A 68,781-nucleotide genomic window follows, 5' to 3' on the forward strand; every position below is an offset into this window, starting at 1 on the left:
TATTGCAGCACAAAACAGCCAAGATGACACATAGACAAATGGGCATTGCGTGTTCGGACACAGCCTGATTTACAGAAACCCGTGGTGCGCAGGGTTTGGCCAGTATGCCAACCCCTGAAGCAGGACTCTGCAAGCGTGAGCCACTTTGGTTGGTTTGAGAAGGGCAAGTAAACCCTTAGGAGCAAATAAGCCAGTGTCTGCTGGAAAAATTCATCCAACGGCGTGGGGCGGGACGTGAGTGAGTCAGGAGTTGATGGGGCTCCTTCCAAGGCTTTGAGCCTGAAGCCCACACAGAGACAGGAAGGGTGAGCAATGTGGAGAATCCACGGGCATCCTCTTAACCCCCCTGGATTGCACCTCATCTACAGCAAGTCCCGCCTCAGTTATAGGAGCCAATCGATTCCGATTGTTAGTCAAGCCCATTTGAAGCAGGTTTTCTGATGCTTGCACTGATACAGGAGTATGAGAGAAGAGTGTCTGGGGCTGGCACTGTGGCGCAGTGGGTTAAAGCCCTGGCCTGAAGCACCGGCATCCCAGATGAGCACCGGTTCTAGTCCCTGCTGCTCCACTTCCAATCCAGCTCTCTGCTGTGGCCTGGGAAAGCAGTAGAAGATGGTCCCAAGTCCTTGGGCCCCTGCACCCACGTGGGTGACCTGGAAGAAGCTCCTGGCTCCTGGCTTCAGATCAGCATAGCTCCCACAGTTGTGGCCATTGGGGAGTGAAGATGATGGAAGACCTCTCTCTCTTTCTCTACCTCATTTGTCACCCTGTCTTTCAAATAAGTAAAATAAATCTTGAAAAAAAGGAAAGAAAAAAGAGTGTCTAATCTAGCCTGGGGCATTCAAAAAAGGTGCCATCTGAGCTAGGTCTTTTCACTTAGGCAGTGAAAGCTAAAGAGAGGGAAGGTACTCCAAGCAGTGGGTGTGGCATAAGAGGAAGCTCAACTGCCAAGAGCCCACTCCACCTGCCACAAGTCCCAAGGGGCAGAGCTGGGAGTGGCCAAAGATGGAATCAGAGGTTCAAGAAAGGACACCTTGGGGCCAGCGCTGGGGTGCAGTAGGTTAAACCCCTGCCTGCAGTGCCAGCTTCTCTTATGGGTTCCAGTTCGAGTCCCAGCTGCTCCTCTTCTGATCCAGCTCTCTGCTATGGCCTGGGGAAGCAGTGGAGGATGGCCCAAGTCCTTGGGCTCCTGTACCCGCATGGGAGACCCAGAAGAAGCTCCTGGCCCCTGGCTTTGGATTGGCCTAACTCTGGCCATTGTGGTCATCTGGGGAGTGAACCAGCAGAGGGAAGACCTTTCTCTCTGTCTCTCCCTTTCACTGTCTATATCTCTACCTCTCAAATAAATCTTAAAAAAAAAAAAAAGGACACTTTGTTCCTTGTGTCCAGGCCAAGATGCTCGAATTAGGAATGGTTCCTGAGCAGGGCATAATAAGTTCGGGTTGGTGCTTTAGACAGAACTCTTTGACCACTGTGGAAGGTGCACTGGAATGAGGCCAAGGAAGGGCATCAGGCTGAAGGTGCAGAGCCAGTTAGGAGTTGGAAGGTGATGAAGGTCCTAACACACGGCAGTGAGGCTGAAGGGGTGAGAGTGGTTCTGGGAAATGCTTTGGAAGCCACGTGACAGAACTCGGTGATGGGTTGGATATGAAGAGGAAGGAATAGGGAGAATTGGCCGGCGCCACGGCTCAATAGGCTAATCCTCTGCCTTGCGGCGCTGGCACACTGGGTTCTAGTCCCGGTCGGGGCACTGGATTCTGTCCTGGTTGCCCCTCTTCCAGTCCAGCTCTCTGCTGTAGCCCGGGAGTGCAGTGGAGGATGGCCCAAGTGCTTGGGCCCTGCACCCGCATGGGAGACCAGGAGAAGCACCTGGCTCCTGGCTTCGGATCAGTGCAGGGCGCTGGCTGCAGTGCACCAGCCGCAGCAGCCATTGGAGTGTGAACCAACAGCAAAGGAAGACCTTTCTCTCTGTCTCTCTCTCTCACACTGTCCACTCTGCCTATCAAAAAAAAAAAAAAATAGGGAGAATCAAGGGCAATTCCAGCTCCTAGGGTAGCCAAGGGCATCATGGTGCCACCAATAGGGAGAGATTCAGGCAGAGGGCAGCACGCATTGAATAAAGAGGATGACTTGGTTCCAGGATATGTTGCATGTACCATTGCTGGAGGCCCACAGAGGCGGGCACAGGTTCAAGTCCCAAACTTTGAACCAGGAGGGTAGACTGGGAGCCCCCAGCTCACAGGTGGTAGTCAAAGCAGATGGAGACTGGAGGAGGGCAGAGTGTGGCAGGCCCTGGCGCCCTGCCTGCAGCTCTCAACATTTGCCTCTCCACTAGAAAGCCGCTGGCTGCCAACACCTGCTCTTTGCCTGAGGCTTGTTTTCTGGCCTTGGAAACACCTTTGGCTCCAGCTCAGAACAAGCCGGGTGTACTGGAGAGCTCCTGAGCCTGGAAGCAGGTCTCAACCAGCAACAAGAGGGTGCTGGTAGGAGGTACTCCCTCCCTTGCTAGTGATATGCACAGCTTCACATAACTGCCAGAGTTCCCCACTGGGGTGGTGCTCCTCTTGCTCACATTTGTAAGGAAAAAAATTATGCATGAATTAGAAAACTTTTTGCACCAAAATAAACATGCCTTTTAATTCCATTTTTTCCATGAACTTTTTGCAGTAGCTTTATATTTCTCAGATCACCTCCCAGAGAAAGTATCTGTACTTGAACCCTTGCCTTGGGATCTGCTTCTGGGAGACCCTAAACTATACAAAGACGTGTTATGAAACCTGAGAAGTAGACCATGTCCTGATGCTCCCGGTGACTTTGGTCTTTGGCGGGTGGGGAGGGGGGAATCCAGCCATCCCTGCTGCCAGGTACCCACCTTCCTGTTCGAAAAAGAGGCAGGCCAACGGCTCCCCTGGTCCCACAGTTGTCAGCAGGAGACAGCCACATCCCTAAGCTGAGCTAACTTCACCATCAAGAAATCCTCGCCCGTCCCCTCTCCTCCTGCTGGTGTACAATGCAAAGCCTAGGACAGAGAGTCCTCAGCCCAGAGCCTGCCACCTCTGGCACTGCCCCTCAGCCTTCTCCAGCATTCACAGAGGCTTTCACTTCTTCCCATTCATCACATTTGCAGCCCAAAGGTGTCTGTTTGGCACGTCTCTGTGACTTAGGGACTGGCCCCAACTCTTGGCCTGTGGCCCAGGAGGAGGCAGGGAGGGCTGGGTGGCTTGGAAATCCTCTCCACTTCCAGCCAGGGCATTCTTGACCTGCCCTGGCCCTCACCTCCTACCTCTCAAGGCCGGAAACCCAGAGGGAATGACCTTGACCCAGACTTCTTAAAGGGGAAGGGAAGCCATATAGTAGCGCTCTGAAGCCATCTGGTGTGTAACAGGCCAGAATATGGACTCAGGCTCTCCGTTTGCCTAATTGGGGCACCAAGAATGAGGATCAGAGATATACGGGTCCTTCAAAATGTTGGTGAAAATGCAATTTAAAGGGAAGTTTATTTTGGTGCAAAAAGTTTTTGAAATTTTTGAAACTCATACATAAAAAGTTCAAGGAAGGGGCTGGTGTTATGGCCTCGCTGGTTAATCTATCACCTGTGATGAGGGCATCCCATACGAGTGCCAGTTTGAGACTGCTCCATTTCTAATCCAGCTCCCTGCTAATGTGCCTGGGAAAGCAGCTGAAGAAGGCACAAGGGCTTGGGCACCATCCACTCATGAGGGAGACCCAGATGGAGTTCCATGCTCCTGGCTTTGGCCTGGTCTAGCCCTGGCTGTGGCAGCCATCTGGGGAATGAACCAGCAGATGGAAAATCTTGCTGTCTCTCTCTCTCTAATTCATTCAAATAAATAAATAAATGATGCAAACTGTGACAAAACAAAACAGCAACAACAAAAACTGCGTGGATTTCAAAATGTGTTCGCACCAGAACAAACTTATCTTAATTCTGTTTCCACAAACTTTTTGAGCTCCTGGCATCCGTATAAAAAGTACCTGATGCACAACAGATGCTCAGCTGGTGGTGGCTATTCCCAGCATGCAGCTATACCTAGGCTCTGACTTTTGATTTTCCTCCTCTCACCACACCCGCCAGAGCCAGCAACTGAGATCCCATGCCCCAGGCCTCCCAGGTCCCACTGGGCAGGAAGGCTTCCTGGCTAAGCAGAGAGTTCTGAAAATACCTTGAGCAGACAAGCGCGAATTGGAGGTGGGAGCATAGCCCGCCTGGGAGGAAGAAATGGCTCCAAGAGAGTGGAGGTGCCACCTTGTGCCATTTCTACCCAAGCCCCCCTGCACCCCCTGCCTTGTCTTGGCCATTAATGCAGACACAGCTATTGCCTATGCTCAACACCCCCAGCTGATACCTGCAGGGCGCCACCTTGCCCTAAGGTGTCAGGCTCTTTTTATTCTTAAAGATTTATTTTATTTATTTGAAAGGCAGAGTGAGTTGGCGAGAGCAAGAGTGAGAAAGAGATCTTCCACCTGCTGGTTCATGCCTTAAACAGCTGCAACAGCTGGAGCTGGGCCATGCTGAAGCCAGGAGCCCGGGGCTCCATCCAGGTCTCCCATGTGGGTTGCAGAGACCCAAGTACTTGGACCATCTTCCCCTGCTTTCCAAGGCACAATCGCAGGGAGCTGGATTGGAAGCAGAGCATCTGGGACTTGAACCAGTGCTCCAGTATGGGATGCCGGCCTCGCATGCAGCAGCTTGACTTGCTGCTCCATCACGCCAATCCCTATCTTTGTTTTTTTAAACTTTGTTCTAGAGTATCAAATCAAATCAACATGCATTTACTGCTCACCTACTCTGCAAAAGACACCAAGCTGGCTGTAGTTTAGGGAAGTCCCAAAATGACTAAAATTGAGGGCCCTGGTCTCAAGAGTACTATCTAGTTGGAGAAATGAGACATAAATGGGTAAGAGTTGACAGGCAACACAATGTGTTAAAAGTTACTATGTGCTTAGGAAACTAAAGTTGGCCAAGAACACATTGTAACATCAACGACTCCTCCGCTAAAGAGGAGGGGCCTAAGGTGACCAAGAAGGCATACCAGGAGCCACACAGTTTCTCCAGTGCTTCCGTGGACAAGAATACCCTAGGAGCCATACTATTCCTCACCACCTCTCTCCCCATCCTGCAAGGGGGAAAACTGGGATTAAGCCCCTCGCTTTGGGGTTTCAGAGGCAGCAGCGACAGAATTGGATTTAAACCTGAATCCTCACAGAGGAGGTAGATGTGGGATGGTTGATGAAGGGTGAGAAGGAAAGAGCTTTTCTCCCTGCGCCTCTTTTTTTTTTTTTTTTTTTTTAAGATTTATTTATTTGAAAGACAGAGTTAGAGAGAGAGGTAGAGACAGAGAGAAAGGTCTTCCACCTGCTGGTTCACTCCCCAGATGACCGCAACGTGCGCCGATCAGGAGCTAGGAGCCAGGAGCTTCTGGGTCTCCCACATGAGTTCAGGGGCTCAAGGACTTGGCCATCTTCTACTGCTGTCCCAGGCCATAGCAGAGAGCTGGATTGGAAGAGGAGCAGCCGGGACTAGAACTGGTGCCCATATGGGATGCCGGTGCTTCAGGCCAGGGCGTTAACCTGCTGTGCCACAGTGCTGGCCCCATCTTCCCTCACTGTGCCTCTTGTTGGCCTCTGCTCGCCCCACCCCCCAAACACCCTGTGCCCACCCACCCATGCCATGGATGACCAGAGTGACACAAGGGCCCAGGGAGCTGCTGGGTCTGCTCTCGTCCTGCACAGAAACCCATAGAGGAATCTCACAGGATCCAAAGGTGCTGTGTTCTAACGCATGTTCTAACGCTTACTGCCGCCAAGTTATGGTTCATTTCCTGATCTTTAATGACTGATTTTAATCTGCCCCAAAGCCCACGCCCACCAGCCCTTGGCCAAGGCCTGAGTCTGACTGAATCCCCAGGGGTGACCACAGGGGGCAGGCGAGGGGCTTCAAACATCTCCCAGGGCCCAAGCACCTGGCCAGCCTGGCACCCAAAAGGGCAGCCCAGCCCTGTGCAGGCAGCCCCTGGGACAGCGCCCCACACTACCGTGGTCCTCTACTAGGGGCAATATGGTAAGCTGATACGCCTCCCCCAGGGGCAGGAGCCCCTCCTTAAAAAAGGCTGGGGGGCCTGAAGGGCGCCTGGAAGGTTCCTGCGCAGTTCATGAAGATATCAACCCCTAATGAAATATTTCTTTGTTTAAGTTGTCATTTATCTTGGGGAACAGGGGCCTTTGTGGAGAAGGAAAAGCGCGCCCCTCCTCCCTCCCTCTCCCATCTCCTGGCAGCCAGACAGTGGGTCTTTCTGGGTCAGATAGACTGGGAAGCTGGTAGGGAGACAGGGCTGGGGTGGAGAGAAGATGAGAGAGAGGGGTAGGGGAGAAGGGAGGGAAACTTGCCTGGGGGCAAAGGGGAGAGGGAGGGGGGAATTTGCCCGAGCAGGAGGTAAGCCCACTGCAGGGAAGCCACCAGGGCCAGACATCAGATGCCGCCTCCCTGTGTGGATCAAGGGAACAGAGCAGCCCAAACCTGGGGGGCTGAGCTCGCCAGGAGCTCTGAGATAAATGGCCCAGAGATACATGTACCAAACCTGTTGAGTAAAACCAACTGCCACCACCCTGGAGCACACGCCACCTTTCACTTCCCACGTTAACACAGGGCAGCCATGCTGAGTCTAGCTCTGGGACACCAGTCACGGCAGGCAGAGCTCGCATGTACAAAAGGCCCCACGTTTATCAGCAAAGAAATGTACATTTTTTTTCCTTTTAAGCAAAAAGGTGTACATAAAAAAGCATAAGTGTGCACACTGTTCAATTATCTTTCCCAGTGAACACGCCCATGTAACCACATCCCCAATTAAAAATGAAACATTGCCAAAGCCCCCCATCACTGTCCACCTACAGTAGTCACTCCCCCGGGTTCTAACACCATCAATTAATTTGACAGACTAAAATTTCAGGTCAGCAATATCATACTGTCTGCTTTTTTTTTTTTCTTTTATGTCTGGCCTTTTTGGCTAACAGTATGTTTGTGAGCTTCCTCCATGTTGTTACATGAGGCAATAGTTCCTTGATTCTCACTGCCAAGTACTGGCCCACGTTTGAGAATATGATTTGTTTACCTGTTCCTCTGTTGATAGCTGTTGTGAACAGTTGGCGTATGTGAGTAGACAGCAGACACAGCACTCGGGCGTACGCCTTTGGTGCACGTATAGGAGTTGGTGGAAAATGGAATTAAAAGGTGAGTTTATTTTGGTACAAAAAATGTGAAATCTATGCATATAAGATAGTATTCAAACAGTTCATAGAAAATGCACATTGTGGAAAAATTGTCTGGATTTCCAAATTTTTTGCACCAGAATAAACTCATCTTTCTTTGAAAAAAAAAAAAAAGACTTTATTTATTTATTTGAGAGGTAGAGTAACAGACAGTGAGAGGGAGAGACAGACAGAAAAGTCTTCCATTTGCTGGTTCACTCCCCAAATGGCTGCAACAGTTAGAGCTGGGCTAATTCGAAGCCAAGAGCTTCTTCTGGGTCTTCCACATGGGTGCAGGGGCCCAGGCACTTGGGACATCCTCTGCTGCTTTCCCAGGCTATAAACAGAGAGCTGGATTGGAAGAGGAGCAGCTGAGACACGAACTGGCACCCATATGGGATGCTGGCGCCATAGATAGAGGTTTTGCCTGCTATACCTCAGCACCAGCCCCCAACTTATCTTTGAAAAATTTTACTTTTCATTTTACTTGAAAGCAGGGAGAGCGATCTCCCATCCACTGGTTCACTCCCCCAAAATACCAAAATGGCTAGGGCTGGGCCAGGCAGAAGCCAGGGGCCCAAAATTCCATGCTACTGCCTCCCAGGGTGTGTATTAGTGCAAAGCTAGAATTGGAAGCAGAGTTGGGATTCTGAACACAGGCACTCAGTGATCCGAGCAGAGTCTTCATTGCTGTGCACCTAAACTTACTTTTGAATTCTATTTCTCACCAGTTTTTTGAAGCACCCTTTATTTAGGAAAACTGCAATATTATGCTGATGGAAGTTTTTTCCTGAATAAAAGTTTTTTGAGAAAAAAAGAGTAAGATTCAGAGCAGGCATTTGTTTAGTAGTTAAGATTCTGGCATCTCAGGGCCGCCACTGTGGCACAGTAGGTTAATCCTCCACCTGCGGTGCCAGCATCCTATATGGGTGCCGGTTCTAGTCCTGACTGTTCCACTTCCTATCCAGCTCTCTGCTATGGCCTGGGAAAGCAGTGGAAGATGGTCCAAGTCCTTGGGCCCCTGCACCCACGTGGGAGACCTGAAAGAAACTCCTGGCTCCTGACTTCGGATTGGCCCAGCTCCGGCTGTTGCAGCCATTTGGGGAGTGAACTAGTGGATGGAAGACCTTTCTCTTCCTCTCACTGTCTGTAACTCTACCTCTCAAATAGTTAATAAATGAAATCCTTTTTAAAAAAGATTCTGGCATCTCATATCAGAGTTCCTGCTTTTTGTTTTTTGATGAAGATTTCTTTATTTGAAAGGCAAACAAACAGAGATCTTTCACCCACTGCTTCACTCCTCATATGGCCATAAGGTCCAGGTGGTCAAATAGCCAAGGCCAAAGCCAGGAGGGAGCCTGGAACTCCATCCCGGGTTCCCACATGGCTGGCAGGGGTCCAAGCACTTAGGCCACCCTCTGATGCCTTCCCAGGCACATAGCAGGGAACTGGATTGGAAGCGGAACAGCTGGGACTTGAACTATTGGTTCTGACACCAGTCACTGGCAACTCAAGTGGCAACTTAACCCCCTGCACCTATAGAGTGCCTGGGATTGAGTTAAGAGCTCCAACCTTTTGCTAATGCGTACCCTGTTTCAGGCATTTGGGGAGTGAGCCAACAAATGGACACTCACTCTGTCTCTTCCCTCAAAAAAAAAAAAAAAAAGAGCAAGCGAGCTTCAAGCAGTTAAATGAATGGAAGCACGCAATATCTGAGCCTAGACGTCCTGGGACTGTGGGAATAAGGAGATTAATGTTCCTCTGTACATAGTCTCCCCACCCCCTGAGCATCAGGCCCTTGACCATTAGCCTCCTTCATCCCACAGCAGGAAGACCTGGGAGCCAGTTCTTGCTGTGCCACCTCCTAGCTACGTCCTTGACCTCTCTGAGCTGGCCTGTAAAATGGGGGAAGAGCCACCCTACTGCAGGCAGTGAGGCAGGCAGCTATGAAAGAGCATCTCAGGATTTGCAACTTTGCCTCATTTTTCTGGGGGAGGGAGGAACGGGGGCCCACAAAAGGGAACATGAGCATTTCTGGAGAGCACTTGAGCAGCACGTCGGCAGGCTAGGCATTCTGCCCATGCTCTCTCATGCGGTCCAGCAGACCACCTGTGGAGGCATGCTCCCACCACGTGAGGAACCTGCGGCTCAGACATCACGGAACTTGTCCCAGTTAGACACCGGCCAGTGCCAGTTGCCCGACTCTGGGACCTGTGCTCTGGAGCGTGGCCTTCCTATTAGGGCCAGGCCGTGGGCCTTGCTTCCTGACCACACCTGCCCAGAATCCCATGCTGGGACCCTCTGGCTGTTCCGGATCGCTCCTCTTTGGAAGCCAAGGGTGCTTCTTTCCAACCTTCTCAGAAAGAAGGGTTTTGGGCTGGTTTGTTGTTGTTGTTGTTGTTGTTGTTGTTGTTGTTTGTTTGTTTTAAATTTATTTGGGAGCATTTTTTCTGGATCTTTCCTTGGCCCCACTTTGTTTCCTCACTGAAGTGCTCTTGAGGTGAGGATTGGGCCTCTTTGGGTTCCTTTGGGCCCCTCACCATGACCCCCAGGGTGCTGGGAACGGAGACAGACTGGAGACCCACGTAAACTGAAATGGAAAGTGGCAGCATGTCTCAGGGAGTCCCCTGGAGCAGGTGAGCCCACCTGTGAGGTGTGGAGGGTGGCTGCAGGAAGGCAATGGGGCAGAGACACAGGCAGTAGGAAAATTCGCCTGCAAAGAGCTGGAGAGGGCCTGGTGTTATGGCACAGCAGGTTAAACCACAGCCTGCATGCCTGTGCAAGTCCCCACTGCTCCACTTCTGATCCAGCTCCCTGTGAATGCCCTGAGAGCAGCAGAGATGGTCTAAGTGCTGGCGCCCCTCACGCACCTGTGAGACCTGGATGGCACTCCAGACTCCTGGTTTCTGCAGCCATCTGGGGAGTGAACTAGCAGATGGAAGACCTCTCCCCCTCTGTCTCCAACTCTGCCTTTCAAATTAATAAATAAATCTTCTCCCACCTCCTCTGTGCAAAAATCCCCTTTTGTATCCCAAGTCCCTAATTCTTACCCCACCTTCAGCTTTCGCTGCAGGAAGGCTAGGAAGAGAGCAAAGATGTGTGGTCATCAGCTAACTGGCCTGACACAAGGAGAGCTGCCCCTCCAGTCTTGGTCCAGGGCTGTCCACACACCATGCCTTCCATCAAGCTCACTCTCCACAGACCATAAATCGGATTATTCCACCAAGGGCTTCCTTTCTCCCAAAACATCCTCCTCCTTCCCGTAACCTACAGCAGGCAGTGCTGTATCCAGGACCCCATGAGCTAGTTCCCTGTGCTCAACCCAGGTGGCTCTCGCTGTGTTGTTTGATCAGCTATGGACCCCTGGACAAGTAGCATGATCTTTTTGTGCCTCAGTTTCCTTCTCTGCAAAATGAAGATTGTAGAACGATCTACCTCATAGGGTTCCTGTGCCAATTAAATGAGCCAATCAATAGGCCTGGCATGTGGTGCCAGCTGCTCCTTTATTATTGCCACTGCTATTGCTATGCAGGAAAGGACACCACGATATTCAAATAAATGGCTTTTGGAGATGTCCCCCAACAATTTCACACCCAGAGATCCCAAAGGCTCCAGCTGGACCTGTCACACCTGCCCAACAGGGCAAATATGTAAGATCTGGACCTGGGCAGATGACACTAACATTACAACTACTTCTGGCTGTTGCACCTTCCGAAAAGGGAAAAAAAAAAAAAAAAGACAGTTCTCCCTCCACAGAAGCATTGCCTGCCTGCCCGCCCCTTGCCCACTTGCCTAGGGTAACTGGGGCCAGGAGAAGCTTCGGGAGCCACTGCCTGGGCTCTCACTCCCATGCCCAAGTGCCAGGGTTCAATCCTCATCTCCTGCTCTTGATTCTAGCTTTCTGTTAACTGGGGCCCTCAGAGCCAGCGGGAGGCAGGCAGCGGCGATGACTTCAGTAATTAGGTTCCTGCCACCACTTGGGAGACCTGGATTAAATTCCTGGCTCCTGCTTTGGCCCCCTGGCTATTGACGGAAGGGTGAACCCGAAGATGAGAGTTCTCTCTGCCTCCTAATAAATAAAAAAAAATTTTTTTTTTTCAAAAAGAGCCTTTGCGTTCCTGCCCTCACTGCACAGCGGGACCCTCCCTTGGTTACGGGGACCAGGCGTCTCTGGGCTGGGGAGCCCCCTTCACCTCGCCCGCCCAGCTCAGCTCTCACGGATGGACGGACAGTGTCTCGGGCGCGGAGGGCTGCGGGGAGGATCTATGCAGATTTCTACGGCCTCTGGGGCGTCTGCTACCAACAGAGCCCGCCCCTTTGGATCCCGGGCCTTTCCTCTCCCGGACTTCCCCCTCCCGACCCAAACACACCCCGCCGCCGCCGTCTTTCCAGTCCCGGCGCAGAAGCCGCATTCTGAGACTGGATTTTGTTTACTGGCCAATGTGTCCGGATAATCGCCTCAACTTCGCACTTCGCTGTGCCCTTGGTCCCCTCCTGCTCTGGTTCGCAGAGCGCTTTCCGGGAAATTCCCCCTCGGTGGAGGGCGGCTGCACGGGCTAGGGGGGGTTTACAAAAGCCCCCCGGGGCCTCCCCGCCCCCACCCAGGTTCAGAAAGCCCACCCACAGCCCCCGCGCAGTGGGGAGCAGCGGGGAGGCAGGGCAGGGCCTCCGCCCGACGCCAGCTCCGGGCTTGGGGCCCCCGGCCACTCCCCGCGCCGGGCGCAGCCCGCCGAGAACCAGTGAACCGTGTGCGAGCGGGACGTGGCCGTACCTCCAGACTCCGGCGAAAGGGCCGGGGTTTGCAAAGGGCCCCCGCGGCACTAGTCCCGGGCCAGGCTGAACCCCCGGGATCTCAACGCCTTGCCCCCTCTTTCCCACCCGCGGCCCCGCGTCGTCAGCCCACGTCCCCAGTTTTCCCTCCGCTCAAGTTTGGTCCACGTGGTCTTCGCTCGCGCGCGGCCGGCGGCCTCGCGGGGGGAAAGCGGCTGCACCTGCTTTAGGCGAATTATGGTAGCGCTAGAAGTTGGCCTCCCCTCCCCGCGCCGCTCGCCGCTCCCTCCTCCCTAGCTCTCGGCGCGCTCCCTCCTTCCCCTCCACCCTCCTCTCGCGTCCCCGCCCGCCCCGCCCGCGCGCCGCCCGCTCGCAGCCACTCGCAGCCCGGGCTCAGTCGCAGCCCCTCGGAGTCTGGAGCCGGCCACCCCTGCGGACCGGACGGTGCGGCCGGCGGCCGGGACGGAGCCCCCGGCCCGCGAGGAGGGCGCGACGCGGGCGGCGGCGGCGGCGCGGCGGGGAGGAGCCCGGGCCGGAACCAGGGCTGGGCCGGGGGCGGGGACGCCGGGGTCCCGGAGCTCGGGAGCCGGAGCGAGCGGACGAGCGTCGCGGGAGCACCGGGAAGGAGGAGCAGAGCCCGGGCGAGCCGAGCTGCCCACAGAGTGCGATGCCCCGGCGGGGTTGAGGCGCGCGGCGGCCAGCGCGGCGGCGGGGAGGACGCCCGAGAGCTGCGCGGCGCGGGCCGGCGCGGAGGGGCAGCCCCGGCGGGCGGCGGCGGGCCCGGCTGCGCCCCGAGCGAGCCCCATGCCCCGCGCGGGCTGACGGGCCGGAGCCCGCACGGAGCGGCCGGGCGGGACAGGTAGGTGGCGGGCCGGGCCGGCACCGGGTGGGGGCTGGGCCGGCGCCCAGACCAACTCCCTCGCTCGCGCACTCTCGCCTGCTCCTGGCTCACTTTGTGTTTGCAAACTGCCCGCCGGAGCCGCGCCGGGCGCCGGGACGAGCCGGGCCCCGGCCGGCGCACTTTGTTCCAGCCAGGGCCGGCCCCAGCGCACTGACCCCACGCAGCCGCGACACCCCGCCCCTGGCCGGGCCCCCGCGGGCCTGAGCTACGGAGGGAACAGGTGGGGGCCACGGCGCGGCGATGGGGGGGGGGGCGGCGGGCGGCCGGAGGCCGGCGGGGGTGGGGGTGTCTGGAGTGGCTACTGAGGCCCGCCCTTCCCCCAGAATCTGGGCTGCGCCCACGTCCCTCCCCCCGACCCGCCGGGCCGCTGGGAATGGGGTTTAGGGGGGCGCGACAGCCCCTTGCCCCGAGTCAGACAAAGACTCCTTCCCGGGCTGGACCAGCCGGGGCTGAGAAGGGAAGGAAAGTGGGCTCCCCCAACTGTAGTGTGTGCGGGACACCCCGAGAGGCGTCGCAGGCAGAGGGACCCGCGGTTCGCCTGGGTCCCGCCGAGGGCGCACCTCGGAAGTGCCGGGAGCAGTGGGCTGCGTTTCCCCATCCCTCACGCCGCTCTGAGATCGAGTGGAAAAGTTCTTGGGGACCTCGGAGCGTCTGGAGGTGCTCCCTGTGATTTGGAGCCCCGCAATCGGAGGGTGGGGGGCCGTTCCCCTACGCGCCGCATTTGGGGAGAGCTTCCGCCCCACCAAGGAGGGAGCGGCCGCGGGCCGGAGGCCAGCAGGGAAGAGTGTCCCGGCGAGGCCGAACAAGACCCCACCCCACGCCCAGGGGCTCTGGTGTCTCCCCGAGACAACTCCTCAAACGCTTCTCCGTGCCCGACGGCCACGCCGGCGGCGCTCCGCCTCGCGCTCCCCTTCAGCAGCGGACAAACTTCCCTGGCTTGTGCCGGAGGAGAGCCCGCGGCTCTGGAGTTCGGGAGTGCCCTGAACGACCTGGGGTCCCAGCCGCGCCGGGCAAGGGCCGTGTGATTGATTTGCTAAATTCGCGGGATGCGGATTTGGAGGCAGAAGCCCTGATGGTAGCGGATTCCCTATTCTCGCTCAATTGGGGCCACCTGTAAACCCACCCCGTCCCATCCCCGACCCCCTCAACTGTAGGAAAAGGGTAGGGAACTCAGAGACCTGCACCCAGGAGAGCGGCCCGTGCCTCCCCTGCCTGGCCGCTTCCTCACTCCCCCGGCACCCGGGGAGTCTAGGCATCCTGCGGTCACTCGCATGTCCAGCGCCCCAGGAACCGGTCTCATGACCAATGGCCCGGCACCCGGAGCCGGGGAGAGGGGTGGGGAGCCCCGAGGAGCAAACCCGGCTGCGGGGCGGCCACTACTGTGGTGCCCGAGGAAGCCCTGGAGCGTTTTGGCCAATGCGGGTTTTTACCTGAACTTGAGCATCTTCACCGCTGGTTTTAAGCGCCCGACGGAGCCCGTCCTGGCATGGACTGTGCTGGGTCTGGAATTACCGGTCGCCGTGGCGCAGCCTGAGGGCCACTTGCTGGGGTTCACCCAGGCGCCCCTTCTACCACGCAGAAACGAGAGCTGGGCAGTCAGTGCCGCCCGACGTTGAGGGAGGGTCAGATCCGTCCAGCCGCCAACCCTTAAGCTCGCTCTCGGCAGAGGCGCTACTAGCAATGCTCCCTGGCCGCCAGGCCATGCGGGCCGCGAGTACCCAGAGCCCACAACACTCCTGGTGGGCCGGCAGGTGGGCACAGGGACCAGAGGCCTGACTGCGACCAGGCTGCTCAGGGGGAGCTGTGCGCCTCAGACAACCTTTACCCGCCCCCGCGGAAAACCAAACTGGGGAAGTCGGCAGGCTTGCTTGCTTGCTTGCTTGCGTGTGTGCGTGTGTGTGTGTGTTTAACTTGGGAAAGTTTGTCTCGCTGAGGGTTCTGAGCTCTCGTGGCCTGTGGCAGGAGGGAGGGCACTACCAGGGCTGTGCTGGGGGCATCTGGGCAGCTTGCCTGCCTCCCTGCCTCCCGACGTCTGAGTATCTAGAGAGACTGCGCTGAGGGCTCCATGTCTGGTGCTGGTCCCACTCAGGGAGGCCAGGTGGTGTGGGAAGGAGGTGGGGCTGTGGGTGCCCCCTTGCCCTTTCACCCTAGCCCCCAGTGACCTCTGAAGCTCTCCCTCCTGGACCCTCATGCCCCTGCTTTATCCTGGTACTGGCCCTGGCACCAAGTTGGGGGATACCGTGGGAACTTTCTCTCCTGGCACTGAAGTTTGGGCCTCTGGGTGGGGTTTGTGTCTCCCAGCCATGGGTGGGTTCCCAGGAACTGTGGAGCTGGGGAACCCCTGAGCCCCGGGAGAGGAAAGGCCAGATCTCCAGGCTGGAGGATGGCCGGGCGGGGCAGGCTGGGCCTGCTTCTTTCTGTGTAGGTGCCCTCCACACACACACCCTGGCAAGACACCCCATCCCCCTTCCTCCGCCTTAGGCCAGAAACTTCCTTTCTGGCTTCAGGCAGGTAGGTCCCTTCTTGCCAGGAATGTGCATATCCTGCTGGGCCCCTACTCTAAACACACCTCTTCCTTGGGGGGAGGAAGGGGGAGACTGGGCCACTTTCTTTTGATCCAGTAATTCCTCGCACGTCGCACGTCTACTGAGCCCCCATTCTGTCTGGGCAGGTCCCAGGCTGGGTACTGGGGTGCCCACGAGGTGCGGGCTGGGGTCCGCTCCCTGGATCTCACTTTGTTGGGGTTGGAGAGAGAGAGGCTTCCACAGCAGGGAGGGGAGGGTGGGAGATGAGTGTCTGTTTCAGAAAAGAGGTGTGAGCTGGGAGGGGAGGGGAGAGGAAGGGCCCCTCCCCAGGAAGCTGGACGCCTACCCTGCTAGTCTTACCCCTCCTTCCCTCACCTTAGCCCTTTGCTGCCCCACTACCTCGAAGGTTTCCCGTCTTCCAGGCCCCTCCACTCCCATCCCAAGCAGGCACAAGGTCTGCTTCTGACAGCCCCCATCGTGTGAAGTAATGAGCCCGGCCATCCGAGGGCTCCTCAAGCGTCCTTTCTCTCAGTGGCACCACTGTCCCAGCCCTGCCAGGCCCAGGGAAGGCAAACATGCTAGCTTTGACCGGGACCTGAGGATCCATGGCTGGTGCAGCTTCCTGAGACTGGATTCCAGCACTCTGGAAGCCAGTGCAAGGGACTGGGGCCTTCCAGAGCACAGCACATGTCTGAGTGGAAAGGGCTTTGGAACTTGGCAGTGGAGTTGGGACTCTGGGGAGCTTAATTAAGCTCTTGGAACCTTCATTTTCTTAGGTTGTAAAGTAGGTCAGTGCTACCCACCTTGGAGAGTCTGGGAGCCGACAGGAAGCACCTTGCTTGATGCTGGGCACAAGGAGTGCTGGGCACCGGGTGACTTTTGACGTTGTTGGTTTGCCAGCTCAGCCGGGCCACGCGTTGGGCAGAGTGCTGGAGGATTAACCTTCATTTTATGAGTTGGGAAAAATGAAGCCCAGAGAGAGGAGGTGACTTGTCTGAGATGACACGGAGGTGGCAACAGGGCAGTAGCAGAGCGAGGACTGAGATGTGGGGCATCTGCCTCCCAGTGTAACCCAGAGGGCTTGAGCCTCTGGTGGTGGGGGAGCTGCCCTCCCTGCGCCCCCCCCCCCCCCCCCCCGGCTTTTCTCCTCCCTCTAGTGTGTAGGCTTTATCTTCCCTTCCTGTCTGCTCTTTAAGGGAGGGTGTGGACTCAGAACCTGGCTTTTCACACCTGCCGGTGACCCTCGAGTGTCCCCTAGACACTCCAACGGTGCTGATGGAGACTAATACAGAGCCGGGGGATAATTCCCCAGAACACAGGGCAGTGGAGGGGAGGGCATGGCGAGTAACCCCTCTCTCTGAAAGGGAAGGTTTCTAGGATCTGCAGACTCCAGCCTGCACACCCTTAGGGCAGGTGTGTGACCCGCTTGGGACCTCCTCCTGATTAGGTCAGCCTGAAGTTGCTGGCCGGCTCCCGCAGTACATCTGGAGCGTCTTGGTGGAAATACCCGCCCTCATGCAGGCCACTTCTGCCAAGCCGAGATCCCAGCAGGAGCCCGCCCTGCTCTGGCACTCTGTGGCTGGGCTTTGTGAAGACGGAGCTCCTGGGCTCCTACAGAGCCTGCAGCATTAGCAAGTAAGAGCTCCCCATGCAAAAGGTACCCTTGTGGGTGTGCGGCTGTGGCATCAGAGCTGCTGTGGTGTCTAGGCCTGGGCCTGGCTGGTGCCCTCAGACTGGTGGTCTCAGGACTGCAGTCTTTTCCTGGCTCTCCCTCTAGCACAGCCTTGCACCATTTTTTTTTTCTTTCTCAGCCTGAGTGGTAGCCATGCAGTCTGTGTCCCAAATCCCAGGTGCTCTGCACACCTCCCTGGACCCCATGCTCTGCCCCACTGAAGCCCAAGGCTGGGTGGGATCGGTTTTCATGCAAGATGGCAATGGTGTTAACTTTCCCAGCCAGGGGGTTCTGATGGCACCTGATTTGGGGAGGGGGTCAAGTTCATGGTTTTCCTGGACAGTACAAAGTGTATAGAATCCAGACCTCTGGCATTTGTTCAAGGCAGGCAGGGCTGGTGGGTGTGGAAGCTACCCAGACTCTGACTGCCAAAAAGGGAGGGAGGGGTGCAAAGTAATGGCTCTGGGAATGGAGTCCATTCAACAAATGAGGTGGAGCACCTACTGTGTGCAGGGACGGGCAGGAGGGGCCCAGGGAAGAGGTGATACAAGCGGTGGCTCACTTGTAACCTGGAAAATCAGAAATGGAACAGGTACAGGAGCACCACTCTCGATGGGTGCTGGCTGTCCTGACCTCCCCCAGCAGAGACAGGATGTTGGTGCCCACCCAGGAAGAGTCGGGGGCAGGAGGAGCAGCGGCTGGGGCAGGCCTGAGTGTGGATTAGCGTCCTGACTCCACATTCCTGGGAGAAGGTTTCTAGACTTTTCCAGGAGAGCCAGGCCTGGAAAAGTTGGGCCAAGGTAGGGTGGCAGTGGGCCATCCTTTCCCTCAGGGGTTCCCTGAGCAGATGCAGATCCCATCCTGGACGGGAAAGGTGCTCTGGCGAGATTTTGGATGGGAGATGGAGCCCCAGGATTTCCAAGGGGCAGCTGCCATAAGCGCTTGGGGAGCCAAGTGCCAGCTTCCTGGAACCGGAGGTGCTTCCGGCGGTGACGGGCTGTGTTGAGGGTACAGAGTCCGTCCATGGGAGAACCCCTCTTTCAGGAAGGCTCCAGGATTTCCCCCAGAGAGCCAGCCTGGCATACACACTCTCACTTTGGACTGCTCCCCGCAGCTGGCTTTCCCCTGAGCTCCAGAGCACGTATCAGCATGAGCCGCACTTGACGTCGTCGCTGGAGACTTGAGCTTGGGAATGCAGCCCCTCATGTTTGTGCCCCCCCCCCTCCCCTGGTGCTGAGAAAATGTCGGCCGCGCCAGGCAGCTCCAACTGGTGTCTGGGGGTCCGGGGGAGCGGCTCGGGCCTTCTGGCCTCTGTCTTTCAGAGAGGGCCACCCACGCCGAGAGCTGTATCCCTTGTGCTGGAGATGACTTTGTGAGTCTGGTGGTAAACAAGGTCTGGACTCTCTCGGCACACGGGAGGGGCCCCAGGAAGCGCCCAGCACTCCACTTCCTACCTCGGTTGGTCGCGGTCCTGGCTGCAGGCACCACCCAGCCTGCTTCTCTGGGCCTCAGTTGGTCAGGGAGCACCTGCAGGGCCTTCTCCCGCCTTCCCTTCCCCAAGCTGCGTGTTGGGAGCCAGGAAGAGCCCCGGAGGTCGCCATGCACACTCTCTTTGTTCCAGAAGTGTCCGGAGCCTCCTGCCCTGTGGGTCCGTCCCCAGAGGGGCGCTGTGGAGCTCTGGGCCCAGGACCCAGCCACCCAGTTGGGCACCCGAGCTGATTAAAAAGGGCGCTGCCCGCCCCCTCCCACCCGATCCCCATCAACGAGATTTCCCTTCATCAGAATCTCACATCCTCCAGAAATTAATTTGATGCCTCTTGTTATCAATTAATTGAATCTCGTAGGGAGCGAGAGCTCCGCAAGGCAGGCTGCGGCTTGGCCCTGGTGTGCTGCCGTCGCCCCTCCCCCTTCACACCGGGACAGCTTTCCCCTCCCCCCCATTTCTCTTTTCCTGCGTTACTTTTAATTTCACGTATTTTCTAAAACAAAACCAGTGCTCTGGGCCCCTTTGCCTCTTGGGCTGTGTACTAGCTGGGGTTCATCTTTTCTGTGGTGGGGAGCAGGGGGACTTCCTCTGCCCTGGGCCCCGTTTGATCTCTCCTTAAATGAACCAAACCTCATTCACCCTTTGGGAATTTGGCCCTGACCCTGACCCTATATGCTCCAGGTGCTTCTGGTGAGGGACTTGGTGGTGGGTTGCACCCTGGTTGGAGGGAGCAGGGAGGGGGGGCACAGGACCAAGCAGGGCCTCCCTTGGCCATCTGGTCTTTGCTCTTGTTCCACCCTTTTTGGGAGAGTTAGTTAGGAACCAGTGCCCAGATGGGCTGACCCCTTCAGTACAGGGCCGAGGGCACAGGTGTGTGGTACCTGCTGGCATGTGCACACCCCACATCCCAGGTGAGACATCTGCAGGATAATGGGCAGGTGCACCTGCACCTGAAAGCTGGGGGTGGGGCTGGGGGGATTGTTCTAAGAGGCATTTCCATTAGGAAGCATGGGTGAGATTGGTGGCAGGTGGAATGAGGTGGCCAGCAGAGACCCCGGGTTGAGGACTGGTGCTTGTTCTCATCCTCCCAGCAGCCCTGGGGGACCCTCCAGGTGGTGATGGTCCTCACTCTCACTTGAAAGGCCCAGGGTCCCACAGCTGAGTGGAACCTGCCTCTGAGCAATGCTGGCCGGGAGGGCTGAAGTCACAGGTGGACTACCTTCACCCCATGAGTCTACTTGAGACGCCCCCTGCTCATTACCTTGGAGAGCTGCACATAAGCACCCTCAGTGTGGAAAACCCAGACCCTGTGAGCTCCGCGTGGCAAGGATAGACTGTGAGGGAGTAGCAGCTGCCTCTTAGTGTCCTCTGCTTCTTCCCTGCCCCCCACCCCCAACTGCCAAGCCGCCAGGGCATTTGGTTAGACATCCACATTCTTCAAGGAAAATCTAGAGGCCCTTGTCTGAAAGACTGGAGGGTTAGGACAGAGAAGACCAATGAGGACCCCTGACCCAAATCCAATTCCTACCCAGCCACTAAGAACTGGTGGCATGAGCAGCTCTTTTTCTACATGGAGGGGATCCTAAGGCCTGTGTCTGCAGGAGGCTGTCCCCAAGCTGAGGCCAAACCTGCCCTGCCAAGGCGAGCCCCTCCAGAAAAGCCGTCACCCTCTTCCCTGCCCTCCCACCCCGCCCCCAGTTTACTCTCTCCGGACTTTTTGCTGGGGGGAGGGAGGGCTTTCTCCCCAGGAGGGAAATGCAGATGGGGCCTAGGGAAGAGCTCGCACTTCTGGATCCTGTCTGGGAACGGAGAGCCTGGGAAGGGCACTGCGACTTTGCATCTTCTTGTGTGACTGGGTTTTGGATGCGCAAGACCACTTGGAATGCCATGCCCACAAGTCGTCTGGGGACGTGAAGGAAGGCTGGGCAGAGCAGCCCGGCGCCCAGGGAGAGCTAGGCCAGTGGTCTGTCACAGACCCGCAGGAGCCCCTGATGCCAGGGGCACCACCAGAGCCAGGCTCCAGATGGCTGATCGGGCCCTGGGCGAGTTGCCCCTACCCCTTAGCCAGCAGGCCCCCCACGGAAGACGTCACTATTTAATTAGCGGTCTCTGATTAACCAAACTTGGCATTCGGCTTCTCTTGCCCTCATCTTTCCCAGCGCCGAATCAATGGCTTTGATATGCTAATTAGGGAGTAATTTAATTTCAAAAGGCCGCAATTAACAAGGGTGTTGTGGACATGCTGTAGTTAAGCGGAGTAATCTAATTTGCATTAGTAACAAGCAGGGACTAATTAGAAGCTTAATTAGACACTTAGATGGCTCTTATGTTTACTTTCTTAATGAGATGGAGTGGGATCTTTGGTTCCCGCTCGCGCTCTCTCTTCCCTTTTATTGAGACGCCTTCCTCTGGTCACTGTAGCAGGAAGGCGTGTGGAGGGAGGCCTCCTTGCCAGGGCTTGGCTGAGCCGTTCCTGGGCCAGGGCCAGCGACAGGTAGGCTGAGGGGTGGCGGTGAGGGACATGCAGGTTACGCGGGGAAGAGCCACCTGGTTTCTCTTAGCAAGCAGCCAAGTGACCTTGACGCGTCCCTGGGCACCTTTGACGCGTGGGTCCTTCCTGAGTCAAGATGGGCACGAGCTGGGAGCCCTGCGAGGGCATGGCTGCTGTTGTGTGCCGAGGTCTGACGAGGCCCCACTCCCATGCCAGCACCCCTGAGTTGTAAAGCTGTGTGTGCGCAGGGCAGAACGCCCCAACCCTGACTGCAATTGAACCTCAGGATACTTGAGAAAGCTTTTTACTTAGCCAAGCCTGGGTCCCACCCCTGGTCCATTGAACTGACCTACAGCGGGGGCCTAGGTGTGTAGGCTTTTTTTTTTTTTTTTTTTTTTTAACATTCTCTCATTCTGCTGTAAGGGACGACTTCAAAAACTTCATCGAGAGTGGTGTTAAGCGGGAAGTGTGTTTTGAAATCCGTGCACGACTTGCTCCTAGTGTGCATTTCCCTTGGACTGTGGGAAGACCCCTCCCAGGCGTGAATCTCAAAAATTCCTTGTGCCATTATAAGCTTCTAAATTTTATTATTGTTTTCTGGCAGTGAGCACGCTAGCAAAGTGTAGTGGAGCGAATACCCCTGACACAGCAGGCGGGCACCTCGGTGAAACCCTGACAGCAAGGGCTTTATTTTCGGAGGTGTACTTACCTGTCAGCGTGTTTTGCCTGTGTGTCTCTTTCCCCTCTGCCAGCTCAGGAGTCCTCTGAATGCAAGGGCTGGGTCTCATTCACCCCATCTGTCCAGGCCCCAGGGCCCTGTGAGCTCAGGGTCAAGGGCAGGGAAAGCCCTACCCCCCACCCCTGGCCCAGAGTGTGCAGTGTTGAGTTTTCCATGCTCCCGACAAGATCCGAGCCTGTCCTGGGGAAAGAGCTGGCAGGAATGGAGGGAAATGGACAGGAAGGCAGGGCCCGGGAGCCTGCAGAGACACAGGTGCACTGCTGAAGGGAGGCAGACCTGTATGAATTATATGGGCATCAAGTAGAGGATAAATGTATCAGGAGCCTCAGGAATAGGCAAGTGCACCTTCTAAACACGTATCCCAGGCAAATGGTCAAAAAATGCAGAGCATCCTCTTCCCAGAGAGGAGTTTCCTGCAGAGTCATAGTAAAAAAATAGGTAACAGTCTAGCTGTTACTCTAGGGGATTGGCTAAATAAATTCTGGAACATGCAGCCCACTCAAGCAACTATGTGACCATTAAATACTGCTGCCTAAAATATTTGAAGTCATGTGGAAATGCTTATGATAGTAAGTGGTGAGTGGAAAAATAGGAAAATTCAATCCGTGGACAGATTATGACCCCAATTTCACTTTTTAAATGTTTATGTGCCCAAAGAGAGCGAAAGGGGATTGACTGGAGGGAGCTTTCACCAAAAGGCTGCCTAGCTGCCTGGTATGATTGTGAGGATTCCTTCTTTTATTTTTTTCTTTTACTCTTTTTTTTAACCCCTTCAAAATATTCTACCAAAAATGTATGTTACTTTTAGGGTTAGAAAATAAAGTGATTTGAAGCTTGGGCGAGAACCTGGAACAGGCTGTAGCCGGATGGGGGCTCCCCTCCCAAATCAGCAGCTTTGTTGCCACCTTGCAGAAGGAGGTCCCTCCCACCCCTCCACCCCCCACCCCTTGTTCTAAGCTCCCAGAAGTCTGCACTCTTGTGCTCAAAAGAGGCCTTGAGTGGTTCCCAGAGTTGGGGCAGGCAGCTCCTAGGATGTTACAAGTCATTTAGGGGACATTCAGGCTGGACACAGGGAGGGGAGGACAGGCTAGGGTATCAGCCTCTGACCCACGCAAGGGGGGGTTCCCAAGTCCAGGGCAGGCAGGGGCCCAGAGAGGGATCAGGTTCCTTCTGGAACCCAGAGAGCTCCATGTGCCTGGGGAGAGAAGCTGCTGGCATGCTCAGACAGCCCAGTAGCTGTGGGACTCACATCGGCAGCTCAGCTTTTAGGGCCTGCTTCGGAGTAGCTGCCACAGCCTAACCCTTGGGTCCCCGTCACGGTCCTCAAGTGATGGGATCATCTTTGAATGGGATGGGATCAACTTTGAAACCATGGCCCAGAGTTGGCCTGCAGCAGGGTGTGCCGAGTTCTCAGTGCAGTTACAGTAACTGCCTTCCTCTGAATGTCTTTCTGCAGTGTTTTCTTTATAAAGATTTTTTAAAAATTTATTCAAAAGGCAGAACAACAGAGAGAGAAGGAGAGACAGATCTTCTGTCCGCTGGTTCACTCCCCAAAATGGCCACAGTAGCCAAATATGGGCCAAGTGGGAGTCAGGAGCCAGGAACTCCATCCTGGTCTCCCACATGGGTGCAGGGGCCCAAGCACTTGGCCACCTTCCGCTGTCTTCCCAGGCCATAGCAGAGAGCTAGATAGGAAGCAGAGCAGGAAGGACCCCAGCCAGTACTTGGATGTGGGACGCTGATGTCACGAGCGTGTGCTTAGGCTGCTACGCTACCATGCTGACTGCTATGCCGTGTGATTCTACAGCAAACCCTCAAGGTTGTTGGTATTAGCCCCAAATTACAGACAAGGAAACCAGGACTCAGACTGGTGACCTCAGGGCTCAGTGTCACAAAGGTAATGAGGCAGGCAGGCTGGTGAATGAGTGGCTGGCTGAATAAGGCAGCTGCCCATGTGGCCGCTGCCCAAGGACCCTCCTCTCACCTGAAGGCCTGAGGCCGGTGGACCTCTGGGCCAGAGCTGATGGGGGAGAGCATTCCTGGGCCTTTGGATTGGAAAGCAGCCTTCAGTTACTGATAGGATCCTTGCTCATGGCTTTGAAAAGCCCTCTTCTAGGTGTCATTTGATAAAAGCAAAATCTGATAGTCACATAGCAAGAAAGGTGGAAAGAGAAGAGTGGGCCTGCACTGTGGTGCAGCAGGTTAATGCCCTGGCCTGAAGCACCAGCATCCCATATGGGTGCTGGCTCAAGACTCAGCTGTTCCACTTCCGATCCAGCTCTCTGCTATGGCCTGGGAAAGCAGTGGAGGATGGCCCAAGTGCTTGTGCCCCTGCATCCACATGGGAGACCTAGAGGAAGCTCCTGGCTTTGGCTTGGCCCAGCTCCAGCCATTGCGGCCCACTGGGGAGTGAACCAGCAGATGGAAGGCCTCTCTCTCTCTCTCTCTCTCTCTTCTCTCTCTGTAACTCTGATTTTCAAATAAACATTTAAAAAAGAAGAGGAAAAAGAATAGGAGTGTAAGCCATTCTTGCACTGTTCTGTGTAGTATCCTGTGAGTCTTATTCGTTTTAAAAATTATTTATTTGAGAGGCAGTTACAGAGAGGGGGAGACAGAAATATCTTCTTTCCACTGGTTCACTCCCCAAATGGCCACAGCAGCTGGGGCTGAGCTGATCTGAAGCCAGGAGCCAGGAGCTTCTAGGTCTCCCACGCAGATGCAGGTGCCCAAGGACTTGGGCCATCTTCCACTGCTTACTCAGGCCATAGCAGAGAGCTGGATCAGAAGTGGAGCAGCTGGGACACGAACCCACACCCAAATGGGATGCCAGTGCCGCAGGCAGAGGCTTAGCCTACCTACTACGCCACAGCACCAGCCCCTCCTGTGAGTCTTTATATGATCTGGAGATATGTCCGTTTCAAAGACAGTTCTGGAAATCCTGAAACTCATGACTTCATGTTTTAAAACAAGGGCATTTGCACGTGCTGCTTCCCTAGCATTCCGCGTGCACGTCGGCCAGCGCCCACTCCTTTATTTCTAGGCCTAAATGCTATTTCCTCAGCAATGCACGCCTTCCCTGACCCCTTCCATTTAAATTGTATCCCATTATCCCTGAACTCACACTTGATAGAACTTCTTTTATTTGAGCTTGTCTGTTCATCTGTGTCCTTATTTATCACTTGACTCCCCTCTGGGGAACGGAAGCTCTGTGCGAGCAGGGCCTGTGCCCTGCTCTGTTCGGGTTGGCACACACGGAGTCAGGTGCATTGAGGTATTCAAATATTTGTTGAACAGATGAATAGATGAAGGCTTATTGCTGGTGACGGGTGCTCCCCACCAGCCACTGGAAGAGAAAGAAGAATGACTTTGTTCATGGCCAAAGCTCCAACTGGTACCTAAACTTTCAAATAAGCAAATGCCAGGTTTACCTAGAAAAAGGGAAGGTGAAGGGCTAGCTGCCTGGCAGTTCCCTGGCAGGTAGCTCCTCAGTGCCTGGCTTAAGGAGACCCCAACTACGTGGGGAACGAGTGAGTGGCTTTTGGAGAGGAATCGTGTGGTTTGAGCTGCCAAGAAGCTCATGACCAAAGGGGGTGTCCATCGTCGGAGCCCTGCTGCCTCCAACAAGCAGCATCCGCGTCACCTGGGAGTTGTTTGGAAATGCAGGCTCTCAGGCCATTTTGGAGTCGCTCAACCAGAGTCTCTCTGGTTGGGGTCCAGAGATCTGTGTTTTAACAGCTTTCTCAAAGGTGGAATGGGCTGAAGTTTATCCCCTGGTCCATCTGTTCTGCTCTCTCGCTTCATGATAACTCTATTTTAAGAAGTTTTATCTGTCCTGTGGTGCAATCTGCTTCCTAGTCTTTCTTGGAGTCATAAATTATAACTGAGGGCACATCAGAAAGTTCATGGAAATGGAATTTAAAAATAAGCTATTAGGGTGCAGAAGTTCTTGGGGTGCACACATGGGTTTCTGGAATACGCGTTTGCCATAAACTTCTTGGAGGCACCCTCGAATGCATGGGTTTCAAAATATTTTGCCCAAAGATAAATTCACTGTTTAATTCCATTTTCCACGAACTGTGTTAAGTTTGAGCTCTCATCGTTACCCCAGTCATAGGCAAGCTGGTGACAGAGCTGGGGCTGGACTCTGGTTTGCCAGCTGCTGCTGTCTGCTACCTCCGGACTAGATTCTAGCTTTCCCAAGAGCTGGAAACTGCTTGCTTATTTGAATTACAGCTGCCATCAATGCTCTGGGTGCAAGTTACTTGTGGCCACGCCCCTTCTGCACCCCCTAATAGCTGGGGCACATCCCCTCTCCCCCTGCGCGCGTGCACGTGTGTGCCCAGCGGGGCGGGAGCGCGCTGAGGGCGGCTCCACCCCCTCCCTCCCTCCTTCCCTCGCGGGTAAACTCCGGGCATCCATCAGTCTGTTAATTGCACTAATTAGAGATCGCGGAGGTGTTAATTGGAAAACCCTGGTATTGTGCCTATTTGGGGAAGAAAACGTCAATAAAAATTAATTGATGAGTTGGCAGGGCGGGCGGCGCGGGTTCGCGGTGAGGCGCAGGGTGTCATGGCAAATGTTACGGCTCAGATTAAGCGATTGTTAATTAAAAAGCTACGGTAATTAATACTCCCTACACCATATGGGCCCACGAAAAGGCACAAAAGGTTTATCCGCGTGTGGGGCTCCTCATCTCTTTTTCCCTCCCCCCAAAAAACATCCCCGGCCCTTGGATCCACCCCCCCTTGGCCCTGAGGTAGGTGGAATTAGGCACTTCCGGCCTGGGAGCGGCGGGCAGACCTGGGCGAGCCCAGAGTGCGTCCCTCACCTTGCGCGCGTGCCGACCCGTCCGGGAGCCTTGGGGGAAGTGGGAGCCCCCAGCAGCCCGCAGGGGCCCCCAGAGCGGAAGAGGCGGCTGTGGCTTTGACCCAGCTTCCTTCCGTAGCTCGGTGTCTGCGGGAGCCTCTAGGTGCCCCTGCTCCGCGCAAGGGAGCCCTGCGGATGGGAGACAAGGACCTGCCTAAGTGCTAGGCCAGAGCCCCAGAAAAAAAATCCTGGACCAGACCACCCATAGCTCCGCCTCCACTGCCCCCAGCCTGGGACAGGAGGGGTGTCTGGGAAGGCTGGGTGACAGTGACTTGCCCAAGGTCGCATAGCTGGGCCTTGAGACCAGATGGTCCAGTTCCCAGAGCTTCTTCCCTTCTCTCTGCCGGTGCAGAGCTGCTCCTTGCTGAGCGAATGGGTGTCTGGGGGAGGAGCTCTTGGACTTGTACCCTAGTAACAGAGCAGGCACCCAGCTCTCCAAGGGGTGGGGCCTCTTGGGAAAGTGACTACAGCCAGACTCATGGCGGCCCGTGGCTTCGTGTCACAAGCTGGACCAGGTAGTTGTACTCCTGGAGCTGAGACCATCTCCCTGTGTTGAGGGAAGAAAACTGGGGCCCAGAGACAGAGGAAAGCAAAGGGTTCCCACCCAGCTTGTGTGTGTCTGAGCCCAGCCCCTGCCTTACTCTCCTAGCCAGGGTCAAGCTCTCGTGGACCCTCCTACCTGCCCCCGCCACCCCATCTTGTCCCTAATTGGCTGGGCCTCCGACATCCAGAGCCCATGCACTCAGTACAGGGAGCACAGAGGTGAGGATTGAGAACTCTGCTGGGAGAGCCTGCCCTGTGGGTCTGGGGGGCCGCTGGTGGGCGGGCGGGAGCAGGGAAGAAGGCGGATGGGTATGTGTCAGCAGGCTGAAGGCCCCGGGAGGGGGCACAGTGTGCCACATGGGAATTAATGCCATTCATACACCCTGCGGAAATGACTTTTCGAATGCATCTAATCTTCAGCATGCAAATGAGAGGCTTGCTTCACCCTGTTTAATATGAATGATCGGCCCTTGAATAGCTATTATTACACGCCACATTGCAGCAATTATGTTGTGCACTGGGCGTCACTCCGTGCCCCCTTCCCAAATAAAAAGACAGGAAAGAAAAGGACACCTCCACCCTCCTTTTCTCTCCCTTCTCCCAAACTTGCTGTCTAGTCTACAACTTTGTGGTGTTCCTGTGAGTGCGGGAAGGGGGGCGCTGCCTTGCCCCGGGAAGTGACTACCCATTCTCTTCCCTTTCCCCTGCGTGTGCGCGCACCCCTGAGGCTCTAGTCTTTGTCCCCTGGGGCCCAGGAGCTCTCAGATCTCCGAGCAGCTCGACTTGGAATTGGGGCAGGCAGCTGCTGTCCAGCCCCCAGCAGGACCAGGGTTGGTTGAGAGACGAGACAGAGTGGGCCCCTGCTGTCTCCCTATTCCCCCTCCCATAGTTGAGGCCCAGACCCCCGGTGGTGAAGGTGGGTGGGTGGTTTCAGGGGGAGGGGGCTGGAGCCCTGTGCTCTGGCGGGTGGAGCGTGGCGCCCACCCCATCCATCATTTGGCGGCCACTAGCCTCAGGCTGACACCGCCATTAAGGCCAGAGACTGAGTGCTCAATCTCTTCCGAACCGTCACCCTCATTCTAGCCCTGGCCCCTGGCCCAGCTCCCCTTGGAGCTCAGAAGTGGGAGCAGTAGCTGAGGGAGTGGGAGGAGAGCCAGCCTTGGGGACCTGTGGGAAAATTCACAAGCATGGGGCACCCAGGAGGCCACGAAGACCCCCTGGAGCAGGGACACCCAGTGTCACAGAGGGCGAGGCCCCGCAGGAGTGGTGCGTGCTGTGGCTCCGTGTGGACTCTTAGCAGCTGTCTGTCCCCCACGCTGCTGCCCTCCTGCTTCCAGCAGGGACCAAGACAGAACCAGCGGCCCAGGAGAGGGAGGAGAGTTCTTTGGGAGTGATGGGAGAGGATATTGGGGGTGGGGGAGGGTGGAATGCTGATGCCCTGGGAACTGCTGCTGCCTTGGGGACAGAGCTAGGGAGACAGCAAACTAGTTCCTGCCTGCAGTTTCTCTAAGCTGCCGCCCTGTGGTTATGGGGTCTGCTTGAGCCTTGCTGCTGGGTGTTTGGGTGGCTTTTGCCCCTCGATGCTCTCTGTGTGATCTGGGCCAGGTCCTTGACCTCTCTGAGCCCCAGGCCTCCACCTCACCAGCTGGGTGGCAGGAGAACGGGCTGATCAGGACTAGGGGCCTGCCTCCACCAGGTGCCTTGTGCTGTCTGTGGACTCTTCAAAGGACTCCAAGAGGCTGGGATTAAATGACTTGGCAGACAAGGAAACCGAGGTTTGGGGAGTTTTAAGATGTATGAAAATCAGTGGTGGATACAAACCACATCCTGTTTAACCAAAATCCATGTTTCTGTCTGGGGGCTGTGGGCCCTGGGGCTGTTGGAGCCTCGCCAGGATTTGAGGACATGTCCTGGAGGTACCAGAACCCCCATGAGTTGTGGAAGGGAGCTCAGGCCACTGCCTCACTGCCCTTGACCATCCCAAACGTAACTTGTTTCTGGGAATGTGTCCGCTGCTCCTTGAACAGCATTTCCAGGGTGGGAGGGGGGCATTTCTGTCTCTGACACCCTGTCTTGGGTGTTCCCCTCATTCTCCGGACCCTCGGCTCTTCCACCTGTAAGCCTGGCATGATGATAATCGTCTCGCGGAGGAGATGGCATTGAGCATCTGTCTACCTTGGGCCGGGCATCTTGGGCTGAGAGCTTTCAAATGGAAGCTGGGAAGTGGGGTGGGGGCTGCAGCCACCAGGCCGGGCTGGGTGCCTGGCTCCCAGTAGGGATTTGGGTCGCCAATGTCCTGGGGGGCCCCCTGTCTAGATGGGGACATCTAGAACCCATTGCAGGGAGGGTGGGAGGTGGCTCACCTGCCTCGGCCTTGCTCTGCCAGCCCCCAGCTGATGTCCTCCCCCTCTCCCCTTAACATTCTGGCCCAAACCAGCCAACGACATCATCTTCGATGTCCCCTGCTCTCCTGGAAGTTGAGGAAGTGTGGGTGTGGGGGAGGGGTACATGGGGAGGCTCCAGTCTGGGGCCTCTCCTCATCAGAGCCAAGGGGAGGCTGCACCCCACAAAGGGTCCCAGGGACTCAGGGAAGCTGAAGAGGAGGAAGCGCCCCAGAGGGGAAGCGGGGTATGAGGTGGCGATTGTGTTGCGGGGGGCATTGGTTACTGCGCCAGGTAGAGCCTGTCCAGCCTCAGCCTCTCCCCATTGTCTCCTCCAGGTCCCGTTAGAGCGACATGATGGTGGAATCCGCCTCGGAGACAATCAGGTCGGCTCCGTCAGGTCAGAATGGTGTGAGCAGCCTCTCTGGGCAGGCCGACGGTGGTGGCGGTGGCGGTGGCGGTGGTGCTGGGACCACGGGGACCGCCGGAGGCAGCATGGGCAGGGACACAGCCCCCGGCGCAGACAGCAACGGCGAGATGAGTCCAGCGGAGCTGCTGCACTTCCAGCAGCAACAGGTAGGAGCTGGCACCCCTCCCGGCTGGTCCCTGGGCAGGAGAGGGCATACCACGCCTCATTCCACTTCCTCACAGCCACCTGGGGCTGCTGGCCTCACTGCCCAGCAGCCTCCCCAGCATCCTGTGTCCCTTCCAGGGACTTGCATTCTGGGGTAGGAGTGGGGTTCAGGGGGCCTGAGATCTTGGAGCTCGAACAGTCCCAGCATGCCACTGGCCATCAGGCTAGAGCACTCATGTGTCGGGTGGGTGGGTGCCCCTCTCTCTCCACTGCACACTGGCTAGGAAACTGGCTAGGATAAAGTGATGGGGGCGGGGGTGCTGTGTACACATGAGTACCTTATTTGTGTTGTAAAGCACTTGCCACCTCCAAGGCTGCCCGGCACCCCCATCCAAGCTGCGAAGAGATTAAACTTCCAGGCACCAGGGGCCAGAGCAGCTGGGAAAAGGGACACAGAGGCCGGCCTCCATTTTTAAGGTTCAGCTTAGGAACCCCCGTCTGTGTCTGCCCGCCCTCTTCCAGCTGCTTCATCCCTGAAGCGTCGAGTTCTGGAGTTCAAGACCAGCCCCTGTGAGTTCTGAGAAGCACTGGCGTGGGGAGTTTGGTTCGATGATGACAGAGCAGGGGCCCCAGGTCCTGGCTCCAGCCCAGGGGCAGAGGGGAGAATCGTGCTTGACGAGTTGAGGAGAACCGGCCCAGCCAGCCCCGGCCTTGGGATTCCCCTTCTCTCCTTTGACTCTGCCCCTCCAATCCCTTGACACTGGGTGCACCCGCCACGAGGGGCTCTGCTGGGGATGGAAAAGCAGGATCCTGCCTGCAGCCCCCCTCCCAGTGCCCACACCCCGGCCGCAGGTGTGCACAGAGGCAGGTGCCTGTGGTGCCAGCCCGCCCAACTCCGTAACCACTAAAGGGCCCTTTGCCTTGAGCCCACTGAACTTTCTGGAAGCGGCACCATCAGACCCTGCACTGAGCTGGTCAGCCAACTGTAGGAAACCAGGGGAAAGCCCCAGGCAGCCCCTTCCCAGCAGTGTGAGCTCGGCCGCATCTTGAGCCTCCTCAAGCTGCCTCCTAAAATCCAGGTTTGTCAGGTTCAGGTGCGCTTTGGGAGTGAAACCCTCCACACATTGACTTGTGCGTGTGTGGGGGTGGGTGGGTGGGGCGGTGGGTTGGGGGACAGAATTGAGAACTCTCAAAATCACTTCCTCTTGCCAATAGTGGAGGCTGGGTCAGGGGCGGCCTGTCTTCTGTCCCCAGGGAGGTGGTCCTCGGAGCTTGCTGGCGACTCCCAAGCCTTCCTAAGCACATTCCCTGGGGAGGAGTCCCATAGAGTCTGTGCTGTCTGTTGGGGACAGAAGGCCAAAGGGCAAAATCCTACCCTTTATCGAACTAACAACAAAGCACACCCCACCAGGAGCCCCCAAGGCCAGCTCCTCCCTGCCTGTATGCGTGTACACAGAGCTATGAAGAATTTTGAATAGGATGGGAGGTTGGGGGAGATACCCAAACTGCAGGGTTTCTTTTAGAAAATGACTTAAGGGACGAGTGAACACAGATCTCAGGATAAGTGGGGCGCTCTTGGGGTGGGGAGAGACAGGACTGTCTGTACCGATCAGGTTTCTTGGGTCTGCTCTGCACATGAGCCGTGTCGCACCATCTGTAGGCCACGTTCCAGTTATTCCTGTTTGTTTTGGGGACTATCCCAAAGCCCTGGAAAATCCTATATCTGTTTCACAAATAAACTGGGGTGGGGATTTGGAGGCAGGCAGAGGGCTGTTTTATCCATTTGGGCTCACTGTGGGCATATTGCCCGGGGCCAAGGAAAATATTTGAGACTTAAAAAAAGGTTTTGTTGGCTCCAAACTGCAAAAAAGATCCCTGCAAAATTAAAACGACAAGATTCTCAATGAAGATGGAACCGTCTGGGGGCCGTTCACCACTCCTGATGTCAGAAGTAGACTTCTGGGTGGCACCTCCTGGCACCCCGGCGGCAAATGTTCCTGCTTGTGCGGTAAACAGCCGTGGGAAGCAGAGTCTGGCCCCCTGGGTTTCCTCCTCGCTCTCAAAAGTCCAGCCAGGAAGTCCTTGGAGGACAAGCAGATGCCTCGCATCTGGGGCTTTGTGTCTCAAAATCCCAGCACCATCCCTGGGAAGTCCGTGTCATTATACCCATTTCACAGATGAGGCTGCCAGAGGGAGGCACTGGCTGTGCAACTGACACAAAGGCTGCAGCTGAACCTGTGGCCCAGTTCCTGGTTTAGGGCTCAGCCCAGCCACCTATGGGCAAAGCCTGGAACACAGTAGGTGCTAAGTAAATGTCTGTTGGTGAGTGAACGAGAGCATGCATTTCCAACCTCAGCAGGCTGTACACAAAGAGCAGCCCCGCCCCCCCAGCCCAGCTCTGGCGCCCACTGTGAACTCTGGAGACAAGGCTGGGGAGTGGGGCTGCCCGCTGCACACTGGTCCCATCCTCCACTCTGTGCCCTCCTTGGGTCCCCAGCCCCTGTCCCTTTGTTGATCCCTGTCCCTGCGCTCTGGGCAATGCAGAGCTGGCCTTTGGTGTAATGAGATAGACAGCAAGCAGGCCAGTGAGAGGACGCTAGGCCCAAACAAACAGCGCCGAGGAGGGCTCCACGTCACTGTGGAACCAGAGCTGGTTTCCATGCAACCAGCCGCCTGGGAGCTTGTTTAAACACAGGCCGAGGGGTGACCTGGCTGGGCTGCCAGGCCCGCTCCAGCCAGGGTCCCCGGCTGGCTGCCCCCACTGCAGCGTTCAAGACCCCAGCTTCCAGCCCCTTATTGGTTGGGCGTCTGCTCTGCCCCTGGCCCTTTCTCCCCCAGCCCCCGACGGAGAACCTGCCCTGAGAAGGCGGCACGGGACCTGCAGAGGCCTGGAGGAGTCTGTCCCCTGGACCCGCTTCAGGCCCGCTGGCCCGCTGGAGCTGGTGACCCACGGCTGCCATTAGAGGACACCCCAGACAGACATGCACCGTGGGTCCCCTCCTTTGCAGAGGCAGGTGGCTCCAGCTCGTGCCCCTCTCCCACATCGGCACCCTCTTCCACGGCGGTGGTCTTGGAAAGCTGTGTTTTACTTTACTCAGATTTCACCTGTCTGAGACATGTTTCCCCTGTGGGGCAGTTTCCCCAATCCCCTCCACAAGTACTCTGATGGGGAGCTGTGAGGGCTGGGGAAAGGGCGAGTGGGATTTGGGGAGGGCGGGGGGCCTGGGCGGGGGTCTCAGGTCTGGTCTGGGCACTCAGGCCCGCTGGCCAGCTGGGGGAGCGCTGGCCTTGGGGCCAGGAGGGCTGAGCCGGTGGGGTGGGGTGGGCAGAGCCGTGGCGGCGGCAGCCCTGAAAGGCGTCCGGGGCCTCCTGAGTGCGCACTGCCATTGTCCGCGGGTTGCAGGGGTGACAGGTCAGCGAGGGTCAGCGGAGGGTTGCCTAGCGTCTGGGAACTCCCAGTGCAGTTGCTGTGGCAACCGGGCCAAATCCCACCCTGTTCACATCCTGTGAGGAGATTCAAAAGGGTTGGGGGGCTCTGCACATTAATGGGCTTTTAACTCCCCCCACCCCCAAAGAGATGGACGGGGTCAGGGAAGTGGAGGAGGGGAACAGAAGAATGCAAGAGACTTTTCTTCTCCTACCCCCTCTAGCCAGGCTACTTAGGGGGGGGTGGGACTCATGGGAGGAGGAGGGTCCTGCCCCTGCCTCACACTTCTCTGGGGCTCTCAGCCTCATACCCCAGACACTGCCTCTGGGCCCTGCTCCTGGATTCTCTTCCCTCTGGGGAAGCAGCTCCAGCCCAGGAGATGCTGGGGGCCTGACCTCCCCCCACCCCCAGGAGGTGTGGCGCCTTCACACCAGCTCACACCAACTCAGCCTGAGTAGGGAGGGAGCAGGTGAGGGGGTGGAGCTGCAGGATAATGTGTCCGGGGCCAGGCCCTTGGCCAGCTCCCTTGGCATCCCCAAAGGCCACCCTGTTTCTGTTTCGGGAATTTTTCTGGGGAGGGGGAGGACGGGGCCCAGGACCTGGGAAGGGTCTCCAGGCCCCTCCTGTGGGCCAGGGAGCTTCCTGGCTTCCGTCCTCTCTCCTCCCTCACTCCCTTGGTACCACAGAATTCTTTTCCTACTGAGGAGACTTTGGGGGCCAAGTCAGCGGCGCTCTCCTCTTCCAGGGACGACGGACTCAGCGTGAGGACTGGTGTGGGCAGGGCTCTGCCTGGCAGCCTCAGGGGGTGCCTGGTTTTCCTCCTGGGGGAGCCAGCACCTTTATTCTGAGAGAGGAAGGGACTGAGGCCCCTCTGTGGCCCAGATCTACTGTCCCTGCAGAGTGGTTCAGCACCCAGACTCTGGAAGTAGACCCACCTCCCCAGAAGGCCACAGATGTGGGCGGGCTGTGTGTCTGGGAGCCATCTCCAGACTCCGGGAGTGAGGAGAGCCCTCCCTGAGACCCGCCCACCTCTGCCCCTCCACCGCCACCTGGGTGACCCCAGCTCCCTGCCCGAGGCCAGACACTGTCCCTTCTGGGCACCCTGGAGAAGCTGGCCGGGCCGGGCCCTGTGGGAAGCCGGCATGGGTCAGGTGTGGGGAGTGCAGGAAGCCCTGGAGGATGGCGGTCCCCCCTGGATCATGGAGCTCATCTCCCTGGCAGAGCGGGAGTGCAGGCACTTGGCAGGGAAGTGCCCAGAAACCGGGACCATGCGCCCGGGATGTGTCTCCCACCCACGTGGGCCTGCCTGTGTCTCTGCGTTGCTGGTTTTCATTTTAATGGTTCTAATTTGAGAATGTGCCGATGTCATTTTTACGAGGTTGGTGTAAAAAAAATTTACAGCCTTTTCCAAAAAGCTTTTTTTTTTTTTTTTCCTCCAAGGGAAAAAAGTGTGGAATCACTTCGGGGGTTTTATGGTCTCCTCTCCCCCTCCTTATCCCCCTTCCCTGTGTCATTTCATTTTTATTTCTCTTTGCTGGAGGACAAAGCCTGGCTGGTCGAGAACTTGGGTCTCCCCAGGTCGGTTCCTTCAGTGGTCAGGGCCGCTGACCTCTGCCCCCTGCCCCCTGCCTTCCACCTTCCACCTTCCACCCTCTGGTCCCTGAAGAGTTGCTTTCTATGTAATTGAAACCAAGGAGTACTTATTAGGCACCTACTGTTTATTAGCAGTGAGTTGTCTACACTCAAAGATTATGTCATTTTCTGCTCAAAAGCTTCCAATGATTCTTCCCCAAGTATAGAATGAAATTTAAAAAAATCATTGTGCCTGTGTGCTCCGGCCCTGCACCCCTCTGGGCCTCTGTCTCAGGCCACTCTGCTGGGCCACCCTGGTCTTAGCGGTTAATAATACACCAAGGTCTTCCCACCTGTAGTGCGCCAGCTGTTTCCTCCACCTTGAAGGAAAAGTCGCTGCTTTCTGATGTTTAGTGTTTCCCGAGAGAGGCCTCCCCTGGCCGGCCACATGGTGGGTGCGGGTGGGCAGCAGGCTGCCCTCCCTGGCCTGCACGCTGTGTCAGGGTGCAGTGTCGCCCGTCTCCGCTCACTGCCTGTCTTGGCTGGTCAGCCTGTGGCCTGCGAAGGCCACCTCCTCAGTGCCACGCACATGTTCCCCGGGACCTCATAGCTCTGTGCTACTACTGGCCAGTGATGGCTGAGTCACTTCGGGGGTACAGGTGTGGGGCTCTGAGCATGTTTTTCAGGTTTGGGAAAGGGTAAGGCAGGCTAGCCCCCCGCAACACTCTTCTAGGCCTGTCTTCCCCTAAATCTGGCTGACCCACACTGCGAATCAGTTACGAAGGCAAGTTCTTCGCCAGAACTCCCCAGAGGCGGCTGGAAGAGCTCTGGGTGGCGTTTCTGCCGACCGGCTCTCGCCGCAGTCCCAGCGCCAGTCTGTCAGTGCTTCCTCCATGCTGCCTGGGTAGCCCTCGCTGTTTCTCCCAGCGCAGGGCACCGTCCAGGCTCCGCAGCCATCGCCGCTGCTGCTGTGTCTCTGGGGACAAGTCGCTGCCCTGGAAGCCCCCACGCTCATCTGTAAAGTGAGCTGGAGCAGTGTGCACGTGGGTGTGCAGTTCCTGACTTTGGACCCACCAAACTGAGGTCGAGACACACCCCCTCCATGGGGTCACTGCCAGCAGTCTGAACAAACACCAAACAGGGCCATGGGTCTGTGACTGCACTGACAGCTGTCTCCCTGTGCTACACCCCCTGCCCCCACAACACAGGAATAAGGACACACCTGCAGGTGAAGGAACTGCTGAGGAGCCCTGCACCTGCATTTCCTAGGGTGACACCCCCAACCCCCAAATTCTCAGGGGAGTGTGGTCCCGGAGGTGAGGGGCCCCACTGCCCTAAGCTTTGTCTCTTTTCTTAGCCCCTCCCTGTTGCCCTCAGAACTACGGCTTCATTCCCCTCCTCCCCAGCTACCCTCCCCGGACGCCATCTGTTATAAACCATTGGTGCCTAATTGTGGAGATCCTGCTAATGACTTCTGAATGGGGAGGGGGGGAGGGGCTGTTCAGCTTCATTAGCAGGCCTGAAGGGGAATGAGGGAGGTGTGGTGTGGAAGAGGGTTTGTGAGCAAGGCCTTCTGGGTGGCACTGGGCAGACGACCAGGAGCTTGCCTGGTGAAGGCTTAGTAATGATGGTGCTTAGTGTTCGTCCAGGACTTCCTGGGTGCTGAACGCTCTGCTGGGGCCTCCGTGTGCACTGTCCAGCAGGGCGCTCTGCACAGCGCCTCTGAGAAGTGTGGAGTTAGTCCGGATCTTGCAGGAGAAGAATCAGAGGCTCACCGAAGGAAAGTGACTTCTCCACGGTCACGCGTGTGTGTTGCAGCTAGGACCTGCATCCAGATCTCTGGCCAGGGCCCCTGCACTGACGGGGCAACACCGCCTCCCTGGAGGAAGCGAGACCTTGAGCCTGGACCACAGGGCTGGGTAGATGGGAAGGAAGTGAGACCTGAAGAGGCTCCATGGCTCCATTCTCTGCCTTGTCCTCAGCCTCCTCCCCACCTTCCCCATCCCCCGCCAGGCTTTGCAGGATGGCTTACCCAGGCGTGGGATCTAAATACCATGCCCGCCCAGACTGCCGCTGGGGTTTCTCTGGTCCCCGCCTTTCCCTGGGGACCCCTTTATTGTCCTCCCCATACCTTTGCCTCCCCTTCCCAACCACAGAACTTAAAGCACACAAATCTGGGAAATGCAGAGTCCAAGGCCGCGCCGGCTGCACACATTGACATGGCGCCCTCTCCGGGGTGGCGGCCGGGCAGCGAGGTGTCTGGACTCCTCTCTCTTGCCGGCTGTGGGGCCTTGGGCTTCAGTTTCCTTGTCTGCAAGGGGGAGACCGCGGTAGCTGCTCTGTTTCGTTCAACATTGTGAGGCTTCCAGCAGTGCAGGACTGCTTTGAAAACTGCAAGGGTCTATACAATTGTAAGCTCTATTTTTTTTTTTTATTATTTATTTGAAAGGCAGAGAAACAAAGATTGGGAGAGACAGAGTAATATTCCATCTGTTGGTTCACTCCCCAGATGGCTGCAACAGCTGTCTGAAGCTAAAGCCAGGAGCCTGGAGTTCCATCTGGGTCTCCCGTGTGGGTGGCAGGAGCCCAAGCACTCGGGCCGTTCTCTGCTGCCTTCCCGGGCCCATTAGCAGGGAGCTGGATCAGAAGTGGAGCAGCTGTGTCTCCAGGCAGCCTTCGGATACCAGATGCCTGTGTCACAAGCAGCAGCCCCCAGGTGTCAGCTCTTAGATTCAGTGCCTGCCTCCTATTTTCAGCCTAGACTAAAATGAATTTAATGAGTAGAATAAGGGTGCTTCAAAAAGTTCCTGCAACAGTGGAATTAGATATAAGTTTATTTTTGTATAAATGTTGAAGTCCATGTGTAGTCTTTCCATAACATGTATTCTCCATGAACTGTTTGAAGGCTCCTCATTTGAATGGATTTCGGGATGTTTACATAAAAGCAAGTTCATCTTTTCACTCCATTTTTTTCCCGCAAACTCTGAAGTCCCTGCTATTGCATACGTGCCGTGTGGGGTGCTTGGAGCACAGTGCCCGCAGCCACCTTGACAGTGTCTGCATTTTCAAGGGAGCTGCAAGTGGTCAGCTTCCTAAGAGCCCCCTGACAGCATCGCTGTGAGGATGTGACCTATGTGGTCCCCTGGGTGACCACTCTGGAGGAGGGCCCTGTCCGCTGCTGGGGGGCTGCGTGTGTGGAGGATGAGGGCAGGGGTGGGGAGTAGAGAGTAGTGGGAGCATGACCAGGCCATCTGGGAAGGGGAGCTTGGATTCAGGATCTGCCCCGAACCCCACCCCTGGTGGTCTTTTTGGTGCCACTGGGCCCTATGGTGAATCAGGGCCGGGTTGAAAGTGAACTACATGAAATGACTTTGTGTTGTGGGCGCCCCGTGTCATCCAGGTGAACACGAAAGGGGAGTGAGCAAAAGAGAAGTGTGCTTGGAGTTCAGATCCCTGTCCCCTGGGGCCTCTCCTGCTGTCACCCTGCACAGGATTCAGTGTTCTGCCCTGGGCCATCTTGGACCTGCACAGTGGCAACGCCCTGCGGCCTCCCTGTGTACCTGGTGAACTCACCCTCTGGGAGTCCAGAGCTGCCACGGCCTCTGAGAAGGCCCTCCCCAGCCCGCCCTGCAGCAGAGCTCAGAGAAGGAGCCATTGATGCTCACCTCCCCTGCACCTCCGTCTCGGCCTCTGTGTGCCATGGTCGGCTCCACACGCGAGCCTGTTCCCCCACACCAAGTGCAGTTCGGATGCACGGCAGCCCCTTGGTCAACGTGAATGAAGGAGGGAGGGCGTGCAGGGAATGGTGGGAAGGCAGGGAAGGACAGCCTGGGCCAGGCCCAGCGCCTTACCTGGCTCTCTCCTCTGGCCCAAAGGGAGTGCTCCGAGCAAGGGGGCAGGAGTAGACTGGGGAGTGGGAGGCTGTCACAGGATGTCACAGGATGCAACTGTGAGGCCCTGTTGTCATTTTCTGTATGTCTTGGAATATTCCGTGCTCTAGGGACCAGAGTAAGAGACAGCCAGGAGAGGAGTGAATTCAGTTTCCCTGGCCACTCCCCCAGCCCTGGGATCCCGGCCTCCATTGCCCCACCCTCACCAGTGTCCCCTAGGCTGCCTGGGCTGTCAGCTGTTCCCAGCCATCTTTTCCCCATGCCTCCGTCCACTGCACCCCCAGCCCCCACACAGCCTTTCTCCATCTTTGAGGGACAGAGAGCACTTGTCATTACACCTGGGGAAGGCAGAAGAAGCAGAGTCCTTCCTGACACCGGCTTGCCGCCTCCCTGTCTGCCCACCCTCACACAGCCTGGAGCTCAGAAAGGCCAGGTTTGGGCTTTCTGAAGGGGGTCTTGCCTCCCCCTGGAAGCCCAGGATGCTTTTCTAGGGGTGAAGTCAAGGGGAAGGGGTGGGGGAGGAGCACACCGTTGTGAAGTTCAGGTTGGCTTGGGGGCCACGTTCCCATAGATACCCGGGTGTGTGTTTAGACACCAGCCTAAGGCAAACTAGGCCTGGGCCTCCGGGGAGGCTCTCCGTTCCCTTCGATGATGAGAGGGCCGCGGGGGTGCGTGCGTGTGTGTGTGCTCAGTACACAGCCGGCGCTCCGCGAGTGTTTGCCGAGTGGCAAGAGCGTCCGACACATCCAGATCCCGCCGTGAAAGGTTCTGCCCCGAAGGTGCGTGTGAGGACGCCAGGCGTGTGTGCAGACAGGTGTGAGCGGGCACCCCTCGTGGGCACCTGTCCTCCATCCAGGCTGTGCTGGGGAGAGGCTGGAGGCGGTGAAGTGGAAAGCCGTTGGGAGATTAATGAGAAGGGAAGGGAGGGAACACTCCCCGAACGCCGACTAGATGCCAAGCACGGGCCCTTTAATCCCTCGAGTAATTTGGAGATGGGTGGGGTCCGAGTTCTGTAGATAAGCCAGGGAATGACTTGCCCAAGGTCATGGCTGGCAAACGGCAGGGCAGAGCTGGGATTCAGACGCTGCCCTGGCTCCCAAGCAGTCTGTGTAGGACCTCAGGGCAGACAGGTTCTATGTTCCTGGAATGTGGATGGAGGTCAGGTCCCTCCACCCCCCACCTCTGACCCCCAAGTGATGGGATGGGGGCTTAGCTGGCCTCCCAGACCCCTCCATCACAGCCCCAACTCCCTGCCCCCTGCCCCCAGAGCTCTTCAGACTCCGTGTTCTGCCCACCCCTGGGGCTCCTGGAGCTCAGGGTCCAGTCCAGGTCTCCATGGGCCCCCGAGCCCCGATCACCTAGGTTCATATGTCTACTAGTAGCTCACACGCCCACTGTGGGACATGATCTAGTTGCCCTAGTGCCACAAGGCCTTGCACCATATGCCTTCAGCTCAGAAAGCCACACCAGTGCTGGGCCCCTGCACCACCTCACTTCTAGGCTCTGCCCTCGTCCCCCCCAGCTGTGTGCTCTGACCCCACACAGACTGCTGCTCCCTTAGTCCCCAGACCAACCACTTCCGGTGGGCAGGTGCCCTGGGAGCCAGGCTCCACGGATTTGGAAAGCTCCCAGCTGTGCGACCTTGGGGCAAGTTACAGCCTTCTGAGACGGGTTCCTCAGGTCCGGACCTCGGAGGAGGAAATGTGATCTTGCCAGTCAAGTGCCTGGAGCAGAAGAGATGCTCAACAATGGCACCTGCTACTAGTACCCGGCACCCGCCCTGTCCTTGCCCCTGGAGTCCCTTTTTACCTCCGGCCCTTCCATTCGCTGTCCACACTGAGTCCTCGCAGAGCCTTCTTGGGGGCGTCCCTGTAGCTTCTGCTGCCTGAACCTTGACAGTTTGCCCTTCCCTGCACCCTGCCGACCCGCTGGCTTCCCCTGGCTCAGCAGACTGACGGAGCCCCTGTCTTGCAGGCTCTCCAGGTGGCCCGGCAGTTCCTGCTGCAGCAGGCCTCGGGCCTGAGCTCCCCGGGCAACAATGACAGCAAGCAGTCCGCCTCTGCCATGCAGGTGAGGAGGAGGAGGAGGAGGGCCCCCGCCTCGCTCGCTCGGGGCAGGGCCGGGTCTGGAGGGTGGGCGTGGCATGGGGCCAGGGAGGCAAGGGCCCACTGGAGAACTCTTGCCAGCCACCAAGGCCAGCAAGTGGGCCACTTTCCAGAGGGAAATAGCCTCTCCGGGGCGGGGCCGAGAAACTCGCACTTTCTCTCCTGGCCCCCCCTGATCAGCCCCGCCCTGGTCCGGCCCTGGTCCGGCCTTGCTGCTTTGTCTGTGGCTGCAGCTCTGCTGTCTCCTCCCTACAGGGTCTCTCCCGTCACTTCTCGTGTTTCTGCCTCTCTGCCGTCCTGTCCCATGGGTCACTCTGTCTGTCCCTCTCAGTTCCCAGCCCCCTCCCCCTCTGGTCCCCCAGTCTCTGCATTTCCTGTCTCTGCAAGTCTCTCCATCTCTTTTGTTTTCCTTTACACAATCTGCCCTTTTCCCCCCTCTCCCTTCCCCCCAGCTTGCTGGCCCATCTGGCTGGTTGGGGGGAGGGGAGACCTGGGAGGGGGTGAGGGGAAGCCAGGCCTTCTGTTTACCTTTTGTGTCACAAAGAACTTGGAGAATTGCTGTCTGAGTCCGGGATGGGTCACCACTCGGGCAGCCCACTCCCCTCCCCCGCCCAACCTGGCATGCTAGCCCCCTCCCCTCCCACAGCAGTTACGGGGGTTGGGGGGGGCTTGGAACTGGGGAGAGGATTAGCGAGCTTTGAAAGGAAGTTTATCTAAGGCAGGAAGGGTGAGCGTGCCCCTTAGCACTGGGGGGAATCTGGGAAGTGGGGAGGGGTGCAGGGTGCGCAGAGGAAGACTGGGGCCCAGGCTTGGGCCCGGGGGATCTGATGAAGTCTCAGGGTTTTATAGAAAATGAGCTTACGTTTGGAAAGTGCCCAAGGCCCGGCAGATGTGCAGGACAGATGTGCACTCGCAGTAGGGCTCTGCTAAAACTCTCCAGCCCACAGAGTCCATCCCGAGAGGAGAGGCCCTGGGCAGAGGTGTGGTGGGGAGGACAGGGCTGATAAAGGGAGGGAGAGAAGGCTCTCACACCCCTGTGGGGCGGGGCCTGGGACCCCCAGCTCTGCTCCCTCTTCCCTCGGGCCCCTGCCGAGCCCTCCCCTTCCTGGCTCAGGCTTAGTGCTCCCTCTGAGAACACAGAGGCAAAGGTGGGGAGCAGCAGTGTCCCCCCAAGTCAGGGCTCGGCAGTAGCTGGAAGAGCTGCGGCCAGGCACCAAGGAGGACTTCCTAGCTGGGCTGAAACAGCGGGGAGAAGGCAGGAAGCTGTGGGCTCAAACCCAGGAGGCCCCCTCCAAAACGCAAGGGGTCGGAAAGACAGATGAGACTTTTCTTCTCCCAATAACCCACTCCTTCGTTTCACAAATGCTGCAGAGCCTGCCCTGAAGCCAACCACGGACATTTCCAGAGCACTCGCCCGGAGGCAGACCCCCGGGGTGGGGGTCAGGATCAGCCCCACATTGCAGATGAGAAAACTGAGGCCCGGAGAGATTGTAACTTGCCCATAGTCAGATAAGGGGCAGTGCCTGGACGTGAACCTAGACAGCTGGCTCCAGAGCTCACCCCTTTAACCTCCCATTTGCCGAGGCTTTGTGCTTTGTGCCCTGGATCCCACGATCAGAAGCCTCCAAGTTTGGAAGCCCTGCCTGGGTGGTTCTCTGGGGCTCAGGGAGAGGGGTTTCTTGGAGCCATGTCTGAGCTTCCTCTAGAGCCCAGGTGCCTGGCGGCCCACCCCTCTCATCCTACCCTGGGTCCTTCCTGGCCTCCCATCCCCACCTCTGAGCTCACAGTCCCATGGGTGCGCTCTAGGCTGCTGGAGCACAGGAGAACGAGGCTGGAGTCCAACTCCCTAGGGGACAGGTGCGTGCTATCGATTTGGAACCTGAGTGAAGTGGGTAAAGGAGGGGGTCGGTGGCAGCCACGCCCCCCAGTGGTCCCACAGGACCCTGCTCTGTTCCCCAGAAGGACTGCCTGCCCACTTACTTCCAACACCCGACTCCTAGAGCCAACCTCCAAAACGCCGTTGGGTCTCTGGCTCCAGCCCGACAGCACTGCCTGGACATGGCTTGGCCTGGGCCCCAGGCAGGGAGCGGTGTATCACAGAAGGCAGCAAGAGGAGCCCGGAGGTGGATGTGGGCTGGGGGATGGTGAGAGTTGGGCTCTGTGGCTCTGCCTCCCGTTTGGCATTTCTGGAAGTTCTTCTTGATGTCTCACCACCAATCTTTCTTGGCTGAAGCTCCAGCCCAGAATTAACCTGAGGATTTCCTTCTGGTCATTTGCAAGGGACTTGAACCCAAGCTGAGCTCTAGCCTAATCTGTCCACATTGCTCCCCACTCACTCAAGGACCCCAGATTCCATACCTGGGAGGTTGAGTTTGGGGCCTCGTCTATAGCACCAAGTTGCATCCTGCCCAACCTCAGCCCCAAACAAGCTTCTTCCATGCGGGGTGTGTGTCTGCATCTGTTGCTCGGGCCTGTGACCCAGCACACTGCACTCAAGGTGGGCGGAGGCCTCAGGGGCCTGAGCAGGGTCCCCGGGGCGCTGGAGGCAGCTGCCAGCATTCAGCCAGTGCGTTAGGCGGCATCTCGCTGCCCTGGCTGCTCCTCAGAAGGTAACGTGAGGCTCACCGAGCTTACTGGCTGCTGGGTGTCCATCTTGATACGTCCAGTCTGCTGAGGCGTCAGTGGGGACACTGGGGGAGTTCAGCCTGGTTCCCAGGACCCCCATGCCTGCCTGGCCCCACTGCGCCACCTTGGGACAAGCGCACACGAAGCAGTGCATCCAGATGTCCACAGCTGGCTGCTCGCCCATGGGCAGGGACGGCAGGGGCCGGGGGGGCCTTCCGAGGTCATCTGTTCCATTCCCCGGCTCAGAGGAAGGAAATGCCACATGCTTCCTGTGTGCCATCCTGGGCGACTCAGTCCTGGTGCCTGGGAAGATCCGAGTGTCCGCCCCGGTCTCTCACTGTGGGCTGTGATCAGAGGGGTGGCTCCAGGACAGTGCAGGTTCTTGATGCACCCCAGGCCTCCACTTTCTCATCTGTAAAATGGGTGATGATGCTTTCCCTCCCTCCCCCTAACAGGATCGCTGTGAGGATGCAGTCACAGTACACAGAACAGGCTTTGCCAGGCACCTGCTGTGACAGGTTGTGGGCACCGCCTCCCGTGCGGCTGTGTGGCGCAAGGAGAGCAGGTGCTCCCGCCCCAGTCAGCCGACAAGGAAAGCGAGGCTTGATGATTTCAAAGAATGGTAAATCTCAGGTTCGAGAGCCTGGGTCACTGACTCAGCCAGGACCCTGTGGGGCCCCTGGGAGGAAGAAAGCAAGGATGCTCCCTGCCTAGCGGCTGCTATCCAAGTCTCTAGATTTGGGCCGCCTCCGCTGCCCTGCAGGGGCTGGCTCTGTGAGGGGGTGGGGCTGTGCTGCTGCCTGCCTCCAAGCCCGGGCCCCCGGAGACTGAGGGCGCTGATGCCAGCAGCCTAGTGCTCCAGAGGCTCCTTCTGCAATGCAGCTGTGAAGAGGGTGCCCAGCGACGTCCACCCTCTCTGCCCCCTTCCACGTGCTGGCCCTGGCCCTCGCCAAGCCGTGCTCGGGGTGCGGCAGGTGCGTGGAGGTGCTTCAGTCCCCTGTGGCTGTGCAAGCCGCCAGACCTCTCTGATCTCCTCCTTGGCAGAAAGGGGGCTGAGACAGGGGAGGGAAGCTCCTAAAAGCTAACAAGGCAGGTCCCCAGGGGCCTCGAGGTCCCCGGGTATGTCCCATGGTACGGCCAGGTCTAGGAAGCTCGGTGGTCTCCCTCCCACAGAGCTGGGCTGGAGGTAAAGCCCAGGAGTGGGTGAGGAGAAGGGGTACCCGTGGGACTTCCGGGGTCCCTGGATTCAGTTCATCTTGCTTGCTCCTCTGCCTGGGGATTTCCAAACCTATAGCTTAAGGGGGTGCCTCGTGGCTGAGTCTTGGCCCTGCCAGGGACGGGAAGGGGCCCCGCTGGTGGGGCTGGGGCTGAGGGGAGGGTCCCCCGGGGCCTAGCCTGTCCCTATGCAGAGCAAGCCCCTGCCTGACAACCCTCCCTGACTGCCCCAGGGCCCTCAAAGGGGCCTCCCAGCTGCTGGGGAGGGCGTGACAGCTCAAGGGAGCAAACAGTGAGCGCCTACTATGTGTCAGGCACGGTGCCAGGGCTTGGATATAGGAAAGGAGATGAGAGTCCCCGTGCCTGCTGGGCTCGCAGAGAGAGGTGGCACCTGGTGTGCTAACACAGGGTCAGGACGGTGTGTGGCCTGGGCCTCCGGAACCTGACTGTGCGAGCCTGGGAGTCTCGGGCAAGGCAGGGCCGGGAAGAGAACAATGTCTTTGCTTGTCTCTGAACCTTTTCTTGCCTTTGGATTCTGGAAAATGCAGAAAGCCGCTGGCCTTTGAGAATCGCAGACATTCCAACTAGAGGGAGTTACCTCTTGTCAGAGGTCAGGCCCTGGGTTTGATGTTTGAGGACACCGACACCCCAGAGGGCAGGTGACTTGCTCGAGGTCACACAGCAGGTTGATTGCAGAGCTAGGAGTGGAAGCCTGCCCTCCTGACTCCCTGCCTGCTGCTCTCAGTGCCGCACAGGGGACATCACTGCAGCTCCGTGCACTGCCCCCCCCCCCACCCCCCCGTTGCCACCCAGAGCTCCCTGGCTGCAGCGCCGGACCGCTGTGACTGTCATCTGCCAGGTGTGCTGGGGTGTGTGTAGCAGGGCCAGCGTCCAGCCCTGGGGCCACGTGGGCCACTCGGACTCCTTCCCACGGCTGCAGACTGCCCTTGTGCGCCAAGGTGCCCTTGCCAGTTAGGGGCTCGGAAGAGACTAAGCAAGACTGGGGATGGCTTGGTGCCCCTCCCCAACTCTGAGTAAGAAGCCCTCCAAAGCATGGGTCCCCCTGACCAGTGTCACACAGCAGTGCATCCTACGATGATGGCCTGGGCCCCACCTTTATCAGCACCTGCTGTGTGCCAGTCTCTGCCCTAAGTGTGAACGTATTAATGCTCCTGGGAACCGTAAGGGGTAGGCGCTATTGTCGTTTGCACCTTAGAGACAAGACAAACAGAACCGGAGGTAAGTCACTCGTCTTAAGAGCCACAGCCAGGGCAGAGGCAGGATTCGAACCCAGGCCATGTCCCCGGGTACTGCCCTGCCAAGCAGAGCAGGCTAATGGGGTAACTCCCGCAGGTGCCCGTGTCAGTGGCCATGATGTCGCCGCAGATGCTCACCCCCCAGCAGGTGCAGCAGATCCTGTCGCCCCCGCAGCTGCAGGCCCTGCTCCAGCAGCAGCAGGCACTCATGCTGCAGCAGGTGAGTCTGACTCCAGGGCAGGCTCCGCCCCCACCCCCCACCCTGGCCTCTGGCCTCGGGTCTCCTGTCCTGTTTACTGCCAACACCACCCAGGGCCCAAGTTGTCGCAGAAACCAGAGAGACGGCTCAGGCTGGACTGATCCACATTCTTCCAGGGCAGCTGGGAGAGGTCAGAGGTCCCACCGCAGCGGCCTCCCCCCACCCCATTGCCTTCTCCCTCCAGTGCTATCTCCTAAACAACAAGGAAGGGCGAACTGGTTCCCCGTCCCGTGACCTATCCAGAGGGACCCACCAAGAGGCAGGAGGGTTCCCAGCTGAAGGCTGAGTCTCCCCTCCCCACTAGGCCCCGCTCGGGATCCCTCTGCTGCCCTGCCCCTTGTCCAGGCAGCACAGGACAGGGCTGGGGTTACAGCCAGGGGACAGGGGGTGGGGGCGTAACCCCTCCCCCACCTTGCATCGCCCCCAGCTGCAGGAGTATTACAAGAAGCAGCAGGAGCAGCTCCACCTACAGCTCCTCACCCAACAGCAGGCTGGGAAACAGCAACCCAAGGAGGTAAGAGGCCCTTGCGGCGCCTGAGCCCCGAGAGCACCCTCCCAGCCCCGCCTGGCGGAGGAGCAGCTCGCCTTGTGAGGACAGGAGGGGGCAGGGAAAGCTGGGGAGCAGCAGGGCCACCAGGGCTCCCCCCACCCCTCAGCCCAACCCAGCCATCTCGTGGTCCCCGTGCGTGAGTGTGGAGTGGGCATGAGTGGCTGGCGGGGCGGCCGTGTCTAGCTGTCTCGTGGTCGGTGCTGTCTCCGCACCGTTGGTTTGTCGGGGACCCTGCTCTCCAGCCGCTCTTGGTCGTGAGAATCTGTCGGGCTCGCAGCAAACCCCCTCCCCCACCTCAGCCCGCCCAGCTTCAGCTCTGTCCTCGACAGGGCTCACCCAGCCCCTTCTTCCCTTTCCCCATGGGTTTGCTCGCAGAATTCCCCTGCCCCATCTGGGCCATAGGGCCTCCTGCAGCCACCTACACAACCCCCTGTAGGCCCCTCCCCTGCCTCACAGCCCCCAGTTGCCTCCTCCAGGAAGGCTGCCCTGATGGTGTCTGGCCATTCTCCAACACCCCCAGCCTCCCCGTCAGGGAGGGTTTTGTAGTTGCCATGGCCTGCCTGTAAGTGCCCATGCCTGCTGTGTGTGGGGTCTCCTTACGAGTAACCAGCCCCTGCACCCTGACTCCGCCGTCCCAGGCGGGCGGGCAGGCAGGCAGAGGTCCCTGCCTCCCAAACCCCAGGACTCGCTTGGCTCTTGGGGCTTCGGGAAGCCTTTGACAGCCTGATTTGTCAGTGCCTCTGGGAGGGGCTGAGGTGGGGGGAGCAAGGCAGCCAGTCCGGGCACCTGGGCAGCAGGGCTGCGACTGTGCCCTGAGCCTGGGTCCCAGGCTTCTCTGAAAAGCAGGAGAGGAGAGAGCTGTGCGGAGAGGCAGAAGGGGGGCACCCCGGGCGTGTGGGAAGGGTGCCCTCCAGGCAGGGTTGGCCCCTGGAGTGTGACAGGCTCATCCATCACGGTGATGCGCCCCCACCAAGGGGCGCACAGCTGCCGTGCCGGAGCTGCAGCAGCAGCAGAGGGAGGGGGCAGAGGCGGGGGGGGGGGGCGTCGTGCTGCGTGTCTGAGTCTGGCTGTGTGTGTTTGCGCGCGCGCGCGTGCGTGTGTGCGTGCGTGTGTTTACCGGAGGCGGCATGCAGCCCTATGGAAGCTGGGCCGGGAGCAGAGAATCCGCTGCGGCAGACGCCGCCACCACAGCTCCGGGAGCCGACAGGCCCTGGGAGGCGGTGGCCGCGGGGTGGGGGCCCAATGGCACGCCCGAGGCTGACGGAGGCCCTCTCTGCGCGCCCCCTCGGGCCCCCCACCAGGCACTGGGGAACAAGCAGCTGGCCTTCCAACAGCAGCTCCTGCAAATGCAACAGCTGCAGCAGCAACACCTGCTCAACCTGCAGAGGCAGGGGCTGGTCAGCCTGCAGCCCAGCCCGGCCTCCGGGCCCCTGCAGACCCTCCCTCAAGGTGAGCAGCCCGCCGCCCTCCCTGCAAGCCCAGAGCCAGCAGGCCCTGCTCCGGGGGGTGGGGGGGCGAGGTGGGAGGCCGTGTGGCCCCCGGGGCCCTGCCAGCCTCCGCTGTGTCTCCCGCAGCAGCCGTGTGCCCGACGGAGCTGCCCCAGCTGTGGAAGGGCGAGGGTGCCCCCGGGCAGCCTGCCGAGGACAGCGTCAAGCAGGAGGGGCTGGACCTCACCGGCTCGGCCGCCACCGCTACCTCGTTCTCCGCCCCTCCCAAGGTCTCGCCCCCCCTCTCCCACCACACCCTGCCCAATGGACAGCCCACTGTGCTCGCAGCTCGGAGAGACAGGTACAGGGGCCTGGCAGAGCAGGGCCCTGCCCTGCCCCGGGGATGGCACCGTGCTGGGCGAGGCGGGGGGCCCAGGGTTGGGGTTCAGGAGCCTGGACACTTATCCCTCTCCCAAGGCATCCAAAACCATGCCAGGCCTCTGGCAAACCTGTGGTGGGGACAGAAATGCCTCTGGGGGGAGGGCGGGACTGCTGGGGTCTCAGGCCTTTGACAGCATCTCCCTCCCACCCCCTCCCCCCAGCTCCTCCCTTGAGGAGACCCCCAGCTCCCACCCCCTCTACGGACACGGAGAGTGCAAGTGGCCAGGCTGTGAGACCCTGTGCGAAGACCTGGGCCAGTTTATCAAGTAGGTGTCCCCCGACTGGGCCTGTTCCCCGCCCCCTCTTGCAGCCTGCCACCTAGCTCATCGCTTCTGGGGCCTTCTGTGTCACCAGCTGTCCTACCGCCCTCCCTCCGGGGGGCCCAGTTCCTTCTCTGTCCCCCACCCACTCCCTGCTCACCCACCCCCACGCAGGGCAGGGGGTGGAGCGCAAGGAGGAGAGGACAGCCGAGCCCGCGTCTCTGCCCGCCCGCCCGCCCCGGCTTCCCTGCCTGCTCAGCCACTGGAGTGACGGCCCGGTGACGGGCTGAGAGCCACCGACGGGCGGGAGGCGGACAGGCGGCTGGCAGCAGGCGGCCAGCTGCCACTGCCGTGCCAGGCTCTGTCGCTGACTGATTAACTCCGCTGTCTCCCAGACCCTTGCAGCATCAGGGTCAAACAAATTGTTTTCACGCTTCGTCAGAGGTTTACTTAATTAGTTCATTTGCAATTAGATCTCTCTGTAGCGGGGGTTTTAGCAAAGACATCAAAGGAGGCTGACGAGAAGGCTGTGCCTTGCCCCGTTTTTCCACCTCGTTCTCTTCTTTGTAGCTCTCAGTCTGTCTGCTTTTTCAGGCTGTGGGCGGGGTTAGAGGATGGGACGGGAGGGTGGTGACAGCTCTGCCTCTCCCCTCCTTGAAGACACCTCAACACAGAGCACGCCCTGGACGACCGGAGCACGGCCCAGTGCCGGGTACAGATGCAGGTGGTGCAGCAGCTGGAGATCCAGGTGTGGCCCGCAGGCCGCGGCGGCAGGGAAGGGGGTGTCTCTGGGGAGGGCCCCCTGGGCAGAGCCGCCACCTTAGCTGTGTGTGGCTACCAGACCTGGCCTTGTGCTGTGCTCCACACTGTCTGCGCTTAGCTCAGGGAGTCCTCTCACCTTGCTAGGGGTGTGGCGTTCCCATTTTGCAAATGGGGAACATGGAGGCACAGAGCAAAAGTAACTAGCCTGTGGCCACTCGGAGCTGGAATTGGAACCCTGGCAGTCCGGCTCCTGGCTCTCAGCGCTGTAGCCCGAGGCACTCAAGAGGCTACTTGGGCCAGCCAGCCAGCCAGCCACTGTTTCCCCATCTGCCTGTGCTCACAGCAGAGCGGCCTGCCCTGAGAGGGTACTGGTGGAAGATCCATTGAATTTATGAATGGGGGTAAATGAATCATTCATCTACTCCCGCGTCGCCTTTCAGTCGGCAAGGGCCCTCTCACACGCGAGTGCCGCTGCCCTGGGCACTGGGCTGTTGTTCAGCTGCAGCCCGGACCCTCCACGGGGAGAGAGGCCCTCGAGGACATGGAGGGCGGGGACGAGCTCAGTCCTGGGGCCCACAGGGAGGACCGTGAGGTCACACGCGGAGGAGGAGGGGACGGGTGTCCTAGAGAGGGGGACGCCTCCCCTCCTGGCCTCCAGGGTGAGGAGGACCATGGGGCAGAGCTGAGAGGCTGGGATGCTGATACATGGAGGTAAATGGGGGTGGTGGGGGAGGAAGAGGAGCCCCTGCCTGCTGCTCACCTTTCCTCGCCCCTGCCCCCATAGCTGGCCAAGGAGAGCGAGCGGCTGCAGGCCATGATGGCCCACCTGCACATGCGGCCCTCGGAGCCCAAGCCCTTCAGCCAGCCGGTGAGTGTCTCGGCCCGCCCGGAACCCCTCCACAGCCCCCTGCACCCTCGGGCCCCCCACCCTCCTCGCTCACAGCTGAACCCGGTCCCTGGCTCCTCCTCGTTCTCCAAGGTGACCGTCTCTGCAGCAGACTCCTTCCCAGATGGTCTCGTGCACCCCCCGACCTCAGCCGCCGCCCCCGTCACCCCCCTGCGGCCCCCCGGCCTCAGCTCGGCCTCCCTGCACGGCGGGGGCCCGGCCCGCCGGAGAAGCAGCGACAAGTTCTGCTCCCCCATCTCCTCAGGTCAGGGCGGGCGGCCGGGCAGCTTGTTCCCGGGCTGGGCGCCCCCTCCGGCCGGCTGCCTCACCCCCTGCCTCTCCTCCCCCAGAGCTGGCCCAGAACCACGAGTTCTATAAGAACGCCGACGTCAGGCCCCCTTTCACTTACGCCTCCCTCATCCGCCAGGTGAGCATGCGGGCGGGCGGGCAGGAGGCCTGGGGCCGGGGCGCCTGGGGTTCCTCAGACTCGCGTGCGTCTGTCATGTGCCCACTTCTTGCACTCATGCTCCCTCCGTGGAGGGAGGGAACCCTCGGTTCTCAAACATCTGCGTGCACGCACCAACACACTCACACATCCTCTCCTGGGTTTCCTCCCTCCTGTCGCACACTCACACGTGAACATCTGTTCACACGTATACCCTCTCTGGTACCCCCCCCCCCACACACACACATATACACCCTGTCTTACCTTGCCCAAGGTCAAGGCGTTCTGCTTATATCCACAGCCCTCCCCCCGGGGGACACTTGGACCCATTTTTGCTCCATTTTGCTCCTGTGCTAAGCACGCAGCCTCTAGAGACTGTGGACCCCACCCCCCTCTTACTTCTGCAGTGGGTCTCCTGCTCACCCCGAGCCAGGGGCCGGGCAGAAGGGAGGGGTCCTGGGGGAGAGAACACAGAGGTGAGACACCCCCCCCCCCAGGCCCAGACTGAGGGTCCCTTTGCTGCTTCTTGTCCGCAGGCCATTCTGGAAACCCCCGACAGGCAGCTGACCCTGAATGAGATCTATAACTGGTTCACCAGGATGTTTGCCTACTTCCGCAGAAACACTGCCACCTGGAAGGTGAGCTGTGCCCCTGCGCCCTGGCCCGGCCCCGCGAGACCCAGGCTGCTGACAGTTTGCCCCCTGCAGAAATGGCAGGCCAGGCGCTGGACTGTCTGGAACTGCCCTCAGTGACACCTGCTCTCTAGCCCGCTGCTGCCCTCTTTCGGGACTGAAACCCTGCCCTGGAGTGTCCCCTCTGGCCCCAAGTCTCCATCTGATAATGCCCAAGGGTGGTAGGAGGCCTGGGCTGCATTCATAGAGACCTTGAAGGTCGCCCGGCCAGAGCCGCGTATCTTGAAGCCGAGGGTGGCTGTAGGGATGTGCAGGCCTGGATGCGCGGACAAACCGAGGGACTACGCACTGTCCCAGACACAGGCACTCGGAGGTTTGCCCTGGCTCTGCAGTTGGTGTCAGGAAGATAATTGTCTCTTTCTAATTAGTCACTTCAGCACCTTCAGCCATGAGAGCTTTCCTGGGAGACCAGAGGCAGGCAAGAGGGGGACCCCAGAAAAGTGGGACACAGGGACGTGGGCTGGGACACTGTGCTGTGTATCTTTGTGTAGCCGAGTTAGGATGCGCATGTGTGCAGCAGGGTAGGAAGCTGACATCTAAATTGGGAAAGGGGTTGGGGGAAGGAGGAGGGAGTGTTGGCCCCAGTGGGAAGGTTAGACATGGGGAAGGGGTCCCTAGCTGAATACCTTAATTGGATCCCTGGCTCTCGAGTCCCCCTACTGGCCAGTGTGGAAACTGCAATTCAACAGGCTACATCCTCCAATCCTATCAGATTTCAACAAGTGTTTCTGGGGCCGGGCTCCCCTCCAACTCCCAGGACTGGATGGGGTCTCCCCAGGGCCCAGCCCTCTCTGCTCTGCCTGGGCCGTATGCTGACTGCAGCAGGAGGGAGCGCTCTGTGACCTTCTGTATCCTCTTGCCTGTTTCCCAAAGCTTGGGGGAGAGGCTGTGAGGCTGGGACAGCTGTGAGTGATGTCACTTCCTGTTGAACACAGCCCTGCCCCCTTTCTGAGCCAGCAGGGGTGGCTTCAGGGCCACCTGGTCAGGTGTCCCACCTCTAGGGCAGTTCAGATACTGGGTTTTATAAATAATAGGGTCCCTACGGGATGAGTTCCCTACCACCACCATGGGTGCCCGCTCCCGCCCTGCACCTGCCTCCCCTTCTCACTGACCTGCTGCAGCCCCCTTCCTCCCTCTTTCTCCTCTCCTGAGGTCAGAAAGAACTGGCCTAGGCAGTCCTTAAGTTACTCACGGCCGTCACGAAGCCAGTGCCCTCCGTCCCACCGCCACCTCCAGGCCTTGGTCACCTCCGTGGTGTCTTTCCTTCCCAGTTCTTGATCGCCACCTCCCTCATGTACTCTGGGTTCACATAAGAAGCCAGCTGGGAGGTGGGGGGTGGGGAGAGAATGACCCCGGTGGGAACCTTGCAGTGAGCAGAATCTGTCTCACCTGCAGGTCCACTCGGACCTTCCGAGTTTTTCCCATTCGTGCTTCTTGGCAAATCTGCCCTGTCTCTAGCCAACTCTGCCTCTACCACCCACCCGTTTATCTGTTCCCAGGGCTCCCTCCTCTTTCTCTCCTGAATCATTGCAGCTTCCTTCAGGCCGCCCCCCGCCCGGACCAGGGCAGAAGGGTTGGGAGTGGGTGTGGGTGGGCCGGGCCAGCTGCCGTCCATCCGGGGACAGCGCTGCCATCTGCCGAGCCTATGGTCCTCGCCGGCCCTCCCCCGTGTCCGGCCCCTCCCAGGCCCGTGTTGTGGGCCCTGCCTTTTGTTTACGCAGCCCCCGCCAGACCCCTTAAATTGCCGTTAATGTTTCAGCGTAACGAATTAGTCTCTCATCACGAATCAGGCTTCGAAATGAGGGAAAAAAGCCCCGGTGAGGCCATCCTCGGAAATTGGGGTCATTCTCATTTGCAAAGCGGAGGATCGGAGCCCCGTAATGCGGGCAAATTTATTCCGAGGCAGGAGCCCCGGCGTGATTAGGCCCTTTGTAATTATCGCTCCAAGAGATTCCACTCCAGCCGCCCGCCTCCCTCGTGGATTAGCAAGCGAGTCGGAAAAATACACAGGATTTAATTAGAGGCAAATTAAAATTGGTAATGAAATCGGGCCAGTTGCAAGTGGCAAGAGTTGGAAGGGAGAGAGGGAGAGGGGCTCTCCAGGGGCACGGGCTGCCCGCCCTGGCCGCTTTCTTCCCGTTTAGAAATGTAAAGAGGAGCAGAAGATGGGGACAGGCAGGGGGAGGCCGAGGGAGGACAGACAGGTAAGAGGGACAGGGACGCAGGCAGGCACGGGCAGTGGGGCGGGCAGGACAGGAAAGCGGAGAGGAGAGTGCAGGGCCAGGACTGCGAGGGGGTGGGGGGTGCGGGTGGATGAGGGCCCCAGCCAGGCTCCCCTGGGGCACCCCCTACCCCCACCCAGTGTCCTACAAACCAGCCGACCTCAATTCCTGACATTCCCCTGCTGGGAGGGGGTGGGGACAAGGTGACCGTTCTTTCTCTCCCCGGTTCCGGCTGGCTGCTGTCACCTGCCCTCTCCTTTCTCCCAGGTTATCTGTTGCAACAGATAGGTATCAGGGCTCCGGCACACACCCCACACTCAGCAAATGCACTCCACTCTGAGCCGGGCTCCGAGCCACCGGGGCTGCCAGCCTTGCAGGTGCCCGAGGCTCTGGGAGCCGCAGCAGCGGGAGTCTGGGAGCTCAGGGCAGAACTTGAGAAAGCTTAGTGGGAATCGGCGTGGGTCTGAGACGTGCTCACGCCGATCCGAAGCCCAGACTCGCAGCTGCTTCTGGCCTTGATTCGTAAAGAACGGGAAACCAGCCATCACCTTGGCACGCGTGTACCTAGTGGGCAGCTTCCCCAAACCTGTCAGCCTGGCAGAGGGGCAGAGAGCCAAGTGTGCATGCGTACTGCCCTGGCTACACGGGCCAGGGAAGGCTCTGTTCTCCGGCCGGGTCTCCCACCTCAGCTTGCAGCTGGGGTGGGGGTGGGGCAGCCAGCTTGATGCAGCTGCTGCCCAGGAGACAGGTCTGGACTGGACAGGGACACTCCTGTGTGTGCTCACCTGAGCCGGGAACAGGGGACCTGAGCCACTGCCTCTGAGCCTGTCCTCCCCGCACCCCCAGAATGCCGTGCGCCACAACCTCAGCCTGCACAAGTGCTTCGTCCGCGTGGAGAACGTCAAGGGCGCCGTGTGGACCGTGGACGAGCGAGAGTACCAGAAGCGGAGACCGCCAAAGATGACGGGGTACATGGGCAGAGCGGGGTCCCAGCGCCTGGGGAGGGGTTCCTGGGATCAGGGGAGGATTCTGTCCTCACTTCTGACTGAGGGAGGGAGCCCTGGGGGACCTGATACCAGGGAGAGAGAGAGAGGGAGGGAGGGAGGGAGGGAGGCCCTAAGCAGCCCTGGCTGGTGCTAGGTGTCAGCCTGAGACCTGTATGCGAACTGCACCTCTGCTTCTTAGCGGCCGTGTGCGCTTGGGCCAGGGCCAGGCTCTGTGGAGAAGGGACACTGCTTGACCGCTGGGGGCACACAGGCCTTTAGTGTGGGGCAGGCAGGGGCAGGCTGAGCACACACGGGCTCACCACATGAGCTGGAACTCAGATGGCCAGGAGGTGTGGGTTTTGCACACATGGAAGTCCAGAGGCCACAGCACAGCCCCTACTGGACATAGGAAGCGCTGGACCTGAGAGAAAAAGGGCTGGGGGCAGCCCGCATGAGGACAGGCTGGGCGGGGTCCTGCTGCCTGGCTACTGGCTCGGAGACCTCGGACAGGGCCCAGGGGTGAGGCTCGGCGCCCTCTCCTGGGAAGAGGCCATTCCACCTGCTGGGCCAGTCAGCGTGAGGCCGCAGGGCTCAGCCAGGCCTGCTCCAGCCGCCCCGGGATGGAACCGTCCCCAGCACAGGCGCCGACTGGGCTGCGGAACAGGCATGGAGGAGCAGCCCAAGCGCCTTGTCTCTCCCCAGGAGCCCCACGCTGGTGAAGAACATGCTCTCGGGCCTCAGTTACGGAGCACTTAATGCCAGCTACCAGGTGACCGCACAGCGCCCCATGCCCCACACCCCTCTGCCGCTGCCCCGGCTCTCCTTGGCCTCCCCTGCAGAGGGGAGCATGGGGGGAGGGAGAGGCCTCTCTGGGTGTCCGGAGCCCCAGCCCTCCCCTGGGGTCGAGGCTGCTCTGGGTCGGGGCAGGCTTGACCAGCGTGGCCCCTTCCCTGGCTGCTCAGTTGGGATCCTCTGTGGCCTGGGATGAACCAGGGCCAGGCCCCCAGGAGAGCGGAGACACAGCCAGCCAAAGGCGGTAGCCGGGCTCAGAGTCCTGGCCTTGGGAGGGGCGAGGGGTGCCATGGTCACAAGGTTGGGCCTGGGCTCTGGACAGTGGGATCAGCAGACGGACCCAGAGGATGGCCGGGGACCCTGCCCCACGGGGCCTGCTGACGGGGCTCAATCCTGCACCCCACAGGCCGCCCTGGCCGAGAGCAGCTTCCCCCTCCTCAACAGCCCGGGCGTGCTGAACCCTGGCTCGGCCAGCAGCCTGCTGCCCCTCAGCCATGAGGACGTGGGCGCTCCCGTGGAGCCGCTGCCCAGCAACGGAAGCAGCAGCCCCCCCCGCCTCTCCCCACCCCAGTACAGGTGAGCACCCAGCATGGGCACCCCACCCCCCGCCACGCACACAGTGACTGCTCCTCTCTCGGCCTCCGCCTCCCTCCCTCCCTTGGGCCTGGGGCAGGCAGACCTTGGTGATGATGGGGTGGCAGGGGCATGGGGGATGAGAGGAAGACCCCCGGTGCCCATGCCGCCCCTGCTGCTGCAGCCACCAGGTGCAGGTGAAAGAGGAGCCGGCGGAGGCGGAGGAAGATAGGCGGCCTGGGCCCCCCCTCGTGCCCCCCAACCCCGGCACGGTGGGGCCTCCGGAAGACAGGGACCTGGAGGAGGAGCTGCCGGGAGAGGAACTGTCCTAAGGGCCTGTAGGGGTGGGCAGGGCAGGGGTGAGACCCCTCCTGCCCCGGCCCTGGGCCCCCCGCCCCCACTCCACAGCCCCTCCCGAACCTCAAGGCACTTCCAGAACTCAGATGGGGGGGGCCTGGGCCAGCAACTCCCAGTGTGACCTGACTGACGCCTGGGGGCAGGGACGGCCCCACACCTCCCCCCAGGGACTCCAAACCCCTGGTCTGGGATCATAGAGGACACGGAGGGCCCAGACCCCTCTCCGACCCTCCCCCACATCTGATTCCCACCCCCCACCCCCAACCACCAGCAGTAGCAGGGCCCTCCTCCCCCACCAGCTCTCCCCACAGGGCCCCTCAGCGCCATGGAGACCCGCAGGCGGGGCTACGTCACGCTCCAACCCCAGCCCGCACCTGGCTCTGGCAGTGGTTTCTGGCCAGAGGCCCCCAACTTCCCTAATCTGTGCCCCCTTCTGCCGCCTTTTCCGTACTGTGAAGAAAGAGCCCACCCCCAGCTGCCACCCCTGGCCGGCCCTGCAGGGGATGGAGGCTTCAGACCAGCCCCAGAGAAAGCAGCCCCTGGCTGTTGGGGTGGGACCAGCTGTGTGCCCTGCAGGCCCCTCCCCCCGCCACGCCCCTTCACTGGGTGCTGCCCTGCCCACCTGCAGAGGTCTGTGCCAGGTGGACCGGTGCCCAGGAGGCCAGAGCTGGGGCAAGGGCAACGCCTGGATGGTGGGGAGGTGGCCAGGGTGCAGGGAAGAGGGGGCTGAGACCAGCTTCGCTGCCCCAGCCTGCGGGCCCCCAGCACCCTCCCTGTCCCCCCAGTTAAACGGATGACCAAAGACCTTTCTTATGCCGGAAGCAAAAACCAAAACTTTCTGTTGGCTTGTTCCTTTGTCGCCTCCCGCACACCCTCTCCTGGCCCCCACGCCCTGGCCCCAGGCTGGAAGCCCTCCCTCCACTTAAGTTATTGTTTTAAACCAAAGTTTACAGCATCTGTTGGTGGCAAGACCCTCTCCCTCCACCCTTCCTCCGTCAGATTCAGTAGCGGCTGGGGGCCCTGCTGACCACCCCGGGCTCTTGTCCAGCCTGGGGGAAGGAGAGAGGGCGGAGAGGAGGGGTGGGCACCGGAGCCCTGGGCCCCACCCCTGGGCTGCTTCCTGGGGGCGCTGCAGACCCCTCTCTAGGACCAAGTCCCCCATCGTGCTGGGAATTTGGATTCCAGCAAAAGGGCTGGAAAAAGAAGTGAGACTGTCCCCAGACCCCCTATGGGGGACCCCCAATTTAAGGCCACAAACGGGGTGTGTTGGGTGCTCGGAACACCCGGCCGGGCCCCCGGAACACCCGGCTGGGCCCCTCCGATGAGAAGCCTCCTGGATACTGCCCGAGACCCCCCACATGCACCCCTCCACGAGCCACCCCTCCCGAGAGGCAGGGGCCTCTGCCCCACCCCGTGTATCCCCCACCTGTGTTCGTTTGACCAGCACAGAAATATTAAACGTCCTCTATTCACCGGGCCCTGTGTGTGTCACCAGGGGGTTGGACACGGACTGGGAAGGCTCCCTCGTGCTGCTGGAAGCAAGGGTTAGGTTGGCCGCGGAGGTCCCCAGGGGGTGGTGGCTTTGGCACGCGGGTGGGTGCAGGGCTGTGCCCACAGTTAGGACTGGGCCTTCCTCCAGCCTCTCTCCTCTTCCCTCTCTGTACGTGTATTTTCTCGAAAGACACAGTGACAGGTCTTCCATCCACTGGTTCACTGCCAAAGCCCACGCCAGCTGGGGCCAAGGCTGGGCACGGCTGGTGCTGTCGGCCTCCCGTGTGGGACTGACAGGAACCTGAGTGCTTGGGTCACCGTCCGCTGCCTCCTTGGCACCAAACTAGGAAGGTGGGTCAGAAGCGGAGTGGCCAGGACCGGAACCAGGCACTCCAAGACCAGATGTGTCATCCCCGGTGGCCGGCTGTGCCGGGGCCTGCCCACATCCCCCCTTTCTGTCTGGTAGACCGGGTCTCCAGCACCCTGTTATCTCCCAGGGCCCCAACCACTCGCCCCAGTTCTTCCAGGGAGCTGAGGTCTGGGTTGCTCCAGAGGTGTACCTGGCAGGCTCCCTGCACCTGGGCTGTGGCCCTTGGAGGCATCTGTGCCCATACCCGGTGCCTTTCTGGGCCCGCCATGCATGTCCCCCTGGGCAGGGAGGGTGTGTGCCTGCGCACATAGTTGGGGTGGTACCCTGGCGCTCAGCAAGGCCACTGCTGGGTGCCTGCACCCCTGTGTCACGCGGATGTGCAGTGACCATGGTAGTGACAGTCTGCCTGTCACTGAAACTCTTGCAAAGGGGGTGTCGAGGGAAGGAAGGGAGCAGGTGGTGCAAGGTGGTAAACCAAGAATGAGTCCCCCCACAGCCAGTGCACACACCTGTCTCCCCAAGTCCCATCCTGGACCCCCAGCCAGTGCACACACCTGTCTCCCCAAGTCCCATCCTGGACCCCACAGCCAGTGCACACACCTGTCTCCCCAAGTCCCATCCTGGACCCCCAGCCAGTGCACACACCTGTCTCCCCAGGTCCCATCTTGGGCCCCACCCTTGCTTTCCCTGGCAGGAACACCCCCTCCCACCTGCTCAGATCCAGTGCCCATGGTTCCCAGCATCTCATCTGCAGCTCCCTCCCTCAAGTGCCAGGGCCACATCCTCTAGGCCTTGTCCCCAGGTGCAGGACCCAGGAAGGAATGGCGGGAGGGGGGAGGGGCAGAAAGTTGAGAAAACAGACCTGGAGTCACCCCGGAAATCTCCCCTGAAGTGCTGCAGCTTTCCAAAGCCAAGGCCGGGCAGGATCTGGGGCTTGGATGTGCTGGCCGGCCTGCCTCCTCTCCCTTTCTACCGGCACCCTCTAGACGCTGTGTAGAGCCGGGGTATGAGCTCTGCCTCCACCCTGGTCCCGCAGAAGGGGCCGGGGAGCTTGGCTGGAGGCCCGAGTGCGGCCGCCTGTGCCAGCCTTGCGTGCCGGGCGCTGTGTGAAGACCTAGCCACTGTGTGTTGCCATCTGCCCACCTAGCCCTGCGTGGTGGCTACTGGGGCTCTGCCGCAGAGCTAGCTGCTTATCATCGTGTGGACAGCAGCAGTCTGTCCAATGCAGGGACAGAATCCCCCACGATTTTGCTCTGTGACTGTCCATGCTTCTCCCCCCACTCCCAGCCAGAATGCACCAGCCCCCTAGAAAGGCCCAGAAAATCCAGAGGTGACTGCAGCGAGAGCAGCCAGGCTCCCGGCAGACTTGCTGCACCCTGGAAGAAGGGGCTTGGGGAGGGCAGGAGGGCACCGCATCCTGCTCCCTGGACAGTCCTCCCAGCAGTCTCGCTTCAGGCTCTCCTGCTTCTGCTGCAGCCTTTTCCTTTTGTCCCTCCCACAGGGAAATGACAAGAGTCTGGTCAGTGCATTCCGAGTGGGGTGATCTGTCTCAGACATTGGCAGAGAGGGGAGACTGCCGCGCCCTGTGCAACGGGCTTGTAGACAACATGGTTGATTTTCTTACTGGTCTGACAGATCCCACATGGGAAACCCTCCCCCATCATAACCTAAGTGACCCTGGGGCCGGCGCGGTGGCACAGCAGGGTTAGGCCCCGGCCTGCAGCCCCAGTATCCCATTTGGGCGCCAGTTTGAGTCCTGGCTGCTGCACCTCCAATCCAGCTCCCTGCTGATGCACCTGGGAAGGCAGTGGAGGGTGATCCAGGTCCCGGGACCCCTGCATCCCCGAGGGAGACCCGGATGGAGCTCCTGAAGCCTGGCTTCTGCCTGGCCCAGCTTCCGTTTTCCAGCCAGATGGAAGATCTCTCTCTCTGTCTCTCCTTCTCTCTCTGTAACTCAGCCTTTCAAATAAATAAGTCTTCAAACACACACACGAGAACCAACTCCACCACCACCTCCCAAGCTTTGCCAGCAGAAAGTCTTGCATGCTACCTGGTTTCTCCCCTGCCCTGCTTTTACTTTTACTTTTTTTTTTTAAAGGTTTATTTATTATTTAAAGACAGTGTTACAGAGAGGCAGAGACAGCGAGAGAGGTCTTCCAACTGCTGGTTCACTCCCCAGATGATCACAATGGCTGGAGTTAGGCCGATTCGAAGTCAGGAGCTTCTTCCGGGTCTCCCACGAGGAATCCAAGGACGTGGGCCCTCTTCTACTGCTTTCCCAGGCCATAGCAGAGAGCTGGATTGAAGTGGATCAGCTGGGACTTGAACTGGCTCCCATATGGGATGCCGGCACTGCAGGCAGCGGCTTTACCAGCTACGCCACAGCACTGGCCCCTGCTTTCACTTCTAACTACTGAGAGCAGCCTGTTTGCTGTCAGCTGTCATCTTGGTCTTAGCGTGTCTGCCCCAGTGGGGAAGCTATCTTTGAAAATTGTTCTGAGACTGGCAAAGAGAGAGAGAGAACGAGAACTTCTCCAGGCTGGGCATTTTGAGGGCAGGCTAAGTAGCACTGCGGGCTCTGCATGGGGTTGGTGCCCAAGGCTCTTCACTCCATCATTAAGTAGCCAGCCTTGCCCTAGACCTTTTCCAAATGGCCAGCAGAGGGCGCTTTAGACAAAGCGGACTTTCTGCTCCTCCTGTGGACAAACGCGCTGGTGCGTGCCTTCTGGGAGAACTCCAGCGCCACCACCCCAGGTCTCCAGCCCTGGGCAGAAAGGGTTCATGGTGCTGTGTGGCGACTTCGTGGACTCGTCTCACGTGTGACCTATGGGAAGGAGCTATTGTACAGGTAGCTCGGTGGGCACGGGAGGGGTGCAGCAGCTCTTCTTAATAGGTACAATGATCATTTTCATAAATTTTGGTTTTCTTATTTTCATTTTATTTGAAGGCAGAGAGACATAGATCTTCCATCCACTGATTCACTTCCTTAATGCCCACACCTGGGGCTGAACCAGGAGCCCAGAATGCAGTCCAGGTCTCCCATGTGGGTGGCAGGGTCCTGGGTACTTGAGCCATCACCACTGCCTCCCAGGGTGCACATTCGGAGGAAGCTGGCTTGGAAGCAGTGGCGGGACTCTGAAATGAGAGGTGGCTGTCCCAAAGGTGGCTCCACCCCAGTGACACTATTTAGTCCTACAGCCCCCACCCCACTGCTTCCCTGGGGACTCCCCAAGGGGGAAATGTACGCAGCGCCTCAGGACTGGGAATTAGGAACTGGCTCCAGGGTTCCCGGCTGCTGCTGTTCTCCGGACAGAAGGGTATAAACCGGGGCTCAGAACAGCCACTGAAGAACGGAGTGATCCCGAACCGGAAGGCAGAACCACCCTACAGAACTCACCGAGCAGGTTCTCTGGATGGAACAGCAAATCAGAGAGGCCCTTGTCTGAGCTCGGGCTCTCACAGCGACCCTACACACGCATGCACACAACTCACGCATGCACACACTGAGCACAGACACATGGTGCACGCACACACTAAGCACACGCACATCCACGTGTGCACACGTGCACAAATGCTGAGCACACAGACGCATGCCCGCGTGCACTGTCCATGACGCACACCCACCCTGCCACACAGGTAAGTTCACACCAACAGTTTCCTTTCATCTTTAGGCAGTCAGCCTGTGGACCCCCAGGATAGTGACCCCAGCCTTGCCGAGGTCACAGGGACATACCCACAATGGACCCGCAGGGTGAAGTTTAGAAAAAACGGTCAGAGTGGCAAGGAAGGCTAACAGACCCCTCCCACCCCGTCCTAGCCTGCAAAGGAAATGAACTGGATTAATAGGCAGTGCAGAGGCACCTGGAAGGCTGTGCTGTGTCTCCCTCAGGCTGCCGGGCTCAGGAGCGGTCCCCAGAGAGATACAAGCCAGGTCTCCGAGGTCAGAGAGCCAGGTCTCCAGCTGGGAGAAAGATGGCGATCTAGAGGCTGAGGGTCCCCCCAGGGTCCGAATCCTGCCTCTACCGCTCCTGAGCTCTGCTCCTGTGGCCTGGGGAAGCTTACTATCCTGTCTGGGCATCAGCTTCCTTGTCTGCCGAGTTGGGTAGCATGGGAATGTTTGCCTCCCTGGCTTGTGGAGCTCAGCGATTATAATATTGAGAATTATGCCTGGCACTGAATAAGCTATTGATTGAACATGGTCCTGGATGCCATTCCCCTGGGTAAGGGGCTAGGGGCTGGGAGCGCTCAGGAGGGTATGTCCAAAGCCTTCCTGGGAGAGGAGTCCTGGACAGGGAAAAGAAGAGGAGGCTGGAGGCCTGCAGAGGGTGGAGGTGGAGCTTGGGGCAGGTGGAATGGAGGCAGCAGTCCCAGCAGGGTCCCCACTTGAGTCCCCCCCCCCCCCCCAGCATGGGGCTCTGGGCCAGCACTTCCAGGGTGCAGTTTCCTGTCAGGTGGTAAGGAGAATCTCTGACCACTCAGAGACAGGGTGAGGCTGACGTGGGACAGTGACCCCTGGCTGCCCCTGCCTGCCCATGCCCAGAGGGCTGAGGCCACTGTGGCTACTGCCCCAGTGTAAGAGGTGCGGAGAGACAGAGGCCAGCCGGCCTGTGTGCACGAGGGGCTGACGCCGGCAGGGGCGCCCACACTGAGCCACCGCACTGTGGGTGTGAAGCACCACGGGCCAGGGTTCCGAGCAGGCTTAGCAGGAGAGCTTTGTGAGGCAGGGGAGCTGCCTAGAGCAGGCAGGGACTAAGTAAGACATGTGGAGAGAGGCAGGAAGGCCAAGAGGCTGGGCCCTGGAGGGGTGCTGGGAAGTGGGGACCAGACTGTGAGGGCCCTGCAGCAAGCTGGGGGGTCACACAGGGGGCTGGGGGGAAACAGGCCCGGCCGGGGGTTCTAGCAATGGGCCAAGTAGACACTGGGGCTGTGAGGGGCTCCTGGGGTGGTCCAGGTGACAGACAGGGAGGTGGCATTGCTTCTGCATCACAATGGAGTAAAATTGAGGCTGGGCGCCTGGAATAAGCGCAACTGGCTGTGAGCTGAGTGTTCCCAGGTGAAGGGGAGACAAGTGTTGTGTGGCCCATGGTGGAATATTACACAACAATGAAAACAAAAAGGAAGAAAAATACTCGTAGTGAGTGTCTCTAGCCCTATAATGTGTGAGAATGTGTAGAAACGCTATGTATCACAGAAGGGCACATAAACACAGAATCTTCAGTTTCACCGTTTTTAAAAAGATTTTTTTATTTGAAGGGCAGAGTTGAGAGAGAGAGAGAGATAGAGAGAGAGCTTTCATCAACTGGTTCACTCCCCAAATGGCGGCAACAACCAGGGCTGGACTAGGATGAAGCCAGGAGCCTGGGACTCCATCTGGGTCACCCACATGGGTGCAGGGGCCCAAGCACTTGGGCCATCTTCCACTCCCTTCCCAGGTACATTAATAGGGAGCTGGATTAGAAGTGGAGCAGCCAGGGTGGCTACACCACGACACTGTCCTCAGATCTTGAAATTCTTTTGCATCAAAATAAACTTATCTCTGAATTCCATTTTTTCAGGAACTTTTGAAGTACCCTTGTACATGTAGAACATGTCAAACGAATGTACAGGAATGATACATCACAAATTCAGGATCACGGTGGCCTGTCTGGGGTCAAGGGCATGCAGTGGGGGAGTGGGGGGGGTGCACCCAGGGAGCTTCAGGCTGGTGGTGGTCAATCCTAGAGCTGGGCTGTGGGCACCCAGGTTCATTCAGGGGGGTGCCTGGCATGTTTCCGGGCAGACGAAGAGTGGCTCCATAGGGAGACTCCGGAGGCCTCCTCTTCCTAGGGAGAGGCTGAAGTGGCAGCCCGGGCTCGCAGGGCCACCAGGACACCGGGCTGCCCTCTAGAGCAGGTGGAGGGAAGGACGCTGATGACACACCCCGTCCCATGCCTGGCCGTGAGGCAAGAGGTGGTGCAGCAGGAGGAAGGGGAACCGGGACAGAGGTGGTCCCGAGGCCAAGGCATGGGAGGTGCCCCCGTGGACAGGGCAGCTGCAGGCTCCCGACGCCACAAGACTGTGTAGTTTCCAAGGAGTGTGAGGGTGGAGTGAGGACATGGGGGGAGGGGACACTCAGAGCTCTCCTTCAATGAGCTTAGTAACAGCGGGGCGGGGTGGGGACCCCCAGAGGCAGAGGGAAGGGGCACGGCCACAGAGCACCAAGCCAAGGGTTTTTGTATGCATGTGCCACTCTGATGACTGCATGTGTTTTTCAGGAGCGTGGGGGGCAGGGAGCCAGCCCCTCCCCTCCCCCATCAGGCTCAGAACAGAGCTCTACTCAGAAGCCAGCTCCACCCCAGAGCTGCTCAGGAAGAGGGTTGGGGGATCTGGAAACAGTTATGGGACCGGGCTTGGCAGCAGGGAGTAGCAAGGGGGCAGGAATCCCATCCATGAGCAGAGGCCTGGGCGGGGGGGGGGGTCCCTTGGCCAGGGTAGAGGGTGGGGGAGAGTGCAGGAGCTGGGGAGAAGGCAGTAGGGAGGAAGCGCAGGTCGCCGGGGCAGTGGGAGGCCAGGCACTGGGAAGGGGAACACAGTGAGGACGTCCTTCCTAAGGCCTCAGCTAGGGGGCTTCCCACTACCTGCACCCCTCCCACATTGCACCTGCCCTACCTGCTCCCCCTGCCCCGCCAACACCAGGCTGCCCCTCCACTTGCACATCCGGGGAGCACTGAGGGCAGTAAGCAGGCACAGGCCGTGCCCATGGGGCTAAGGGGACTCTTGGGCAGAGACCGCTGATGGTGAAGGAGTAAGGTGGTCAGCCCAGGGAAGGCAGCCTGTGAAGGAGCAGCCTCTGCTGCTCTTTGGCTGTAGGCGATCCGCGATGTAGAGCAGGACCTTCCTCTGAGTCTTCCAGAGAGTTTAATTATTCAAAAGGCTGAAGGCGGCAGCAGAGAATTAAAATAGAAAAATCGTGAAGTTGGGGCCGGCCTGTAGCCTGGCTGACGGTTAAGACGCTGGCTAACACGCCTGTGGCCCACGCTAGATTACCTGTGTTCAATTCCCAGCGCTGGCTCCTGGCTATGGCTTCCTGGGAGACCCCAGGGGCGGCAGGGATGGCTCAGGTCAAAGAGTCCCCTAGCCCAGCCCCAGCTGCTCCAGGCCTCTGGGGAGTGAACCAGCCAGTGGGCGGGAGCTCTCTTGCTCCCTCTCAAAATTTGTTGAGTTTTAAGAAAAATAACCAAGTGGTTCGTTGAGAATCCGCTGCATAAAGGCACCCAGCTAAGACCTGCGAGCGTAAATGACAGACTTGGGCCCTCCTCCCCAGAGAGAACCCCGAAGGCAGACAGGGGCAAAACGCTCGATTTGGGCTGGGGACCCGGACAAGGGCGCGACCCGGGCAGCTGCAGATCTGAGGCAACCTGGGCTTTTCCTTCTGGAAAAGCACGTCTGAGCAGGGACACGCCGGGACAGTGGCGTGGTCTTTGGCAACATTTTGTAGATGTGGAGAGGAAAGCTGGGAGCTCAGTAAGAGGCCCCTCGCTCAGGCCAGCCCTGGGCGGCGGCAGAGGGCGGGGCAGAGGGGAAAGGACAATGCCCACCATAGAGGAAGAAAGGAGAGAGGCCTGCCCCCCCCCATTCCACTGCAAACCAGGCGCAGAGGGAGCCAATGGTTTCAATCCGAGGGAAAGGAGGGAGGTGGAAGCCATGGGCGGAGAAGGGGATTTGTGGAGAAGGAGTGGTGGAGGAGAGGACCGGTCTGGGTCAAGTTGAAGTTCAGGGGATGACAGCAAACCCACGTGGGGCAACTTCTTTTTTTTTTTTTTTTTGAAGATTTATTTTATTTATTTGAAAGACAGAGTTACAGCGAGAGGTAGAGACAGAGGTCTTCCATCTGCTGGTTCACCCCCAGATGGCTGCAACGGCTGGAGCTGCGCCGATCCAAAGCCAGGAGCCAGGAGCTTCCTCTGGGTCTCTCACATGGGTGCAGGGGCCCAAACACTTGGGCCGTCTTCTACTGCTTTCCCAGGCCGTAGCAGAGAGCTGGATCGGAAGTGGAGCAGCTGGGACACGAACCAGCGCCCATATGGGATGCTGGCGCTTCAGGCCAGGGCTTTAACCTGTTGCGTCACAGTGTCGGCCCCATGGGGCAACTTCTGATTAAAGACGTCGGCTTGAGCTGGTGCCCTGCTGAAGCCCCACAGAGTTTTATTTTAAGTGATTAGTATTTGTCTAGAGACTAATAGAATGCAACAGCCAACAACAGCAGCAAGTTCTGGAAGCTGGAGAGAGGCTGGACCAAGAGCTGAGTCCTAGCCCAGCAGAGAGGAGAGCCGGGAGGCAGCCTTGCCTGCCCGGGGCGGACCTGCCAGTCACACTCGGGATTGCCTGGAGCTCATGCCCCCCAGGGCTGGGGGTGCGGGCAGCACACAGAGGATTTTCAGGGCCGTTTGATGCCGTAAGGGTGGCTGCGTGTGGTCATGCCTCTGCCCAAACCCCCAAAGGCACCCCCAGCATAAACCATGCAGCTGGGTGACAAAAAATGTGTCCTCCAGGATTCGCAGGGGCTGTGGACAGCGGAGGAAGCTGTGTGCAGGGCGGGGGGCACATGGGAACCCGGTGCTTTCCACACACTCTGCTGTGAACCCAAAACTGCTCTCAGGAATGAAGTCTAATGTCCAAAAAAGGAAAACCAGGCCAACAGGTTGAGCTGAAGAAAACGTGAGTCCTCCAGATGGCCTCCCCACCCCTGCTGAGACAGGCTCCCTCCCCACCCCCATCCCCGCCTCCGCAGCCAGGGCCAGAGTCCAAGTGCATGAGAGACCTTGACATCAGGAGTTCCAGAAGCCTGCCCCCTGGAAGGCCCTCCCCAGGGCCACAGAACTGTTAGCGTGTTGCTCTTCTATAGAAACCCATGGATCCCCAGACAGACAAGGAGGAAACCAGGGGTGGTGGCAGGCGCTGTGGCTCGGCAGGGTAAGCTGCCACGTGGGACACCTGCATCTCCCATCAGAGCACGTGAGAGGGAAGTCCCGCCTCCCTTTCTGATCCAGCTTCCTGCAGAAGCAACCCTGAGAGGCAGCAGGCCACAGCCTAGGTGCCTGGGGCCCCTGCCATCTACATGGGCCATGCTAACGGCGTTCCTGACTCCTGGCTCAGCCACTGCTATTGAGGGCATGTGGGGAGTAAGCCAGCAGATGGAGGGTCTCTGCTCTGCCTTTCAAATAACATTAAAAATAGATAAAATAAATATTAACAAAATAAAGAAAGAAATAACCCAAACAGACAAAAAGCAGGATACTAGAGGATACTGCTAGGCAGAGAGGGGAAGCTTGTTAAAAAAAATTCATTCTCGGCCGGCGCGTGGCTTAACAGGCTAATCCTCTGCCTTGCGGCGCTGGCACACTGGGCTCTAGTCCCGGTTGGGGCACCGGATTCTATCCCGGTTGCCCCTCTTCCAGGCCTCTTCTCTCTGCTATGGCCCGGGAAGGCAGTGGAGGATGGCCCAAGTCCTTGGGCCCTGCACCCGCAAGGGAGACCAGGAGAAGCACCTGGCTCCTGGCTTCGGATCAGCACGATGCGCTGGCCACAGCGGCCATTGGAGGGTGAACCAACGGCAAAAAGGAAGACCTTCCTCTCTGTCTCTCTCCCTCACTATCCACTCTGCCTGTCAGAAAAAAAAAAAAAATTCATTCTCAAAGAGGATCTTGCATCCATGAAATAAAGTTCTATAAAAGCGAGCATTTCAAAAAGAGGATGAGGTCTTAGAAATTAAAAATCAGATTGCAGAAATGGAAACTAAAGCGGAGGTCAGCACTGTGGTGCAGGAGGTTAAAGTCCCAGCCTGCAGCACCAGCATCCCATATGAGTGCCAGTTCTAGTCCCAGCTGCTCCACTTCCGATCCAGCTCTCTGTTATGGCCTGGGAAAGCAGTGGAGGATGGCCCAAGTCCTTGGGCCCCTGCACCCACACGGGGGACCTGGAAGAAGCT

General features: G+C 58.8%; 1 protein-coding gene across 4 annotated transcripts; it reads left to right on the top strand.

The window, feature by feature from the left end:
• Window positions 1-12,814: 12,814 nt before the first annotated feature.
• FOXP4 (forkhead box P4) lies at window positions 12,815-58,424 on the top strand. Of its 4 annotated transcripts, none has more exons than XM_062186081.1 (17): window positions 12,815-12,892; window positions 29,976-30,213; window positions 41,075-41,170; window positions 46,399-46,521; window positions 46,988-47,074; window positions 48,412-48,559; window positions 48,664-48,898; window positions 49,140-49,244; window positions 49,899-49,986; window positions 50,785-50,868; window positions 50,980-51,151; window positions 51,237-51,313; window positions 51,868-51,969; window positions 55,092-55,213; window positions 55,934-56,000; window positions 56,430-56,599; window positions 56,781-58,424. In XM_062186081.1, exons 2-17 carry the CDS (start codon window positions 29,992-29,994, stop codon window positions 56,926-56,928), a joined length of 2,046 nt encoding a protein of 681 aa, XP_062042065.1. In that variant the 5' UTR covers window positions 12,815-12,892; window positions 29,976-29,991; the 3' UTR covers window positions 56,929-58,424. The 4 variants fall into 4 exon arrangements, with proteins under 4 accessions (XP_062042065.1, XP_062042066.1, XP_062042067.1 ...); XM_062186082.1 differs by having other exon boundaries at window positions 48,685-48,898; XM_062186083.1 differs by having other exon boundaries at window positions 48,688-48,898.
• The last annotated feature ends 10,357 nt before the right edge of the window (window positions 58,425-68,781 follow it).

This window comes from Lepus europaeus, chromosome 3, assembly GCF_033115175.1.
Source record: "Lepus europaeus isolate LE1 chromosome 3, mLepTim1.pri, whole genome shotgun sequence".
Taxonomy (NCBI): domain Eukaryota; kingdom Metazoa; phylum Chordata; class Mammalia; order Lagomorpha; family Leporidae; genus Lepus; species Lepus europaeus.

Bases quoted from the DNA above. Each gene is read 5' to 3' on its own strand.
- FOXP4 (XM_062186080.1), top strand. From the start codon at position 29,992: ATGATGGTGGAATCCGCCTCGGAGACAATCAGGTCGGCTCCGTCAGGT. The intron at 41,171-46,398 runs GTGAGGAGGAGG...TAACTCCCGCAG, and splicing joins AGTCCGCCTCTGCCATGCAG to GTGCCCGTGTCAGTGGCCAT. The intron at 48,560-48,687 runs GTGAGCAGCCCG...CTCCCGCAGCAG, and splicing joins CCTGCAGACCCTCCCTCAAG to CCGTGTGCCCGACGGAGCTG.